The following is a 72089-nucleotide window of genomic DNA, read 5'->3' as shown; positions in this document are numbered from 1 at the left end:
AATATTTTTGCTAATACTTCTATTTTAAGCATTTGGTGAAAGTTCCTCCTTTTGCTCCAATAATTTACCAGCAGTTCCTGTAAAGCTTTGCTGAACTGCAATAGGTTCCTTCCTCTTTTCAGCAAATCCTGAGAACACTCATCAATTAATCAATCTTTCTTAAGTTTTGAAGAATAAATCTCACATTTATGAACAAATGTTAAAACAATCACCATACATTTCTCTCTTGGCGAGATTCCCTGGCTATAGCAGTGCTATCCAGAAGAAATCATGAGAAAAGTGCTTTCTCTTTCAGCATACTTGAATGGAGACTATGATGTCAAATAATTGTGCTTGCTTTAAAATTTATACCATCATCCATCATTTTTCAGTTCTCAGTCATGGTGAAAATTGCTTGTAAAATAATTTACCAGTCCATTTTTTTATGACCTGCTAATACAAGAAATACCTCTTTCTATATTGTGCTAAGATCAGCATAGAGAACAATATATTCAGTCACTACAATTTAAAGGGAAGCTTTATGTTGCAATGATCATTTTCAGATGCAGCATTTTGAGGGCATTTTTAAAATTATTACTGTGCAGTTGAGTGCCGTAAAATGGTAACAAAAAATTAGCTATAAACATTTTAATAATGTCTCACCTGGAGAGTGGATTTTTTTGGCTGGTGGACAAGAGCAGACAGTATTATCTTCACCTCCAGGAGGAGGAGGAAATGGCAGCAGCATTTTTATCTCCAATCAAAACCCAGGAGGAGGAAGCAGGGGACAGCAGCCTTGGTTTCAATTATGGCCCTGGGGTTGGGGGAGAGGAAGCATCGTCAGACCCCTCCTTACAGGCCGATGCAGTACAGTGCGCTGCAGTGGAGCGCACTGTTAACCCACGATTGGATGTGCATTTTTGACGCGCTAGCATTACCCCTTATTCAATAAGGGGTCGAAAACGTGCATCCAAACACACCCCCCCCCCCCCCCCGAACCTAATAGCGCCCGCAACAAGCAAATGCATGTCGATGGCCCTATTAGGTATTCCTGCGCGATTCAGAAAGGAAAATGTGCAGCCAAGCCGCACATTTTACTTGGGTAGGCGCTAATTTCTCCGGGCACCGAGAAAGTGCACAGAAAAGCAGTAAAAACTGCTTTTCTGTGCACCCTCCGACTTAATATCATGGCGATATTAAGTCGGAGGTCCCGAAAGTTACAAAAAGTTAAAAAAAAAAAAATTGAAGTCGGCTCGCGGGTTGAAAACCGGACGCTCAATTTTTCCGGTCTCCGGTTTCCGAACCCGTGGCTGTCAGTGGGTTTGAGAACCGACACCAGCAAAATTGAGCATCGGCTGTCAAACCTGCTGACAGCCCCCGCTCCTGTCCAAAAAGAGGCGCTAGGGACGCGCTAGTGTCCCTAGCGTCTCTTTTACCTATTTTTACCGCTGACCCTAATTTGAATACTGAATCACGCGCACAGGAGAGTGGCCTGTGTGCGCGCCGGGAGAGAGCAAAATGAGGGCTGAAGGATGGTGGGGAGAGTTGTGTAGGAAGTAGAGGCGAAGGAGAGAAATGATTGCACCTGGGTGTGGTATAATGAGAAAGGGAGAAGGTATGGAGGAGGAGAGTGAGGGGACTACATCAAGGTAGGGGAGGAGGGAAAGCACTCACCAGGGAATAAACATATTCACCAGGTGCTCCTGCTGGCTTCCCTTCCCTTCAACATAAATTACTGAGTGACGGGGAGGGGGGGTGACTACATGGCAAGTGTATTTTGTTCTTAGCAAGCAAGTCCAGGAGGAATTTTAGAATTCCTATTTATGAGGACAGTGTTAGAGGGAGTTAGGAACAATGCTGATGTGACTGTGACTAACAGCTGGTCGAGATCCATTGAGTCTTTTAATGGCATGTGCCAATCTTTTAAAAAAGGAGTATTCCATCAATAAGCAGGCTGAATTAGCCATTCTATGTGGGGAATTTCAGGCTTAGGGTTGCAGCAGCACTTTTACTTAGTAAGCAACCCAGATCCCACCATGGAGAGTGGACTACAGCAAGAACAGATTATACAAAATTGTTTGTTCAAATCTACTGTCAGTCTTTGAGATATTATCCAGACAGTAATGGGAAGTAGAGGTATGAACAGAAGACCATGTTGCATTTTTGCAGATATCCTCAATGGACACTTCATGAAGGTGATCAATAGAAGAGGCCATAGCTCTCACTTGATGAGCTTTAACTGAGTTTATGAGCTGTAATTCTGCTAAAGTATAGCAGTGATGAATGGTAATAGTAATGGTAATTTTTATTTTGATAGACCAATTTTCATAATCATATCAAAATGGTGTACAATAAAATTTAAAATACATTATTACACACAAATGTAGAAAAAAAATAAATGAAAACAAAAAACTATCATAAATCTAAGCTTAAATTCAAAGTAAAAATAGATATTTAATAAACCAAAAAATACATTTTGAAGAAAACAAAAATAAAAATTTAAGAATTAAAAACAAAACCCCCTACATCTCATAAAAATGCACTCAGCTAATCAATTAGATACTGTAGAGTATACTTGGCAACTGCTACTCCCAATCGATTAGGGTTATAAGAGATAAAAAGCCACCAAAACCGAATTACTGCTCATCTCTCCTGAGAACAGTAACATCACTTCTACTCACCCTGGCAACCCACAATACACACAACTGAGAGACCTAGGAGTGTTAATTGACAATCGGATGAACCTGAAAGCTTCCATCAACAAAACTACCAAAGACTGTTTTCACAAACTCCAAGTCTTGAAAAGGATAAGACCTCTTTTTCACTCACAGGACTTTAGAACAATCCTTCAGGCAATAGTTTTCTCAAAGATAGACTATTGCAATTCTATCTTACTAGGTCTCCCTTCCTCCTATACCAAACCGCTTCAGATGGTACAAAATGCGGCAGAACGAATATTAACAAACACCAGAAGGAGAGATCACATCTCCCCAATCCTAAAAAGCCTTCATTGGCTGCCAGTGCACTTCAGAATCCTCTACAAATCTATCTCCATTATTTATAAAATCATTCATCAACATACTACTATCGACCTGCAAATACCTCTCCTCTTACACAATTCTTCAAGACTTACCAGAGATGCATACAGAGGATTACTCCAGGTTCCACCATCCAAAGCCACTAGACATATTACCTTGAGGGATCGGGCCCTCTCTATAGCCGGTCCCCCATTATGGAATTCCATCCCCCCCGATCTAAGACAGGAACCCTGCCTCCCAACCTTCAGGAAGAGACTTAAGACTTGGCTCTTTAAACAAGCTTTCCCGGACTCCAACTAATGTCCCACAACTTCAAGTTCTATAACAACCAGCTCAACTTTCTGTTCGTTGTAAATATTTCAAATGCTATTAACCTTTTTTTTTTCCTTCCTCTCCCAGTTAAGCATCCCTGTTTTTTGTAACTGCTGTCTTCCGCACTAAAGTTCCTGTTTGTATTTTTATGCACCACTGTTCTACTGTAAACCAGCATGATGTGATTTATCATGAATGCCGGTATATAAAAACCTTAAATAAAATAAATAAATAAATGATGTGGATAAATTTGTCTCTTGTAATATGCCAAGGCCCATTTGCAGCCCAAGGAGGTCTTTCTTGTCTTCATGAGCATGTTGCCTTGAAAAGAATGTAGGCAGTACAATGGATTGATTGATATAGAAAGCTGAGACTACCTCTAATAGAAACTTGGAGTGAGTTCAAAGAACTACCCTATTGTGGAAGAATTGCAGATATGGAGGATGGTGGATGAGTGCCTGGAGTTCACCGATTCTTCTAGCATAGGTTACATCCACAAGAAAAATCACCTGCCATGTTAGACTTTAGATAAGCTGATTCTAAAGGCTCAAAGGGAGACTTCATCAGTTGAGAGAGAACTACATTGAGTTTCCATGGTACTGAAAGCTTGTGCCATAGGCCTTTCATAAAACAAGAGATTAAGGGTTGAGTGGAGATCAGTTTGCAGTCCAGTGGAGTATGGTAGGCAGCTATGGCACTGAAGTGTACTCTTATAGAAAAAGTGGAGAGATCTGACTTTAATAGGTGGAGCAGATATTGCAGTAGATGCTGAGACTCACAGGAAAAGGCTTCAAAACCATTCCATCAGCTATTCCATTTGAAGATGTAGCTTCTTCGAGTCAATGACTTTCTGAACCAGAGTAATAAGTCTACAATTTCTGTAGGTAAATGAAGATCAGCCATTACTGAGTGTTCAACATCTAGGCTGTTAGGCTGAGGGCCAAGAGGTCCCATGTTCCTGAGTTAACAAAGCAGGGTCTGCTCCCATATGTACATGAAGGCTGCTGTAAAGCTGTACCCATGTTTGCTGGGCCATGCTGGAGCAATGAGGATCAGCCAAGCATGATCTTGAAGTACTTTCTGGACTATTTTGGTAATGAGTGGTATCAGTAGAAAAGCATACATGAGGTTTATCCCCAACTTGAGGAGGAAAGCTAGCCTGAGATCACTTGTAGGAAGTGAGCAGAATCAATTTAGTTTACTGTTTTTCTGTGAGGTGGACAGGTCCATCGATGGCTGATTTTACAATCTAAAGATTTTGTCTGCTACAGATTGTTGTAGAGATCAGTTGTTTGAATGAAATATTCTGCTGATCTGATCTGCCAATATGTTGGAGATTCCTGGGAGATAGAAAGCTTGTAAGATGGCTTGATTTATCTCTTCCCAATTCCAGATCTTGAGCACTTATTGGCAAAAAGGCTATGATCCTGTTCCTTCTTGTCTGTTGACATAAAATATGGCCACTTGATTGTCAGTCTGAATCATGAAGATCTTGCCCTGAAGAAGGTGCGTGAACAGGATTGCATTTATTATCAGTCTTAGCTCCAGCAGATTGATTTGATATTGGCTTTTCTTGGGTGACCAAGTTCTCTGGGTCCAACAGGATCTGATGTGAGCACCCCATCCCTTGGATGAGGCATTCATTGTCAGCATTATTCGGTAGGGAAGGTGATGAAGAGAAGCATCTCTCGAAGAACATGGTATTGTAACCCCCTCAGCTCCTGAGCCATCTTCTGGGAAATCTGAACTACATTGGAAAGTGGTTGGGTTAATTGATTCCATTGGGAACATAGACCCCTCTGAAGGTATCAAATATGTAGATGGGTCAGTGAAACCGTATGGACAGCCACTGCATATGTCTTATTATGACCACAATATGTCTCGCTGTTGATCACTGAGAGGATAGCAAGTTGTGGATCAGTGTATGCATGATGGTCACTCGATCTGAGGGTCAAAACGCTATCTCTTACATTGAGCCTATTCTCTCAAAATTTTAATCTTTTAGTGGGCACTAGATTTACCTTTTCAAAGTTTATTAGAAATCATAAGCTCTACAGGAGGGAGATTGTTTCGTGCAGAGATTCAATCACCTTCTCCTGAGATTTTGCTGTGATTAGCCAGTTCTCTAGATAAGGGAAGACTTGAATCCCCTTTTGTTACAAATGTGCTGCTACCAGGCATTTGGTGAAGACTCTTAAGAAAGATAATAAGCCAAATGAGAGCACTTTGTAATCATAGTGAGTAGAATCCACCATGAATCAAAGGTAATGCCTCTGCAAATGGTGGATGGGTATGTGTAGGTAAGCATCCTTGAGGTCCAAGGCTCACATCCATTTGCCTTTCTAAAAATATGGTAGAATTGTACTGAGAGAATTCATTTTGAATTTCTCTCATAGCAGGTGTTTATTCAGATGCCTCATATCCAGAATAGGCTGCAATCCTCTTGAATTCTTGGAGTATGAGAAAGTATTTGGAGAAAAACCCTGTGCATGCTGAGACACAAGTAGCAGCTCTATCCCCTGCTACTGCAGGAGTGACGGAACTTCCAGGTGAAACTGTGGCAAATGTAATGGATCTGGCTGAAGTAAAAAATATGTGAAAGAGGTAGTAGTTGGGAGAAAGGCAACTGGTACCCTGATTGCACTATTTGGAGGAACCAAGAGTCCTTGGATACATGGTGCTACTTGTCTAGGAAAAGTTGGGTTTTTCCCCCAACCAGAACAGATGGATGTGGGTTGTTCAAAGGGATAAAAAAAATGGGCCGCAGCTTAGGATGGGCTGTTTGAGTGTTTTTTGACTGACATAACTCCCTTTATCTAGGCCTCATGGAGAGAGGTTGTTGACTTTGAGTTGGGAGAGGTTATGGATGGTATTGCTGATAAGTCCGGAAGGTCATTTATAATGATAGAGGGGATCTTTTGGCATAGATGGATGGTTGTTTGAGGCCTGTCGAGAGAGACTGAACTGCCTCGTTTTGGTTCTTTTTCTATACTGCATGTGAAACAAAGTACCTGCTTATTTTTTTAAGTACATTTTCAAAATTCTCCAGTAGACATGTCACGATTAAAATAAGCATTGTTTTTCAAGCAGTTGAAATTCATTAGATGTGTGCTTTTTGAACCTGGTGATTTGAATGACTCCCTGATGCAGCCGTACCCAGGTGAAACGCTGGCCATTGGAGTTTTTATATCTTGCATGGACATCTGTATATAATATTTGTTAAAGCACAGAAACTGTGGATCTACAAAAGTTAAGTTTTCTTTAAATATACACTTTCACTTTCATTGAGGACACTTTAGTAACTATAAAAAAGAGGTTTTTAGACTCCTGATTAAGAAGCCCAACTGCTTTAAGCACCATGGTTGCCTCTGCTGGTTTCTGAAGTCTTTTTTTCCTCCCTTAAACATTGTTTTATGTCTTGAAGTTTACTTCAAAAAATAATCAGGTACTTTGTTTCACATACTATATTTATCAGGTACCTGTGGCTATCTCTGTCTTTATCTATGCTACCATCTCCTGAAGCTTTTCTTCAAAGAGATCATCACCAAGGCAGGGAATGTCCACCAGTGCTGCTGGCTCAAAGCCATGCCATGCAACTGTAAGGTTCGTGGATCCTTGTTGGTGTGGGGAGGTTCACTCAACCTACAGGGAAGGCCCTGTAGGTTGAGTGAACCTTCCCACACCAACTCCTTTCCAGCTCTTTTCCCTTTAGGTTGATCCCTCAGGTTCCAGGGGCCAGCAGGACTTAGGCAATAGTCTCATGGAGAATAGAATGGGGGTAAGTCCTGGTTGTGGCTAGGGTCAGAGACAGGTAGCAGAAAGGGATGGTCATAGTTTAGGCTGAAGTCAGAGGTAGGTGGCAGTTGAAAATAGTCCAGGTCCAGGCTATGGTCAATCTGAGAGTCGTGATGAGGCAGGCAGGGAAGGCTGGATCATAGAAACATAGAAATGACAGCAGAAAAGGCCAAATGATCCACCCAGTCTGCCCAGCAAGCTTATTCTAGTATCTGCCTTACTGTGCAGTTATCCCATGCTTATCAGTTTCCCAGACAAAAGTCAGGGCCCTTATTGGATACTGTTTGAATCCATTTTCTCTTTACCCTTGCCATGGAAGCAGAGAGCAATGTTGGAGTTGCATCAAAAGTATCAGGCTTATTGGTTAAGGGTAGTAAAAGCCATATCAGCAAGTTACCCCCATGCTTATTTGTTCCCCAAACTGTAAAGGTCAGGGCCCTCAGTTGCTGTCTGAATCCAATTCCTTTTTTCCCATTGCCATTGCTGAGGTGATTCTCTATTCCCTGGCTTGGGTTTAAATACCCAGCCGTGTGATGCCAACAGGGTGTGCCGGGAAGAGTGGTTCCTGCCATGGGGCCTACATAGGCTGGTGCATGCCTTGCCATGCATCCACACCTAGAGGGAAGGCCACAGTGTCCTAGTCGCAAGGGAAGTCGTGGTGTTGGAGAGGCTGGTGGTGCCAGGTGAGTGAGCCAGTTCATGGGGGCAGCCTGCGAGCTGAAAAACGTAACAAAGAGGATGGAGTAAGAGAGATTGAGGATGCTTTCTAGGATCTGAGAAGAAGTGAGAGGAAAGAAGGAAAATGAGTCAGCATGGCTTTACCCAAGGCAAGTCTTGCCTCACAAATCTGCTTCACTTTTTTGAAGGAGTTAATAAACATGTGGATAAAGGTGAAACAGTAGATGCAGTGTACTTGGATTTTCAGAAGGCATTTGACAAAGTTCCTCATGAGAGGCTTCTAGGAAAAGTAAAAAGTCATGGGTTAGGTGGCGATGTCCTTTCGTGGATTACAAACTGGCTAAAAGACAGGAAGAGAGTAGGATTAAATGGACAATTTTCTCAGTGGAAGGGAGTGGGCAGTGGAGTGCCTCAGGGATCTGTATTGGGACCCTTACTTTTCAAAATATTTATAAATGATCTGGAAAGAAATACGATGACTGAGGTAATCAAATTTGCAGATGATACAAAATTGTTTAGAGTAGTTAAATCACAAGCAGATTGTGATAAATTGCAGGAAGACCTTCTGAGACTGGAAAATTGGGCATCCAAATGGCAAATGAAATTTATTGTGGATAAGTGCAAGGTGATGCATATTAAGAACATAAGAAACATAAGAAAATGCCACACTGGGTCAGACCAAGGGTCCATCAAGCCCAGCATCCTGTTTCCAACAGTGGCCAATCCAGGCCATAAGAACCTGTTATAGTTACACAATGTTAGGTTCCGTATTAGGTGCTACCACCCAAGAAAGAGATCTAGGCATCAGGGGGGGTATGATAGAGGTTTTTAAAATCTCGAGAGGCCGGCGCCATTTTTAAAGATGGCGCCGGCCATCCAGTACTCCCTCCATGTGACAGGGGCCGGCCAATGGCACGGATACCCTGTCACATGGTAAGGGCAAAGGGCCATCGGCGCCATTTTGATTAGTGGCAGCCGATGGCCCGGGAGCGGGAGATCGCTCCCGGGACCCCTACTGGACCACCAGATACCTGTAAAAAGTTTTTTGGGGGGTCGGGAGGGTGGGGGAAGCTAAGGGATTAGTTTTAAAGGGTCGGGGTGGGTTTAGGGATTATTTTGTGTGCCATTTTTCCCGCCCTCCCCCAAAAAGATAAGAGAACCCCCATGAACAATTTCGTGGGGTTTTCCTATCATTTTGGGGGAGCCCCCGATTTCTGACAATTTTGAAAATATCTACGATATTTTCAATTGTCTGAAGCCCGATTCACATCCCTATTATCCACTATGACGCCTAGATCTCTTTCTTGGGTAGTAGCACCTAATATGGAACCTAACATTGTGTAACTATAGCATGGGTTATTTTTCCCTATATGCATCACCTTGCACTTGTCCACATTAAATTTCATCCTGCATCCTTCTTGTTCCTACTTTTGTGAAATGGGACTACATCTGCTGTCCTCCAATCTCTTGGAACCTCCCCTGTTTCTATAGACAAGTTGGACAGAATTGTGAGATGTAGTCAGTCCCTCCTTCAGTAGTCTCCATATTCTGGGATAGACCCCATCAGGTCCTATTCTTTTATCTATCTTGAGTTATAACCTTGTGATAGATTTTTAAATGCTTTCTCCTCTCTAAATGGATTTGGATTCATTTCATAGTCATTTATGTGGAACCAGGCTGCTGGCACTTTTTAAAAAGGAGATAAAGCAGCTTTTAAACTAGAACAATGGGGAAAGCCAACAGTCACTCAGCAATGCATTGTGTGGAGGATTGTATCTTTGAAGGATACTAATGAAATAGGAGAGTTAGGGCATCCCAATAGAGAGGTTCCAATACAAGCAAACATAGTCCATGTGCCTATAACTAATGAATCACCTGAGCTAAAGAATTCCAAATTATATCTATCCACTAAAAAGCAGATTGTTTATGCAAACACAAAACACACTTTGAAATGTCTGTATGCCAATGCCAGAACTCTAAGAAGAGAGTTGGAGTGTATAGCAGTAAATGATGAGATAGACATAATTGGCATCTCAGACACCTGATGGAAGGAGGATAACCAATGGGAATCAGGGTACGAATTATATCAAAATGATAGGATCAATTTGGTGGGGTGTGGCATTTTATGTCTGGGAGGGTATAGAGTCCAACAGGATAAAGATCATTCAAGAGACTAAATGCTCAGTAGAATCTATATGGGTAGAAATCCCATGTGTGTTGAGTAAGAGTATAGTGATAGGAGTATACTACAGTCCATCTGGCCAAAATGGTCAGACAGATGATGAAATGCTAAGAGAAATCAGGGAAGCTAACCAATTTGGCAGTGCAGTAATAATGGGAGATTTAAATTACCCCAATATTGACCAGCTGAGTGTAACATCAGCACATGCTAGAGACAAAGTTCCTGGATGGAATAAATGACTGCTTCATGGAGCAATTGGTTCAGGAATGAACGAGAGAGGGAACTATTTTAGATTTAATTCTTAGTGGAACTCAGGATTTAGTGAGATCAAATTTAAACTAATGACTGGAAGGGGGACAATAAGTAAATCTCCAACTCTAACACTAAATTTTCAAAAGGGAAACTTTGATAACATGAGGAAATTAGTTAGAAAAAAACTGAAAGGTGCAGCTGCAAAGGTTACAAGTGAAGAACAGGTGTGGACATTGTTTAAAAATACAGTCTAAAAGCATGGTCCAGATGTAATCCATACATTAAGAAATGTGGAAGGAAGGCAAAATGATTACCACATGTTTAAAAGGTGAGGTGAAAGAGACTATTTTAGCCAAAAAACATTCTTTAAAAACTTGAAGAAGGATCCATCTGAAGAAAATAGGAAAAAGCATAAGCATTGTCAAGTTAAGTGTAAAACATTGATAAGGTCTAGAACGGGTAGATGTGAATCGGTTATATTTACTCTTTCAGATAATAGAAAGACTAGGGGGCACTCCATGAAGTTAGCATGTGGCACATTTAAAACTAATCGGAGAAAGTTCTTTTTTACTCAACGCACAATTAAACTCTGGAATTTGTTGCCAGAGTATGTGGTTAGTACAGTTAGTATAGCTGTGTTTAAAAAAGGATTCGATAAGTTCTTGGAGAAGTCCATTTCCTGCTATTAATTAAGTTGACTTAGAAAATAGCCACTACTATTACTAGCAATGGTAATATGGAATAGACTTAGTTTTTGGATACATGCCAGGTTCTTATGGCCTGGATTGGCCACTGTTGGAAACAGGATGCTGGGCTTGATGGACCCTTGGTCTGACCCAGTATGGCATTTTCTTATGTTCTTATGTTCTTAAGGCAGGCTAAGAGAGAATTTGAAATTAAGTTGGCCATAGAGGCAAAAAACTCATAATAAATCCTTTAAAAATATAATTGAAGCAAGAAACCTGTGAGGGAGTTCGTTGGAGTGTTAGATGATGAGGGGTTAAAGGGCTTTTAAGGAAGATAAGACCATTGGAGAAAGACTAAAGGAATTCTTTGCTTCTGTGTTTACAAATGAGGATGATGGGGAGATACCAGTTCCAGAAATGGTTTTCAAGGGTGATGAGTCAGACGAACTGAACCAAATCACAATGAACCTGGAAAATGTAGTAGGCCAGATTGACTAAGTAAAGAGTAGCAAATCAGCTGGATCAGAAGGTATGCATCCCAGGGTTCTGAAGAAACTAAAAAATGAAATTTCAGATCTATTAGTTAAAATTTGTAGCCTATCAGTAAAAACATCCATTGTACCTGAAGACTGGAGGGTGGCCAATGTAATCCCAATTAAAAAGGACTCCAGGAGTGATCTGGGAAGCTATAGACCAGTGAGCCTGACTTCAGTGCCAGGAAAAATAGTAGAAACTATTCTAAAGATCAAAATCACAGAGCATATAGAAAGACATGGTTTAATGGAACACAACAAACATGGGTTTACCCAAGGAAAGTCTTTCCTCACAAATCTGCTTCATTTTTTTTGAAGGGGTTAATAAACAAATGGGCAAAGATGAACTGGTAGATGTAGTGTATTTGGATTTTCAGAAAATGTGTGACAAAGTTCCTCATGAGTGGCTTCTAAGAAAACTAAAAAGTCATGGGATAGGAGGTGTTGACCTTTTGAGGATTACAAACTGGTTAAGAAACAGGAAACAGAGAGTAGGATTAAATGGTCAATTTTCTCACTGGAAAAGTATAAACAGTGGGGTGCCTCAGGGATCTGTAGATGGACCGGTGCTTTTCAATATATTTATAAATGATCTGGAAAAGAATATGACGAGTGAGGTTATCAGATTTGCAGATGATACAAAATTATTCAGAGTAGTTAAAACACAAGCAGATTGTAATAAATTGCAATACTGGAAGATTGGGCATCCAAATGGCAGATGAAATTTAATGTGCATGAGTGCAAGGTGTTGCACATTGGGAAAAATAACGCATGCTATAGTTACACGATATTAGGTTCCATATTAGGCGTTACAATCCAGGAAAAAGATCTAGGTATCATAGTGGATAATACATTGAAATCGGCTCAGAAAAGTAAACAGAATGTTAGGAATTATGAAGGGAATGGTGAATAAAATGGAAAATTTCATAATGCTTCTGTATCGCCCCCATGGAGAGATTGCACCTTGAGTACTGTGTACAATTTTGTTCACCGCATCTCAAAAAAGATATACTTGCACTGGAGAAGGTACAGAGAAGGGTGACCTAAATGATAAAGGGAATGGAACAGCTCCCCCATGAGGAAAGGCTAAAGAATTTAGGGTTGTTCAGCTTGGAAAAGAGACGGCTGAGGGGGGATATGATAGAGATCTTTAAAATCATGAGAGATCTAGAATGGGTAAATGTGAATCAGTTATTTATACTTTTGGATAATAGAAGGACTAGGGGGTATTCCATGAAATTAGCAAGTAGCACCTTTAAAAGTAATCAGAGAAATTTATTTTTCACTCAATGCACAATTAAGCTTTGGAATTTGTTGCCAGAGAATGAGGTTAGTGCAGTTAGTATAGCTTGGTTTAAAAAATGTTTGGATAAATTCTTGGAGAAGTCCATTAACTGCTATTAATTAAGTTGACCTAGAGAATAGCCACTGCTATTACTGGCATCAGTAGTAGGGATGTGCAGAAGGAAAACATTTGTTTCATTTTCATTTCCGTTTCGCTGGGACCCAAATTCGTTTTATTAGTTTCATAAGGGGGAAAAACCAATTCTTTCATTAGTTTCATTCATTTTGCCATTAAAGTCAATGAGGAAGTATTTGCAGCCTATTTTTGGCTGCAGAATTGGGGTTTTCTTATCAATTCTGATGAAACTTCTGGGCAGCACACTCATCAGAAGGGGAACAGAACTCCAAAGTACTTGGACTGTAGCAAAGTGGCATCAAAGTGGCATGAATACCACAAATATTACACCAGAATCTAAAATATCAATACACCTTCTATCAGGAAAACACAACAGGCCAAGTTACTACAGATCCCTACAGAGAAACCACATATTAACCTTTTAGGTACCAACGTTCCACAAGTGGAACATTTTTTCATAGACTTTTAATTACTTGCACATTTTTTTATACCATATTTGGGTCTAGTTAACTAAGATATGTAAAAAGGGGCATCAGGAAATGATGCCTTCAATGAGCAGGATCTAAAAGGTTAAAAGAATGCTTCATCTCTGACTTTGCATGCAGAACACAAACCCTCACCAAATACAGAATAAAGCCACATAAAGTATAAATAGAAATGTGCAGTCAAAAACTGAACTCTATACAGTGCAACAATGGAAAAACAAAAATTTCACCATTCCTCATGAAACAATCAATAAAATCAAGATATATAAATCATTAATCATAATAGTAAAATCATACTAATAAAATAATTTCAAAACAGTTGATGAATAGAATATCCAATAATTAAAGACTCATGCAAATTTTGAAAGCTTTACAAACACCAATAAAATATTTCAAACAGCAGCCACATCACATACTACCCAATAATTAAAATGGTAGTCAATCAAGTAAAATGAACTTAAAAAGCCACCTTTACTTATCCTCTCCAGCATTTCTCCTACTCCTTTCCCTTGCAGGCCCCACCTGCAAGGGAAAGGGGGCACTCCATGAAGTTAGCATGGGGCACATTTAAAACTAATCGGAGAAAGTTATTTTTTACTCAACGCACAATTAAACTCTGGAATTTGTTACCAGAGAATGTGGTTCGTGCAGTTAGTATAGCTGTGTTTAAAAAAGGATTCGATAAGTTCTTGGAGGAGAAGTCCATTACCTGCTATTAAGTTCACTTAGAGAATAGCCACTGCCATTAGCAATGGTTACATGGAATAGACTTAGTTTTTGGGTACTTGCCAGGTTCTTATGGCCTGGATTGGCCACTGTTGGAAACAGGATGCTGGGCTTGATGGACCCTTGGTCTGACCCAGTATGGCATTTTCTTATGTTCTTATGTTAGCTGCTGATGCTGTCCTCACGGTCCTCTTCCTTAGGGACCACAACCAGTCTCTTCTGTCTCTCACACACACACACACACCAGTCACACTCTTAGGACCAGTTTCTGTCTCTTGCACACCAATCATCTCCCCAACCAGTCTCTCTCTCTCTCTCTCACACACACACACCAGTCATTTCCCTGATCAGTCTTTCTCACACAACACACGTCACCTCTCTGGCCAGTCTCTCTCAATCACATAATGCTCTTGCTCTCTCTTACTTACACACAGGCTTTCAATCACACACATGCTCTCTCTATTTCACTTACACACAACCTCTCAATCACACACATGTTCTATCTCACTTTCAAACAGGCTCAATCACACACATGCCCTTTCTCACAGACACAAGCCAGCCAAAAACATGCTCGATCTCTCTCTCGCACACACACATTGACACACACAAGCACCCTCCCTGACTCACATATACACCACACACATACAGAAGCACCCTCCCTATCTCACATACATGAAGCACCTTCCCTGTCTCACACACAGGAGCATCATTCCTTTCTCACATACACACACACAGAAGCACCATTCCTTTCTCACATATACACCACATACACACACACACACAGAAGCACCATTCCTTTCTCACAAACACATACACAGAATCACCCTTCCGATCTCAAATACATATACACAAAGGCCCCCAGTTGAACAGCTTATCTCGGGCAGCGGCTAGCAGTGCCAATCTTCTTTTCTTCAGACCGGTTGGCCTGGTCGGGCAGCGGCTGGCTGCACCAATCTTCTTTTCTTCGGCCCCGCTGGCCTGCTCTCTGATGGCGGCTGGCTGCACCGGCCTTAATTTCTTCGGCAGTGGCTAGCTGCGCCCATCTTCTTTTCTTCAGCCCCCCAGGCTACTCTCCGGTGGCGGCTGGCTGCACCGGTCTTCATTTCTTCGGCGGTGGCTGGCTGCACTGATCTTCTTTTCTTCGGCCCCACCGGCCTGCTCTCCAGAGGCGGCTGGCTGCGGTCTTCATATCTCTAGCGGCAGCTGGCTGCACCAGTCTTCTTTTCTTCGGCCGCGCCGGAGACCGGCAGCAGCTGGCTGCATCTGTCTTCATTTCTTCGGCCTGGCGCCCTCAAATGTGTGCAGGAGCAGAGGAGGCCACGTGATCAGCTAGTCCGGCCCACTGGGGGAAGCCCGATCCCCCGATAGGCCAATCCGCTACTGGTGGATACTCTCACATGGCCTTCTATTTCAAATGGCCACTAAAACACCGCGAACCAAAAGAATGAAATTAATGATATGTTGCATTCGTGGGGGTTTGCCATGCGTTTCGCGGACCCACGAATGCAATGAAAAGGGATCTATTAGTTGTGGATTGCGCATTCGTTGAAAATGGATGCACATCTCTAATCAGTAGTATGGAATCTTCTTAGTGTTTGGGTACTTGCCTGGTTCTTGTGGCCTGGTTTGGCCTCTGTTGGAAACAGGATGCTGGGTTTGATAGACCCTTGGTCTGACCCAGAATGGCAATTTCTTGTGTTCTTATGTCCTTGTTTCTTGCCATAGGTACTGCCTTCAATTTCTTTTGTATATATTAAGCAAAAGAGCATGTTTAAGATTTATGCTGGTATCCCTCCTTGCTACCCCATTTTTCTTTTATTTTTACTATTGCCTTTTGTAGGGAGGGGGTGTTCACTCTCATGCATCTAACGACATTTTTATCAACTTGTAAACTAGCCTTTTGCCTGCCCAGGACCCATTTCCTAATATGGCTAATTTCTGGTATAATTTTAATATTGGATCACACTGTATGTTGATCACAATATCCTAAAATGTTTTCTTACTATGCAGTCAGTGTCACAGTGTCCATTTGTCAATTCCAGATCTAGTATAGCCTCCCCAAGAGCAGACAACCAATTGCTATTGCTGTTGCAAAAGTGGAAAATCTATTTTGGTCATGTAGTTGAATCAAACTTTGACCACAACTGAGTATTTCTATCCTGGTTTAGTTTAAATTAATATAGTTATGGGAGCCCCGCCGACGGAGGAGCCGCGCTGAAAAGCACCCGGGTGAGAGGGACCAACCCGATTGAGTTTACAGCTGATTTCCGCATTGACATCATTTTGCCCTGCCTGCTGCACATATTTAAATCGGCGTGCAGCGGCAGAGGACGGGAGCCCCGCCGACGGAGGAGCCGCGCTGAAAAGCGCCCGGGTGAGAGGGATCAACCCGATTGAGTTTACAGCTGATTTCCGCATTGACGTCATTTTGCCCTGCCTGCTGCACATATTTAAATCGGCGTGCAGCGGCAGAGGACGGGAGCCCTGCCGACGGAGGAGCCACGCTGAAAAGCGCCCGGGTGAGAGGGACCAACCCGATTGAGTTTACAGCTGATTTCCGCATTGACATCATTTTGCCCTGCCTGCTGCACATATTTAAATCGGCATGCAGCGGCAGAGGATGGGAGCCCCGCCGACGGAGGAGCCGCGCTGAAAAGCGCCCAGGTGAGAGGGACCAACCCGATTGAGTTTACAGCTGATTTCTGCATTGACGTCATTTTGCCCTGCCTGCTACACATATTTAAATTGGCGTGCAGCGGCGTGCTGCCAAAGCCGCACGCCAAAGGGGCGCGCCCCTGGGGGAAATTTTCTCTGCTGGAAATTGACTGAGATTCGGCCACCAATGGGGAAAAAGAGAAAAATAAGACCTTTGGCATCTACCCCTGTTGGAAATGTGACCAGAGGACCGATGGACTAACACATACTCAGACGGGTGAGTCAGACCTCTAGAGAGGTTATTCCTGATATCTCCTTCTCCTCCGGTGCCTCTATTAGCCCTGCCCAAAACCAGGACCTCAATACACCCTCTGTGGAAAACGGGGCTAGTAAATGTACTAACCCTGAATTGATGGTTTCAACATCTCCAGTTACCAGAGGGAGTACTCCATCTAGACAGGAAGAAATTTCTCTGCCTATAGATTTAGAGACAGAGATACCAAATCCTGATAATATAACTTTGGTGGATGTCTGGAGAGCTGTCAATAAAATGGAAAAGATGCTATCTTTGTCCATGGTACAATCTTCCAATTTCTCCAAGGAGACCAGGAATATGCTGGAAGACCACAGCAAGCATATTGAGCAGTTGGAAGTAGCAAGCGTGACCACCTCTTCACAAATAGTGTCATTACAAACATCAGGGACTACTTTTATGAAGGACTCCCTAATGATTTATAAGCAACTAGAAGGGATTGAGAATGTTATGAGAAATAAAATTTTGAGACTTTTGAACTTTCCAATTACCAGATTAATTTCAGGCCAGGAAATGTTTAATAAATATGTAAAAGAAGTTTTGAGTATTACAAAAGATATTCTTATATCTAAATGTTATTACGTGTCTAGTATGAAAAGAGAGGAGGATCCACGGGAAGGGGAACTAGATATTATCACCACAGATAGCCCAAATTTAACAGCCTTTTTGGAGTCATCTATGGATGATATTCCAACTAGAGCCACCTTTATAGTGGCTTTTGCTCTTGAGCAAGATAAAAATCTGGTTCTTCAGAAGTATTTTAAAAGTAAAGATTTCTCTTTCTGTGGCCAAAAGGTCCAGATATTCCCAGACATCTCCAGAAGCACTCAGTTAAGGCGTAAGCAGTTCCTAACAATGAAACAGAGAGTACTTGGCCTTGGGACCACGTTCTTTCTTAAATTTCCGTGCAAGTGCTTGGTCACCTTTCTTAAAAATAAGTTTATCTTTATGGAACCTGCACACCTAGAGGTATTTCTTGTAGATAAGGGAGGGTGAGTACATATTGATAGCTCCAGTTGGGGTTAGTTAACTGGTGAAAATTATGTTATTCTTCTATTATACAAATATTGTGATCCTTTGTTATTATTTTTCTTTTTTTGAGTTCCCCTATAAAGTGGACTTTAAAACTTGGAATTACAAGTAAAAGTTTTCTTTGATTTTTACTAGAAATTTTGCTTTTTGTAATCCATAACTATTCTTTGTTTCTATCATTGTAAAATGTGTAAGAAATTAATAAACTATAAATTTAAAAAAAAATTAATATAGTTATGTGTGTATGAACAAATGTCTGTATATTATTCATGTTACAACATCTTGATCTATCTATTAACTGCTTCATTCATTACCTTTGCTGCACATAGTCTTTGCCAATATTTATTCATATTTTTGCATAACCTCCTAGCCACTTAGACTTATAAGCCCAATCAGTAGTCTCCCTAAGATATGTACAGAAAGATGTAGAACCTGTAGTAGGGAAATAAGGTACTACTTCATACTGTATGTTCAATAAGGGATGTCACAGTAATTTGTCATAAATATTTTCAGTAAATATATACAATCAACTAAGTACCCTTTCCTCCATCCCCTGGAGATCCTTAATAGGGCAAACATACCCCAACCTCCCTGTAGGAGATACCGGACATTTCACTACTGTATGCAACCAAATATGAATACTGGTTTCATAAGATGGATGCTGACATGTATGTTTCAACAAAAAAACAATATGAGGAACTTTTGACCAGAAAGACAATATGTGCCCAATTTATCTGATCTGCCTATTTACTTAAGGGCTATAGCTTTTTTTTTTCTATTAAATATGAGCTAAGTGCAGGACAGGGACAGGTCACAGAGGTGAAACCAACTCAGAAAAAAAGTGCTGACATGGCACAGCAGCTCTGGTCAAGAGGTGACAGGGCTGAGACCATACCCTGGTCCCAGGGGTGCCATGCAGCAGGAGCATTGACTCCCCCCCCCCCCCGATTGAAAAGGGGGGCTAGTGGTGTGAAATAAAGAAACAACAACATCCGCTCTTCTGCTTGATAATTTATGAACTGTTTACATAGAAATGTCTGGGCTGTTAAAAGTAGTATGGAAGAGAGAGAAGGGGGGTGACTGAAAGAAATACCATTTACACCTGAAGATGATGCCCAAGGCATCACCCCTGCCCCTTCCTGCTGCTAAGCAGAAGAGTTCCGGTGTTCTAGAAGTCTAAGCATAAAAGAGTCCTGCCTGTTACCCAGCTGCCTGTGTCAAAGCTGGCTTCTCTTCTCCAGAGCTGAGACAAGACTCAGCCCAACAAGTGACAGAGACTAAGACTGCAAACTCTCTTCAGCAAAGACTGTCTCTGAGACCTCCAGCCAGAGACTTCTCCAGGGTGAAACTGTATAATTTAAAAACATTTTCCCTCTGTTACCCCACAATAGAAATAGACAAGTCATTAAATCAGTTTAAATATTTATATTTATTCAGTGTAATATTACATGAGAAGTACACTCAGGGACTTCTGAAAAGCTAATGCATACAAACAAGCTTATATGTTCTCTATATATTACAAAATCATGGTTAAAAAAATATTTCAGATGAACTAAATATCATTTTACCTCTTACATTTCGTTTCATCATCTCATTCTAAATCCATGGCTAAATTAACAGGTCAGCATGACCCAGGCACTCATCACAATTACATATCAGTGAGGCACACTTTTTTTCACAAAGAAGATGATTCAGCATTATATCTATTTTCTACCACACATAATTAATTCTTCAACCTTGGAATAGTGGTATTATGCCTATCTAAGGATTGCTTAATACTCCAGGGTATTGCCTAGTGTATGATCAAGTTTACAACAACTGATACATTTGGTTTTATGTAAGGAATAGTATATAAGGCAACAATAAGTAGGGCACATTTTATGTTGAATTGAACAGAGTGATACAATAAAACCTTTTTACTTCAACAGTGCTTCTTCTTGTACTCACTGTATAATTCATATCAAAATCCAAACAAATCAATATTAGAGATGTGATTTGGCCAAAATTTTTGGTTTGGCCTTCGTTATCGGCTCACCGTGGGAAATTTCGTTTTCCCACGGTTTGGGCCAATTTTATTTTGTCTGCCCCCCGAAATGATGCGCAAACCCCGCCTCAACCCTTCAGATTTAAAACAAAACAAAACACAAATCCACCCCAACCCTTCAAATTTAATTAATTGAAACCCCCCACCCTCCCAAGACTTGCCCAACCCCCAAGGCTTACCGAAAGTCCCTGGTGGTCCAGCGGGGTCCAAGGAGCGATCTCCCCCTCTCGGGTCATTGGCTGCCACTAATCAAAATGGCACCGATGGCCCTTTGCCCTTACTGTGAGACAGGGCTATCGGTGCCATTGGCCAGCCTCTGTCACATGGTAGGAGCAATGGATGGCCGGCACCATCTTAAAAAATGGCACGGGTCATCCATTGCTCCTACCATGTGACAAGGACCAACCAATGGCACTGAAGGCCCCTGTCACATGGTAAGGGCAAAGGGCCATCGGCGCCATTTTGATTAGTGGCAGCCGACAGCCCGAGATGGGGTGATCACTCCCGGGACCCCGCTGGACTACCAGGGACTTTCGGTAAGTCTTGGGGGGGGGGGGGTCGGGCAAGTCTTGGGGGGGTCGGAAGGGTGGGGGGTTGCAATTAATTAAATTTGAAGGGTTGGGTTGGGTTTGGGGTTTTTTTTTTTAAATGTGCCCTTTCTCCCCTCCCCAAAAACAATAAGAAAACTACACAAAATTTTGTGGGTTTTCTTATTGTTTCGTCACCCCCCTTGAAACACGACGAAATAGGAAATATCGTCTCTATTTCCTATTTCGTCGCAAAATGAATGTATATTCCTAAAATATATATATATATATATATATATATATATATATATATCACCTCTGAAAAATATTTTCTTTCACTTCATTTTGGGAAGTAAATTTTAAACTTATTTTACATAACAGTAATTCTTATTTTCAAAAGTTAATTAGACTGAATCTGGGGGAGTAATCATAATTAATACAGTAATCTTAATTATTCATGTAATTTAATCTTCTTATCATGATTCTTTTAGTCTGTTTTCTTCAGAAAAAAATATTCCCAAACCGGTCTCATTTTGTTTCTTTTTTAAATATCAATTCTAAAGAAAAATGTAGTACTATAACAAATGATTTTATTTCTTTTCTGCTCTGTAAATCTGCCTCTTCACCACATGATGATCCAGGTATATTTTTCACAGCTTTAAGCTTGGCATATAATGCAGCATTTGGCTCCAAAACCACTGGTTTCTCAATATGCCTAGGGACACTGTTTAGAATGCTCCAAGGTTGCAATCACAAAAATGCAGAGAAGACAACCTGATTTACATTAGATCTCATCTGTATTTGCAGTAAGTTTTTTTTTTTTAGGCATGTATACCATGGTCAAGTCTCTGTAGTTGGTAAGGCTAGATATAAGGGTGGAGATTACAGTGTTCTTGTAGAAGTCAATTCTGAAGCGGACTTATGGCAGAGATTGTTTACATAGTGAAAGACGAAGCACAAAATCAGAAAAAAATTAAAAATTATAAAAATATTCAGTAAGAAAAACTTCAGTAATTAAATATGTTAAATAAAAATTAATATTATTTATCAAGATCATATGGAAAACTTCCACTTTGAAATCAGACCAAAAGATAATTTGAGAATTTTGTGTTTTGGATATCAAGAAAATCTTAAATATATGTTAGTTTAAGTAGAAAATTGTAACAGGAATACATAAAACTATAAATCATTTGTAATCCTAAATCTTTAAATATAAAACAATCCAAGAAATATTTCTGTAAGATTAACTCTAACTACAGGCATTTACAAAAACTTGGTTGTAATGCATCTGGTATCAGTAGGATTTGTCAAAATCACTTAATTAAATCATGTACTTTAAGGGGAGGATTTTAAAAGCCCTGCTCGCCGGCACGCCTATTTTCCATAGGCCTGCTGGCGCGCGCAGAGCCCCGGGACTCGCGTAAGTCCCGGGGTTTTTCGAGGGGGGCGTGTCGGGGGCGTGTCGGGGGGTGGGGGCCGATCGGCGCGGCGTTTTGGGGGCGGGACGTGGCGTTTCGGGGGCGGGCCCGGGGGGCGTGGTTTCGGCCCGGGGTGGTCCGGGGGCGTGGCCGCGCCCTCCGGAACCGCCCCCAGGTTGCGTCTCGGCGCGCTAGCAGCCCGCTGGGATTTACGCCTCCCGGAGGTTTAGATAGGGCTGGGGGGGTGGGTTAGATAGAGGAAGGGAGGGGAAGGTGAGGGGAGGGCAAAAGCGAGTTCCCTCCGAGGCCGCTCCGATTTCGGAGCGGCCTTGGAGGGAATGGAAGCAGGCTGCGCGGCTCGGTGCGCGCCGGCTGCACAAAATCGGCAGCCTTGCGCGCGCCGCGCGTATCTACTAAAATCCAGCGTACTTTTGTTTGCGCCTGGTGCGCCAACAAAAGAACGCGAAGGCGCACTTTTTAAAAATCTACCCCTAAATGTTAAAAAATGGAACTCATACCATTCTTTTCTATATAATAATGTCCTTCAAAAATATCAAACAGTTCATATCAAAGTCCAATAGTCGGCCATTTCATCTGTGTTCTCTCAGGCAAGCATTTTGGATCCAGCAGCAGTAATGTTCTTGAATATTAGTTTGGAGGTGACTTCATATTAGAACTGTATCAGTAATGAAAATGTCTCAAGAATAGTTTATATTAGTGCTTTGTAATATGAAGTTAGTCAACACAACTTATTGTTAGCAAAGAATAAATAATTTCAAATAGATGCATCTTAACTTTTTTTATTCATGATTATAGTTTTCTTGGTTATTACAGAAGACTGAATTCCATCTGTCTTAATTTATAAGTAAATCTCTAAGGGGGTTATTTTCCAAGCTACGTTATGGACATTTTGCATGCGAAAAGCACCATAACGCACGGTGCGATGCTAATTTAGAAAAGGGGTGATGTTTGGGACAGGATTTCTGGCTTTGCAATGCCATATCACACAGTTAACATGGCAAATAATTATACCTTCTTCATTAAGCTGTGCAACATGGCTATCACATTTTGCAATGTTTTCACACAGGGGTAGATTTTATAAATCTATGCGTGTGCGTACTTTTGTTCGCACACCAGGTGCGAACAAAAATCCGGGGTCGGCGTGGGCAAGGGGGTGCTCATTTGTGCAACTTGTGCGTGCCGAGCCCAGAGCACGCTGCCCGTTCCCTCTGAGGCTGCTCTGAAATAGGAGCGGCCTCGGAGGGAACTTTCCTTCTACCCCCCGCACCTTCCCCTCCCTTCCTCTACCTAAGCCACCCTCCCGGCCCTATCTATTTTATTTATTTATTTATTTTATTTAAAGTCTTTTATATACCGAAGAATAGCAGTCTGCCTTCTCTCCGGTTTACAGTATAACAACTTGATACAGACAACGAACAATAAAACGGGTATCATTTTAACTAGACATAACGGAAACATCGTAGAAAGATTTGAGGGAAACAATTCTAACTATGTATAAATATTGTCTAATCAGGGTATAACGGGTGCTGATGCATAATTCCAAGAAAAACAGGGTAAAGTCAGTGATATCTAAACCTTCCCCCTACCTTTGTTGCTAAAGTTACGCCAGCCAGAGGCCGGTGTAACTCTGCGCACGTCAGCGGGCTGCTGGCGCGCCATCACCCGACCCGGGGGCTGGTCCAGAGGCCTTGACCACACCCCCAGGCCGGCGCCATGCCCCCCGGAATGCCCAGAAATTTGCGCCACCCACCCGACACGCCCCCCTTACGAAGCCCCGGGACTTACGCATGTCCCGGGGCTTGCGCGCGCCGCCGAGCCTATGCAAAATAGGCTTGGCGCGTGCAGGGGGGTTTTAAAAGGGTTACGTGCGTACCTTATGCGCGTAACCCTTTTAAAATCCGGCCCACATAGTATTGCAGTCTTTTAAGCTGAGAGAGAGAGATGGAAAGAGAGAGAAACTATAAGGCCCTCATAGTAGTTAGGTATTTATACCTCTATAGGAGGCCCACTTAGTTACTCAAGGTGAGGTTTAGGTAGTAGTGTAGGGGTTAAGGGCCACTTTGACATTCAGAGTGAGACGTATGAACAGAACAGTACACTCTTGTGACGATTTGATGTTTTTTGGAGTGAGGAAACTCAACCAAAGATGAGATTTGTACAATGTTCTCTCAACCTAGCTTGATGTTACCCAGGTAGAGAGTCCATCAAGCTAGGTTGAGAGAGCATTGTACAAATCTCATCTATTAGCATAAAAAATGCCCCTATTGCTTGTGATAGTTTGATGAATCTAGCCCTAATATACTCACAGGAACAGTCCAGGGCTACAGACAAGACTAAGCTAGGGAATCTTTGACCTATACCAACCACCTTCCCCACAGGTTGAACCTTGGGTTCTGGCGGCCGGCGGGACAGAGGCTGAGGACTAAGGTTAATATTGGACTGGAATCTGTACTGGACTAGAACAGGATCAGGTGAGACTGAAAGGGACTAGGGCTGCAGGACAGGAGACTGAAATCAGACAGGAATCAGAGGCAGGCATGGAACAGTGAAGCAAACTGGTACAGTGGAACAGGCTGGAACACTGGAGTGAGCTGGGACATTGTAACAAAACTGAGGTTACTGACAATGGCAGTCACAGGGACAGTACAGGATGATATGGAACATGATACCATAGACAAGACAGAAACTATATCAATCTGGTAATAGGGAAGGCCTAGCGGCCATACATATGAGAACCAAAGGTTACTTAGGTCAAAGGCTTGGAACAGCAACACGGCATGAATTTCTAAGGGTGGGGCCATTCTCCATTCAGACCCAGACAAACTGAAAGCACATTTCCAAAACAATTTGGAAGAAAACTTTTTGTTTTCTTTTTAAATGTAATAAGAACATTCATAAAGGTAGTCTTTCCAAGTACATGAATATATTAACTATTAATTTAAGGTTGGGAAATAAACTAAAACATCTTCAGAATGCTGACATAAAACATGGAATAGATCTTAAACATTTATGGCATAATTTTAATTCCCTGCATGCACAAAAACTGAGAGATATGCATGTGGCTTGGTCGCATGCAGGCCAAGCGCATTTTCAAAGTGCCCAGCCAAGCGCGTATCTCCCGGTACACATGGAACAGCTGGGAATTAAAAAGAGGTGGGGTTTGGGCAGGGTGGGGGCCGGCAGGGACAGTGCGTGCTGGCAGCTGGCCAGCACGCGGAGCTCACTCCTGCTCCGTCAAGCACGTAAGTTTGAAAAAAAAAAAAATAGGGTAGTTGGGTAGGTTTTAGGGGTTGGGGCAGAGAGGGGAAAAGCGATGAAGGGTAGCTAGGGGGTTAGGGAAGTTCCCTCCCAGTCTGTTCCTTTATTGGAGCAGTCTGGGCGGGAACTGGGGAAGGCCCGATTGCATTGCTGTGCACTTCAAACAAAATTCCCCTGCCTTGGACATGCGAATCGGCACACATGCACACATGTGTATGCCGATATGAAATCGGATGCGCATGTGTCGATGCGCGCAAATAAAAAAATTGGTGCATCCATGTGCGTGAACCTTTTTAAAACTTACCCCTTAATTAGCAGGAATGGTATGGAAACAAAGAACACTAAACCTCCCTTTTCTTTCTTTGTCCTAAGAAAGAACTTGAAAATAACCTTGTTTACATAGAATCCTTCTTAGCAAGGTCATGACTAGTCTAAACAATTCTGATGGTATTTTATATTGCAGTCTTTTCAGCATTGGGAAAAACAATATTAAAGATTTCCTATTAATTCAGGAACAAGGTAAGAATAGAAGAATGCATAATTTTCCAATATTCTTATACCACACATTTTAAAAATCTTTTTCAGTAATCTTAGAAAAAAATAAACTCCATGTATTCAGACTAGATTGATTTAAAATATGGAGTGGATCTCTCTGTTAGTAATTTGTCGGAATCACAAACTTCTTACATAGGGGGACGGTAGAGTTAACATATCTGAATTATGGTCATTATTATATCAGCATATCAGAAAAAGCTTTTGGAAGAGCCATTATTCATTTATTAAAAAGTGATAGTGCTTAATCTGTTGCGCCGGGAGGTGGATCTTTGGCCTGGTGCAGGTTTGGTAGGCTCCCTGGTCGGACCCAGAGAGCGCCTGCCACCAAGAGGTGGAGCACAGGAGGAGAGAGAGGCTAGCTGGAACTTCACCAATAGCAACCTGGGGTTCCCTCAGGTTGAGCCCTTGGTTACCCGGGCCGCCTGGTCTTAGGTGGTCTTTATCTCCGAGAGATAAAGTTCAGGGGTGTACCCACCATGAACAAGGGTGCACGGTCGATGTTCAGGACAGGGAATCTAGGAGCCAGAGAAGGCCAGAACAGAGTCTCTGAATGAAGAGCGAGGATCAAGGCCAGAGTCAAGGATAGTGTGGTCAGCCAAAGCAGGGGTTAATACCAGTGGTCAGTCTGTGGATGGTCAGTCAGGCAAGGTCAGGTTCCAAGTGGTGGTCAGACGTGGTCAATGATCAGGCAGAGGTAAGCTCCAGGCAGCATGCAGACGTGGTCAATGGACAAGCAGAGGTCAGTTCCGGGCAGCGTTCAGACATGGTCGAGGAAACAGGCAAAGGTCAAATCCAGGCGGCGATCAAACGTAGTCAAAGTAACAGGCAGAAGTCAGTACCGAGAAGACAGGCTGAATGGTACTACCTGGGGAGACAAAGGAACAAGACATTGGAACAGGAGACTGGAACAAGACGCTGGAACAAGAAGGTAAACTTGCTATCACAACGTAATTGACCCAAATGCCAAGTCAGGGATCATGGGTCTGAGCCCTGCCTTATATACTGTGGAAGGATATGTCATCAGGGAGCATCAGGTCCTGGTTTCCCGCGCTTGGAACTTGAAATGTTGTGATGCTGGCTGCGCATGCGTGCACCTAGGGGCGGGGCTGACGAGACACTGGACGCGGAGCCCCAGCGGGAGCTCCGCTGTGAGGCCTGTGATAAGCCGGAGCCGCCACAGGTAGAGGAGAGCGATGGGGATGGCTGGGACCGACAGCTGAAGGGAGGCCTGCGTTCATGGACAGCCGAGAGAGGTGAGCAGGCCCGGCCGTGGAGCGTACGCGGCTGGGAAGCACAACATAATCTACATATCTTCTCACACAAGACCATTCTGTGAGTAATAGTTCCCTTTTTTTCTCTTTTTATTAGTTCTATAATTCATAAATTATGATGCATTCAGCATATAGAAGCATAAATTATTTTCAATTGGCTAACATTATCTTTTAAAATTATTATTTTTACTCTCCCATATAAAATAGAATAGATAGAATAAGGTAAACAAATTCTTCCTCTCAATCAAACATAAAAAAACCCCACATTGAATTCTGTGCACTGTTGTACTAATGGCATATCAAACATTCCAGAGTTTCGAGATGCTGAGTACAATTTTAACTTTAACTTTAATTCAAATAAAGAGAGAAAGAAAAACAAAAAGAAACTTTCTTCTTATTTGATACATAGCTTTACAAGCCAAGGGAAAAACCTAAGTTACTGGATATAGGCATGAAATGATGATAGATTTATGCACCTTTCTTAATTAATTAATTATCTTTATTTAAAATATATTTATCGTCTATACACTAGGCAATATACAAAGGATCCATAGAGAGAACCAAAAAACATGCATAAAACCATATACACACAATAAAACATATACTAAAAAACATACATAAAACCATATACGCAATACAAAACATAAAACCTAAAATCAAACATAATACCTAAAATAAATGTGAAATCAGAACATATATAACAAAGTGTGATAAAACTGGAGGGCTAATAAAATGCCTGCCTAAACAACCATGTTTTTAGAGCACTTTGGAAAGTCTTCATGCTATCTGCCTGCCTCAGTGCTATAGGAAATGAGTTCAAGAGAATAGGCGCCACCACCGAGAAAGTACAATCCCTGATATTACACAGTCTGGCTTTCAGAGGCAAGGGTATGTCTAATAAGCCCCTTTGAGAAGAGCGTAGCTGCGGACTAGGATAATAGAGACATAAAAGAGCATTGCCCCAGGGGGAAATGACAGATGTAATCAGTTTGAAAATGACTAGAGCAACCTCATATTTAATAGGGAAGTGCATTCTTTTGAGGGGTTTCTGAAATGATAGGAAAACCCACAAAATTTTGTGTGGTTTTCTTATCGTTTTTGGGGGGAAGAGAAAAGGCACATTAAAAAAAACAAAAACACCAAACCCACCCCAATCCTTCAGATTTAATTACTTATAATCCCCCCCTCCCGACCCCCCCCCCCCCCAAAACTTGCCTAAAGTCCCTGGTGGTCCAATAGGGGTCCCGGGAGCGATCTCCCCCTCTCGAGCCATTAGCTGCCACTAATCAAAATGGTGCCAATGGCCCCTTGCCCTTACCATGTGACAAGGGCGGGGCTGACGAGACACTGGACGTGGAGGTCATCGTTGGGGGACGGAACTTGGCTCCCATAAGAGGGCAGAAGCTGCAGCGTTGAGCTGGAGGTTTTTCTTGCGGAGAGTCCTCTCCTTGTGAGAGGTTGCGGCCGGGACTGAGACCGAGGTGTGCAGCCCTTCCCGGGCTGTAACCGGAGGAACTACAGCTGTGTGATTTCCTTGACGCTCCGCCCCCCCTCTGAGGTCATCGTTGGGGGACGGAACTTGGCTCCCATAAGAGGGCAGAAGCTGCGGCGTTGAGCTGGAGGTTTTTCTTGCGGAGAGTCCTCTCCTTGTGACAGGTTGCGGCCGGGACTGAGACTGAGGTGTGCAGCCCTTCCCGGGCTGTAACCGGAGGAACTACAGCTGTGTGATTTCCTTGACGCTCCGCCCCCCCCCCCCCTCTGAGGTCATCGTTGGGGGACGGAACTTGGCTCCCATAAGAGGGCAGAAGCTGCAGCGCACAGCTGTCGGCGCGCAGCCTAAGCCGCGCGCCAAAGGGGCGCGCCCCTCCAGCAAATTTTTCTCTTTTTGTTTTCTTGATAAATTATAACCTTTTATGGGCAGAAAGAGGAAAGTTAAAGTTTGGACCTCATCTCCGGGTCTGCCTGTGAGGGGACCTATGGACTCCCACATAGCAAGAGGAGTGAGGCAAAATAATTCAAGGACAATTCCAGATATTTCATTTTCTTGATCCCCTGAAGTTCCTGAGGCTCAAGGGCCAGCGCAGACGACTCAACCAGGTATGGATTCGGCTTCACCTACACACCAAGATCTTATTGGACTGAGAGATTTGGTTAAAATAAATAAAGATGATGTTTCCTCTTTTAATGTAAATGTGGGGCAACATTTGGATTCGAGACCGCAAGGAGCGGCTAACGAACCAACTGTTCCCCAGAATATTACCCTAAATGATGTATGGGTGGCTGTAGACAATCTCCAGAAAATTATATCTAATTCTATAGACCAGAATAGAATAACTACTTCTGAAATTAAAAATGTTTTGGAAGGACATAACCGTTTAGTATATGTTGAAGAACAAACAAAGGTTATGTCCTCCCAGATAGAAACTCTTAAAGAAGTAAACAATTCTTCAATAAAAGATGGTATAGTTATCCATCGCCAGATGGAAATTTTGGAAAATCAAAGCCGGCAACAGCAGTACAACAGCTAGGGCTCCATCCGGCTTGCAGCGTTCCTCCCCCCCCCCCCGTGCAGGTCCCGGTTCTCCTGGCTCGGCGTGAAGTGCCCTCTCCGGCACGAGCGAAGCGAAGCGTTCTTTCGTTGGCCGGAGCACCCGTCGATTTGGGCGCTCCGGCCAGGGGGGAGGAACGCTGCAAGCCGGATGGAGCCCTAGCTGTTGTACTGCTGTTGCCGAGCCAGGAGAACCGGGACCTGCGCGGGGGGGAGGAACGCTGCAAGCCGGATGGAGCCCTAGCTGTTGTACTGCTGTTGCCGAGCCAGGAGAACCGGGACCTGTGCGGGGGGGACTGCTGCGAGCTGCTTTCCCCGCCGGCTGCCCCCTCCGGAGGGCGGCAGAGAAGGGAAGGGGCTGAAAAGCAACAAAAGGTAAGTTGGCACGTGTCGAGTCGCTTCGGGAGGAGGGGATTTTCGGTTTTTAGGTTTTCCTGGGTTAAAGTTGGGATCCACTTCCTGGTGCCTGTCATTTCAAATGTCATTTGAAATGACAGGTACCAGCACACCCAGGCTACTGTATAGGCGCTGTATTAAGCGCCTATACAGTAAAATGGGTTGCGCGGGCCTAACGCTTCGCATACGCGGCTTGCATTTGCAAGCAATTTAAATAGAGTATCGAGCAGTATGTGATCAGAACAGTGCGTGGGGCAAATGAGGGTGCGCCCGGCACTGCCGCACTCTTTCTAACGCGGCCTTACTGTATTGACCCGTTAGAGAGGCAAGGGGAAGGGGAGAAGACAGTTTTCTCCCAGCTACATATAGCCTTATATTGCTTACATTATGGAGGGCTGCATTGAGAAGATCCTATTAGGATTCCTTTTCTCAGACATGAAGTCCAAAATTCATATGTCTGCCTGCACTAGAAAATAAGGTGTTAGAAAGTTAAGCCAAGCACTTTTAAACAGAAAATAAAAAATTATTAGACTCTCACACTTAGCAAGGAGAATGACAGACATCAGCTTGCCAGAGAGGCAAGGAGTTTACAGCTTAAAATTGACTTGTTTGATGAGCAATTAACAGATAAGCAAATGCAAAATGTTGGGAAAGAAGTCCGAGACTATTTTATTTATTTATTTAATTATTTATTTTAAAAAAAGGTTTATATACCACTTTTACAAATGTTGGTCAATTGACTAGGTTGAAAAAGGTATTCAATCTGTTTGTTCAGCAGTTAGCAGAGATTGAATCAGACCTGGCCTGGCTTGGGAAAGAACCAAGCCCCCAACAATTGACAGAGGGAGATAGCAGATTTGATTCTGAACTGCCCTGTAAACAGAGCAAAAGGAAGGCAAAGTCTTATAGTAATGCTGGGAGATCAGATGCTTGGCTCCTTGATCAGAGAAACAGCAGGGAGCCCCTCTCTACTTCCTCAAAAACGGGGAGTAGGGAGAGAAGCATGCCCCTCCCAGAGGTAGACAAACATAGAGCCAAATACCTCTGATAAGGCTGCAGTACCGAGAAGAGCAAGCTAAGGGCTGGGATTGGAACCCAACTTCTAGATTGCCATCCTACCAGCTTCCACTAGTGGGTGCTGTGGCACACACAAATTTAGTTCAGCAAATTCAGAACCTCAGAGGTAATCACCCCATTTGAACAGAATTTGGTCTTACAATAGCACAGCATCTAACTAAGCTTCAAGAGTTATTTGACCTCCTGGACATTAATTCTGGGAAAGGCAGAGTCCCTCTTCTCCCTTGGAGATTTAGCAAAGAAGCTCAGAGGGATATTTCTAGCACACTTGAAGAAATAAAAGGGTATTTAATATTCTTTGAATCTGTACTCAAAAAGCATTTTAGTGTGCATGAAAATGCTCGCTGTACCAGGGAAGTGACAGACGGAATGTCCTGTAGCAAAGAAGAGAGCCAGAGGATGTTTGGTTACAAGCTAAAACAGGCTCTCATCTATGATGTTACCTGTAGAAATGAAACGGACCTGGAAGAGCTTAGAGACCTTGTCTATGGAGCTCTTCCCATACAACATAGAGCTCTCCTAGCTGCCCACAAGAGGCATCCTTAGTGATCCTAATAAAGAAAGTAGAGATGCTCTATGAAACTTACTACAAGGGGCAAACCAACCATTAAGAGTGAGTATACCGATATGGAGGATAGCAACCAGGTATTCACTATGATTCAGAGTCCAGATATATGCCTTAAAGTCAATGCTGTCTCTTCTTATCCCACATATGAGAGGCCTAGAATGCCTCCCAAGGAGGAATCTGCTGAGTCAGTGGAAAACAAGTGACTAGCTCAGTTGATCTGCAGGACCCCCAGACACTCAGCGAACAATGGGAGAGGACACTGGCAACACCTGAGAGAGGGCTCCAGGAAAATCAGAAAAAGTCTGGGGACCCCTAGAGCAGAACAAGGCCTGGAACCCCCAAAGCAGACACAAGTTCCTCTGAGCCGTCTACTAGCACACAATGGGGTAGATTTTCTAAATTTGCGCGATCGCGTACTTTTGTTCGCACACCAGGCGCGAACAAAAGTACGCTGGATTTTATAAGATACGCGCGTAGCCGCGCGTATCTTATAAAATCGGGGTCGGCGCGCGCAAGGGAGTGCACATTTGTGAAACCTGCGCGTGCGCCGAGCTCAGCGTGCGCTGCCTGTTCTCTCCGAGGCCGCTCTGATTTCGGAGCGGCCTCGGAGGGAACTTTCCTTCACCCTCCCCCCACCTTCCCCTCCCTTCCCCTACCTAACCCACCCCCCCCGGCCCTATCTAAACCCCCCCCCTTACCTTTGTTGGCAGATTTACGCCTGCTAAAAGCAGACGTAAATCTGTGCGCGCCAGCAGGCTGCTGGCGCGCCATTACCCAACCCGGGGGCTGGTCCGGAGGCCTCGACCATGCCCCCGGGCCGGCGCCACGCCCCCGGGCCCGCCCCTGCAACGCTGCGTCACGCCCCCGAAACGCCGCGTCATTTTAGACGCGCCCCTGACACCTCCCTTTTAGAAAGCCCCGGGACTTACGCGTGTCCCGGGGCTCTGCGCGTGCCGGCGGCCTATGCAAAATAGGCGCGCCGGTGCGCGAGGGCACTGCGAGCGTAAATCTGGCTGGATTTACACATGCAGGGTATTTAAAATCCGCCCCAATGTGAATCCTGTTTTTACATCCCAGGTACCTACCACTGGTACAAAAGAGCCTTTCATGTTTGAACCTGCTGATGCCACTGCCTCTAAAACACTAGGTGACACCCTGTTACACAAAAGCGCTACCTCCATTTTGGATGTGGGACCCCCATCTGGAAGCATAATTATGCCTTAGGGCAGAGCTTTCCAAACTTTTCATGTTGGTGACACACTTTTTAGACAAACATAATTTCGTGACACAGTAATTCAGTCTACCAGCAAACCAGAAGTTAAAGGTTAAACGAACAAAATGTATTTCAACAATTTATGTATGTTTCCTTAAATATATACATAAATAAAATCTTTCACAACACAACCTATCTCATAATAAATATTTGCAGGCTTCCACTTCCTCCATGCTGATCTCGTACATTGTGAGATCGGCATAGAGAAAGTGCTACTCTTGCACATTCCCAAAGATTACATGTGCCAATCACTAAAAACTATAGCTTGACTTAGCATACTTACATTGCTATAAAAGTAATTAATTAGGGATATGAGTGACAGAATTAATCTTAATAATTATACTTTGTCACATTTAGAAATAAATAGATTTGCACACATCATATCCTATCTCAAATCTAAAAATGATGTCATTAACTCACGTTCCTGCAGTATGTACTATGTCAGAACTACAGTAGGTACTGTTTAAGAACTACAGTATTTCTTTATCTTATGCTGTTATATTTTCTATTACTATAATCAATGTATTATCTTTTATTATTCCCTTATTACTTTCCTTTATTATTATTATTATTATTATATTCATTATTACTCCATTTATTATAATATTATGATTCTTTATCAGTATTATTACTCAACTATTGTTGCATTATTATTATTGCTTCATAATAAAGATGTCATCATTGGTCATACGTGTCAAGACAGTAGAAACTTGCACAGTAGTTTTGTAGTTAGGCTTAAGGAGTGATGAAATCTCTTGCCAGCTCATTCTAGCAAGAAGAGGAGAAAATGTAGGAGATATCAGACATTTCACTACTATATGCAACCAAATATGCATACTGACTCTACAAGAGGGATGCTGCCTTCATAAGATGGACGCTGACATGCATGTTTCAACAGAAAAACAAAATGAGGAACTTTTGACCAGAATGACAATATGTGCCCAGCTTATCTGGCTATAGCTTTAAGGGCTATAGCTTTTTTCCATTAAACATGATTTAAGCCCAGGATAGGGACAGGTCACAGAGGTGAAAACAGCTCACAGAAAAGCACTGATATGGCAGAGCAGCACTGGTCAAGCGGTGACAGGACCAAGATCATACCCTGGTCAGAGGGCAGCATGAACAGTGAACCCCTCTATGATGAAAAAGGGGGGCTAGTGATCTGAAATTTAAAAAAATGACACATCCTTCCCTCTGCTTGATTATGCATAAGCTGTTTACATATGCATGACTGGGCTGTTAAAAGCAATAGGGAAGAGAGAGAAAGTATTTGTGTGTGAGTGTGTGTGTGTGCAATAGGGGTGTGCATTCGTTTTGAACTTAAATGGAAAACGCAACTTATTTTTTTTTTTAACTTAAAAAAAAGATGAGGCTTAAACGATCGGATTTCCAACTTATTCAACATAGCTATGTTGAATACATTGGAAATCGCGATTGTTGATCTAAATAAAAATTTAAACCCCTCACCCTCCTTAATCCCCCCCCCAAGACTTACCAAAGCTGGCCAAAAGTTCCGTGAGGGACCGGGAGCGGACGCGTGGGGAATCACGTGACGTCCGCGTCACGTCGGAGTGACGCGGCGTCACGTGATTCCCCTCGGGTTCGCTCCCGGAACCCTCGTTGGGCTCAAAAGGAACTTTTGGCCAGCTTGGGGGCACTTTTGGCCCCCAAGCTGGCCAAAAGTGCCTTTTGGGCCCAACGAGGGTTCCGGGAGCAAACCCGAGGGGAATCACGTGACGCCGCGTCACTCTGACGTGACGCTGACGTCACGTGCTCCTTGCAAAGGAGTTCAGGAATGGCGTCCTGACCCCGCTGGACCACCAGGGAGTTTTGGTAAGTCTTGGGGGGGGGGGGATTAAGGCGGGTGAGGGGTTTAAATTTTTATTTGCACATATGGACATAGACTCAACTTATGGAATTCTCCATATGTCCATATTGACCGCAAATGGGACCCCCTTTCGACTTATGGACTTATGAACTTAAACTTTTGGTCTGCACATCCCTAGTGTGCAATGTTCTCTAAACCTAGCTTGATGTTACCCAGGTAGAGAGTCCATCAAGCTAGGTTGAGAGAACATTGCACAACTCTCATCTTTGGGTGAGCTTCCTCACTCCGGGGGTCATCAAATGTTCACAAGAGAGCACTGTTCTGTTCGTAGGTTTCACATTGAATGTCAAAGTGGCCCCTAACCCCCTACACTAATACCTAAACCTCACCTCGAGTTACTAGGTGGTCCTCCCATAGAGATATAAATACCTATCTAGGGTCAGGGCATTATAGCTAGGTTCTCTCTCTCTCTCTCACATGTAGCTAGGTGGATGCACTGGGAGCTTCAAACTACCAAAACCAGCAGCTGTGAAAAACATCACAAGAGACAATACAGCCATATCACACAGCTTAACACTAATCAGCATTGAAGCCACACAATAGGGCTTCACAAAACAGTAAGCCCACCCCTAACTCCTTTTTTTCAGATTTGCATCACACCATACGATATGGTGTTATTGCATGCATTAAGGGCTTATTGCATGCGTTAACGGCGCTTTTCGCATGCAATAAGCCCTTAATGCATGCAAAAATGCCTTAGCACATTTTGATAAATGAGGGGGATAGTAGGCATTGTTTTTGTTATGTATAATACTAAAAAGTATAGGAATCGGTCTTGCAGCATTTTTAGGCAAGCAGCCTGTTACATAACCAGCTTTTCCAGCTAACTGGAGCTGTCTTACAAACCATCCATTAATCTGTCACTGAACTTACTAAACTTAGCTGCACTTCAGATGCATTAACAACTCTTTACGTGGTTCCAAACTTAATATATTTTGTCTTTTTAACTCTTTGCTCTGCAGTAGCAAAAATGGGATTTTACAACTGAATAAGTGTCTCATTTTTTTTTCGCCAATTTAACATGGCCAACATTTATTCAAATTTGATATTCCATTTTAGCAATTTCTCCTCAAAGCATAGAAACAGACATTATCATTGGCTTGGGACAGCCGAAAAAAAAAAACCTCTGGACCGCGGGAAACGAAGATTTCCCGCGGATCCACGATGCTGAAACTGGAACCGATTCCAGAACTGATTCACATCCCTACTGGATATTACCTGTAAGGCCATCCTTATCATAGACATATTATACAGATCCCCATCCATCAGCAAGGACCTTTGCAAAAGGGCTGGTGCGTTGCTGGTTCCTGGGGCTTGATGGCTGGGACTGGGAGCTTCGTGGGTGAGAGCTGTAGAAACAATGAATAAGACATAAGTACCAATGGCAGGAAGTAACCATTTTCCATTTGGCATCAGAGTCACACTTTGCAGTTAAAGCATTGTGAACATCTTATGTCAAATGATGTGTACAACCGTTGCAGCCTGGTGAACTGAGCTTACCAGCTGTGGCTCACATGGTGTCCTCGAACACATACAGTCCCAGCTGTTGCACGAGGTGCTCCTCCATGGGTGTGAGGATCATGGGACAAGGGGCTCCTCCTCCGGTCTGGCATATGTATTTATTTTGGCTCTCCAACTTTGCCTTCAACTGCACCTTAATGTCCTGGTACCTGTGGGCCACCTGCTCCCCACTGCATTGGACACCACTGTGTCTGGAGATCGCCTGGGCTATGGTGCACCAGATCTGGTCCTTGGCTGCCTTTGAGGTCTTGGCTGCACGGTTGCCAAAGAGCATGGAATAATGCTCCAGGATCCCAGCAATCACCGTCTCATTGTCCTGCACACTGAGCTGATGGCATCCTGCTGCCTGGCTGCCAGAAGGGGGTGCCACTTCCACTTCCAGAGAGGTGTTCTCCCTTTCCTTACTCTCCCTCCTACTCCCCTCTCCCCTCCCTTCCTTTCCCCTCCTACCCTCCAAACTCCCTTCCTCTTTGCCCTCTCTCTATTCCTAGCCTGCAGTCCTCCTCCCTCCATCCTCTCCTGCCTATCCCCTTCCCCCTCACGCTTCCTTCTTTCCCTTCCCTTCTGCCTATCTCTACTCCTGTCCCTGTTCCTACTCCTAGCAGTCCTGCCCTCATCCTCCCACCTCCTCTCCTCCTCTCACCTCTCCTCTCTCTCCCCATGCCTCTCATGCTCCATCCTCCTCACCACAATCACCACTCCTCACCACAAACACTTCTCTTTTACTCATCCACTACACCACACCTCCTCACTCCTCCACTCTTTCAACACCACCACTCCTCTTCACTCCTCCACAAAAGAAGACTGACAGACAAACTAACAAAAACTTTCACACACAGAAAAAGACAAAAGACAAAGGAATAGGGAAACAGATGAGAAACACAAAACGAAGGATACAGCACTCATAAATTGATAGCTAAACTCCAACTCCATTAAACTCACTTGGCTTATAAAACATATATGGATTGGCCTCATGGTTTATTATACATTTACATAGAAAACAGAACAAAAAGTGACCCCAAGGGTGGTAATTATCTCCCTAAGTAAAAAAAAAATGATTTATGCCTTTTCTGAGTTACGTTAGATAAATCAGAAAAATCCAAATTTTATGACTAAGAAAGGCAACATCTTTATAGCAAAAAAACAGCTTCAAAGCCTCATTACAGTTATGTTCCAGTGCAAATGTCACTGTTAAGGTAGCTGGGACCTCCACACTCTCTTGAGGTCTCCAAAAGTCCTGTTATGTTAATCTGTTCACAGAAAAATGTTCTTCCCCGTTACCCCTTTCCACCTACTGCAAATCACGTCTTCCAACAGGTAGGTAGAACATTATATGCAAGACTGCGCTTTATGTTGCTTCTCTCCATCTTCACCATTATATCACAATAGACCATCTGATGATCACTGGTATTCAGATGGACATCTATCCAGGCATTAGAGACACAGTATAGTTCCTTTCCTCCTAGACTCCATTACCATTTGTCTGAGGAGAGACTCTTAAAAGGAGTCTAGGATCTCTCTATTTCTAACTGAATCTGTTGATGGGAGAAAGAGGTACAAGACTCTGATTGAAAAGCAGTGGCCCATGGTCGGGGGCATGTTACAGTATCCCCCCCCTCCTCCCCCCCTTTAGCATCCCTCAGGATCCCTTTTAGGCTTTTGGGGAAACAATGACATTTCTCAATTGGCATTAAGGTTTTCCACTGGTTCCCACATCCTGTAGTCAGGGCCATAACCCTTCTAATCAAGCAGGTAATAGTCTATTTCTCACTAGCTTGGAGTCAATTATCTCTGAATTTAAATTCTGGTCTGAGATTTAGAGACTGGAGATAGAGCCAGGGTTTTCCTGAAATATCTTTTGAGACTCAACAGCTTACATAGAGATACATGGAAGGAGTAAGGGAAATGGAAGGGGGGGATCTTGAGTTTGTAGGTCACAGGGATCAGTTGTCTTATCATTTGGTAGGGTCTGAAACATTTTGAGGCAAATTTGATGGAGAGTACTTTGAGTCAATATTTCTCATGCTGAGCCAAACCTTACCTCCTGGGGTGAATTGAGGCACAGGTTTACACTTCTGGTCTATACATTTCTTGTACCGGTCAATTGCTGTCCCAAAAAAAGCTGAATATTCTGCCAAATCTCTTGCAAATTGGACATGAGCAGCTCTGCTGCTGGAGTCCCTGTAGACCGCTGGAAGGGTATCAATATCTTAGGATGCCTGCCATACACAATGAAAATGGAGAGAACCCAGAAGATTCTCTGACTCGTTTGTTATAGTAAAACTGTGCCCATGGGAGAAATTGCATCCAGTCATCCTGCCTGGCCAAAATGTAGGCTCTTAGTAAGTTCTCTAGGAACTAATGTATCTTCTCCATTTGTCCATTTGATTGGGGATGATAAGCTGATGAGAAATCTAAGGTCAGATTCAACTTTTCACAGAGGACCTGCCAAAACCTTGATGTGAATTGTACTCTGCTGTCACTGGTAATGTGTTTAGGAAGACCATGTAAGCAAAATATGTGTTAAAAGAAGTGATTGGAGAGGCTTAGGTCTGTAGGTAGGGCAGCGAGAGGAATGAAGTGGGCCATCTTGGAGACTCGGTCTACAACTACCCAGATAATGATGTACTCCAAGGAGGGTGGCTGATCAGTAATGAAATCCATGGATATGTGAGTCCAGGGTTTCTGTGGTATTGGTAGAAGGTGGTATAGACCTAGTGGTGACCAATTGGTAACACCACTCTTCCAAAGCGAGTTTGACATTGAGCAGCTCCTGATCTCTGATGCCCTAGTTTCTTTCAGCTGGGGAGAACTTTTTTGAATAGAAGACACAGGATAACAACTTGCCAGTATGGGTGTACTGCAAGAGGATGGTGCTTATGCCTACAGAGAAAGCATTGATCTTCAGGAAGAAGGGTCACATGGTATCAGACTTTGCAACACCGGTGCAGAGAGGAAGGTGAATTTCAAGAGGGCAAAGGCTTGTGTAATTTTGGGTGGCCAATTCTCATGAAATTAGCCCCCCTTTTGGTAAGGATGGTGATGGGAGCAATTATAGTAAAATAATGGTGGATGAGTTGTCTCTAATAGTTAGAGAATCCTAGAAAGTGCTGGATTGCCTTAAGGCCCACCAGCTGAGGTGAGTTCATAATTGCCAACAACTTGGAGGAATCCATTTGAAAACCTTGTGCTGATATGATATACTCCAGAAATGAAAGCACTGATTGCTCAAACACACACTTCTTGAACTTGGCATATAAGGAATGACTTCTTAGCCACTGGTGTACCATTTTGAAATAAGAATGGAGTGCCTAGAGGTTGGACAAGAAGATCAGAATGTCATCTAAATAGATTATGAGACATGTGTACAGCAAGTCTCTGAATATGTTGTTGACAAAGTTCTGAAAGACTGCTGGGACATTATACCGGCTGAATGGCACCACGAAGTGCTTGTAGTGTTAAAGGCAGTTTTTCATTCATCACCTTTCTATATGCATATGAGATTATATGCCCTGTGAAGATCCAACTTGTAGCCAGTCAAACAGTTCTAATATCAAGGGCAAGGGATATATGGTTTTTTTTATAGTGATATTGTTCAAACCATGGTAATCAATACATGAGCACAGGGACCCATCTTTTTTTGCCAACAAAGAAGAAATTGGCTCCCATAGGGGAACTGGAGGGCCTGAGGAAACCTGTCTCAAGGATCTCCTGGATGGACTCAGACATTGCCTCCATCCTAGGGCTGCATGGAAGGTACACTCTACTTTGGGGTGCTATTTTATCGGGCATTAACTCTATGATGCATGAATGATGAGGTGGAAGGATCTTGGCCTTTTTCTTGCTGAAGACATCCCCAGAGGATGTGCAGGACATGGGGAGGCCTGGAAGAGCTGGGAGGACATGGGGAATATACTGGATGTTGTGTAGAGGGATATACTGGATGCAGACAGTTCTGGAAACAATGGTTACCGCATTGAGAAAATATCTCCATTTCTACAGTTCATGACTGGACAATGTCACTGGAACCAAGGTAGACCAAGCAGTATGGGGTTAACAGCCATCAGAAGGACAAAAAATTAAATGTGTGCTTTATGCAGGAGACCACTGTTAGCATCATAGGGCTAGTGGTATTGTTCTCCGTAGACCGAAGAAATGCAGGCAGGGATTTTTAATGGCAACAGAGGTATATGGAGCTTTTTCACTAGGGCAGCGTTGATGAAGTTGGCAGTGGCACCAGAGTCCAGAAATGCTTCACAGAAGTAATCCCCACTTCAAAGACCAATTGGACTGGCAGAATAATTTGTCATGGGGGAGGAAGGTAAATAATGCCTAGGACTGCCTCTCCCATCAACCTTAGTCATGCAAGTTTTCTGCTTTCTCTGGACATGAGGAAGTGTAATGACCTTTGCCTAAACAGTATATGTAGAAGTTGTGCAACCTTCTCTGGCACCTCTCCTCCTCCGATAACTGCATGGGCTCCTCCAGAGATAGCGAAGGCGAGGATCGCAGAGGAGCCATCATAGCATTTGAAAGCTGGGTGCTGGGCGGGTCCCTCAGCTGGAGACCTCCTGTTCTCAAGACCTCTTTGAAAAGCAGATGTCTGTTTTCACACACAGAGATATGAGGTCATCCAGTTTGGGAGAGGTGTCATGCCCAGCCAGTTCATTCTTGATCCTGTCTGAAAGACCCTGTGCATCTTCTTTTCAGAAAAGTTCTGATGCTAGGGTGTGAAATTGTACCACATATAGCTCAGTGGTCATGGAGCCCTGCATCAGGTAGAGTAACTGGGAGGCTGAAGATGATGCTTGGACAGGTCCAAGATGAACATCTCTTAATTTAAGAATTAGTTCCTAATTGAAGGACAGATCATTCTTACACTTTCCTTACCAAGTATGAGTGTACTTGTTCACCATTAACTTGAACTTGGCAGAATTCTGCAGAGATCTAAAAATTCAGCTAAGATTCATGGCAGAAATCGGTCATTGTTTTTTATTTTTAATTGTACAGTTTGGATTAAAATCTACCCTGATAGTTGCATTCACAGATTTTGCTACTAATCTCTCTAGTGGATTTTCCTCCAACAATCTATTCTATTTAAATCAGACTCACAGATAAGTCTGAAATAAAATCCATAGATTTATCAACAGATTTGTTTCCCCAAGATTCACATATTGTACCTCTATTCCTGATGTTCTCTAATATAGTTTTTTTTTTAATCTAAGAAAGCAAGCACAGAAAACTGATGTTACAATAGACAAGTAGCATTTGTTTATTACTTCACTCTGAAGTATCTGCCTCAAAAGGAAATTAGTCACCATTACCTTTGATCAAATTTGTTAATGGTGTTATTCTTACATGTCAATATTATTCTAAAAAAGTATTACCCATGAGTGCTAAAGCCTGTACTACATTCAGCTTATGAAAAACCTGGTATTAAGTAGGATGAAAGGTTGTTTTGTTATCATGCTACTAAACAGGTGACTTCTTGTTATACAAACTAGCTTACTACTTTTGCACAACAGCTTGACTCATGACTAATCAGAAAAAGATTACTACACCATATGTCACATTAATAAACATAAAACAGACCACAAAAGACACAGTGATGATCAACTGGAAAATGTTTGCTATGCACAAATATTTTAACTCATGATATGATCCATTATTCTTTAGAATGCCTTTCCTGAATAATCAGTTCACAACACACTATGTCACAGTAATTATGTGCCCAATGAAACACCAAAAAAAATCAGAGTTATTGTTGGATTTGCAATGTCAAAACAAAGTATTCTGTATTGTTCTCTTATTTATTTATTTATTTGATTTATATTCTGCTTTTCAAGCACTTCAAAGTGGATTACATTCAGTTACTGAATGTATTTGTTCTTTTATTACTTTACTACTCAAAAAATTTCATTTTTTTTCTTGTTTGGAAAATGTAGGGTAAAGTCTCCAGGTCTGATTCCTAGAATCAGTTTTTCCCAAATCATCAGGGCTTGCCTAGCTGATTTGAAGTGCATCACATTCCACTCCCATTTTTTAAATGTAGGACTTGTGCTCATGCATGCATGTGTATATAAAAATCCAGAAATATTTTTCGATGTCCTGAATAAAAAGAAAGAAATGGATAATTCTGTTTTGAAGGACAGAACATAGGATTGAAAAACTCAAAACATTTTTGAGACTAGATCTTCAATTTGACAGAGGAGGAAAAGCTAAAGTGAACTCCAGAGATATCATATTTTAATTTAAAAAAAATATAAGGCCAAATTTTCAAAGGCCTATGCGCATAAAACCCGGGATTTACGCGCGTGGCCGGGCCTTGCACATGCAATTCATATTTTATAATGGGCTCGGCCACGCGCATAAACCCTGGTATGCGCACAAGTGCCGGGCCTTGAAAAAGGGGCAAGCTGGGGGCATGATTCTCACACCCTTTCCCGATCTTTGGAGCAGGAAGACAACCCGGAGCCCCCTGGCTACATCATCGATCTGGAACGCATCTTGATAGCCGCTTCCTAAGCTATTCCTCTAGGGAAAACGGTGGTCCCGACCCGACTCCGGCAACGAGTGCTAGAGTGGGCCCATGACTCCAAGGTGGTGGGTCACCCTGATTGTGCACGGACTCTTTCTTTGCTCAAACAATATTATTGGTGGCCGTTGATGGACAAAGACATAAAGGCCTATATGGACTCATGTCCCACCTGCGCCTGTCAGAAGCCCTTGGTGGGATGACCTTGGGGGCTGTTACTGCCACTGCCGGCCCCCAAGGAACCCTGGACCCATATATCTACCGACTTTGTGGTAGATCTCCCCTCTTCGAGCGGCAACAGAATCATTTGGGTTGTTATCGACCGTTTTTCTAAGATAGCTCACTTCGTTGCCTTCCCGGCACTCCCATCCACTCCAGAGTTGGCAAAGGTGTTCACCTCCCATATATTCTGCCTCCATGGACTACCCCGTCACGTCGTCTCTGACCGCGGGGCTCAATTCACTGCTAAGTACTGGTGATCCCTGTGCCGTAAATTCAATATCAAGCTAGATTTCACCACAGCCTACCACCCTCAGGCCAATGGCCAAGCAGAATGACCCAACTGTACATTTAAGACCTTCCTGCGGGTCTATGTAAATGAGTGGCAGGACAACTGGGCTGACCTCCTTCCATGGGCAGAGTTCTCACACAGCTCACACCATAATGCCACCACTGGATCTTCACCCTTCCTCATGGTATATGGGAAATAGCCACTCCCTCTGCTTCTAGTACCTCTGCCCATCCCATCTCCAGCCACCCAGTTGACTACACAAGAGCTTCAGATATTGTGGTCCCAAACCAAGACTTTGATCCTCAAAGCTGCCCAGAGAGCGAAGATCACTATGGACAGACACAGACACCCTGCTCCGCAGCTCAAACCGGAGGATAAGGTATGGATGAGCACCCGCAACACACGACTCCAGGTGCCTTCTTTGAGGCTGGCACCCCGCAACACTGGCCATTTTTCCATTCTGTGACGGATTACTCCGGTCACGTATCAGCTCCGCCTCCCTGCCCCATTGAAAATCCACAATGTCTTCCATATCTCCTTACTCAAGCCAGTGGTTCTGTCTTGGCCAGCCTGGAGATTGCCTGAGCCTGAGAGGATCTCCTCTGAAGGAGATGAGATTTACCAGGTGAAGGAGGTATTGGATGTCAGTCGCTGTAACAAGAAGTGGGAGTACCTAATAGCCTGGGAGGGGTACGGCCCGGAGGAGAACTCTTGGGAACCAGGACTCCTCAAGAGGTTCCACATTGCACACCTGAGGAAGCCTAAGCCCCGGGGAGGGGGGGCTTAGAGGAGGGGGTACTATTGCGGTGGCTGGCTGCGGAATGCTACGACCGGCCACACACCCCCCTGGGTGGTTCTGGGTCCACTCCGCCATTTCCGGGCAGCAGGTCCTCATCCTCCCTCAGTGGGGCGGGGAGCCGACCCCGTCGCTTACGCATCAGCAGCCGCAGTTGTCTCTAGGTGCGTGCATGCAGCACCTCCCCCATCTTAAAGGGGCCGCAGCAGAAGGTCCCTCCCATGGAACCCGGATGTGCAGCCTGTCCCAGGATCTACTTAAGGCAGCTCTTGCTGCCACACCTTCGCCTCAGCAACAGGTCTCACTCTGTCTAGAGCTGCTAGTTGCTTCTCCATGTGTTCCTGCTCTATGTGATCATCCTCCCAATGGTCCAGTTCCTGCTCCTTGTGCTCCTGTTCTTGCCCCGAGTGTCCCCATTCCTGTTCAGACTCCTCATCCCCTTGGCTTGCTCTTCTGGTTCTTGACTCGGTTTGCCCCTGTATTCTGCTTTTGCCTGCTGCCTGCCCCAACCTTCTGCTCGCTCATTGTTTCTTCTACCAGCCGCCTGCCTCGACCTCTGGCCTGTCCCCTGATCCTCCTGACTCGCCGCCACACCGGACCTTTGGATCGCCTGACCTTGTCTACGCCACCCGTCTTCAGGTCCAGCTTCCCAGGAGACCTGCTCCTAAGTCCTGCCAGCCCCGGCACCCAAGGACTCAACCTGCGGGGAATGTGGGCCGGTATAGGTGAAGGTCCACTTGGGTCTCTGCCGCCTATATCTGCCTCCCGATGACGAGGGCCTATAGGAAGCTTCCAATAGGTAGCGCCAATCTCGTCTCAGACAAGGGTCCACCTCCCTGTGCAACACCTTCAATTTTTATTTCAGTCTCAGTGCAGCCAAGCTCTACCTATGATTATAGGTCTTTTCTTTAACTTGTACTTAAGCTCCAGTTTTCTTAGAAAGTATTTCAGCTCAGGTATGAGATGATCCTCAGCAGACTTTTCAGATTGGGACTACCTTTGAAAAATATTGCAACATCACTCTCAATGGTCGGGATAAAAGAGGAATTGGATTCAGATGACAGACAACATTAGGTTCTGACTTTTAAGATCCAGAGAACTCATAAGCAGACATTAGGGATAAAGCCCAGGACTACTTCTACAGCCAAGTCCAGAAGCAAAGCACGTTCAAGCAGCTATGTCTGAATTAGCAAGGCTGCTCTCCCCATAAAGTTGCTAGTAGTATTACTACCGTTACCAGATGACTTGGGGGAAACCTTAACAGAAACATGGGGTAGTCTGCATGGAGCAGCAGTTACTATCAAAAGAAATTTGTTGGGCAGACTGGATGGAGCATTTGGTCTTTTTCTGTCATCATTACTATGTTAATGTATGTCATTGGGGACTCCCTGGTAGGTGATAGCTAGTAGGACAGATCATTTTCTGCAGCATCTCCCCCTAAGGCCGTCTGTAATGGTTCATTCCCTGGTCCAGAATGGGAGAGGGGGAGTTGGAGCCTTAGAGTGCATGGTCAGTTGAGTTTGGGCTTTATTTAGAAAGGAGCTGATTTTTGTTCTGGCACTGAGTTTAGTTGGAATACTGCTGAGTTACAGTGCACCCCTTGTCTGATAGGAGCTATCCCTTCCTGTGAGTAGGAAGCTCTTTAGAAAGAAGTTTTCTCAAGTTTGTTTTAAGCCCAGGTGAATCCTTTTCCTGTTGGTGAGGCAACCACCATAACCAAAGGACAGGAGGGAGAAGACCTGTTTATTAGGGATGTGAATCGGAACCGGAATCGGTTCAGATTCCGGTTCAGATTCACATCGTGAATTTTCCTTCTTGCGGTCCGATCGGGTTTTTTTTTTAATTGGCTGAGCCCAAGCCGATGAAAAAAACCCCACCCCGACCATTTAAAACTGCCCCCTTAGCTTCCCCCACCCTCCCGCCCCCCCCAAAACGTTTTAAAATTACCTGGTGGTCCAGTGGGGGTCCCGGGAGCGATCTCCCGCTCTCGGGCAGCTGAGAGCGATCGCTAATAAAAATGGCACCGATGGCCCTTTGCCCTTACCATGTGACAGGGTATCCGTGCCATTGGCCAGCCCCTGTCACATGGTAGGAGCACTGGATGGCCCGCACCATTTTTAAAGATGGTGCCGGTCATCCATTACTCCTACCATGTGACATCCCTCTCCCTGGAAATCGGGGCTGTGAAAAGCCCTACTGATATCCAGGAAAAGTCTTTTCCCCTTAAGAGTTCAAGCAGCAGAAGGAGACTGGCGTACAGGATTCAATTTTAATTGGAGAACCCCAAATGGATCTTTACCCCCGAGGAATGCAAGACACAAGTTGGGAACATCTGGGACTTCAGGTAGTTCTCCAAAGTGGAAGTAAGGAGGAGGCTGGGAATTATAGGCCAGTTAATTTGACCTCTATAGTGAGTAAATTAATGTAATTGCTGCTAAAATAGAGAATTGTGCAGTTTTGGAATCCAAAGGACTGCAAGATCTGAAGTAGCATGGTTTTACCATAAGTAGGTCTTGTCATACTAATCTCAATTTCTTTGGGTGACCTAGATGTAGAGTACTTGGATTTCAGTAAGGCCTTTGACACGGTTCTGTACAGACAATTTATAAATAAACTGAGTGCTCTTGATATGGATCCTAAACTAACTGACTGGGTTAGAAACGAGTTGAGTGAGAGCAACAAAGAGTAGTGGTAACTGGAGTTCATTCTGAGGAGAGGGTGCTTTACTAGCAGCGTACCACAGGGATCATTGGAGTATCTGGGAGTTCACTTCGACACTAAGCTGGGCAAAGTTTTTCTGCCAGAAGTTCGCATTCAGAAATTGATGTCTCGGGTGAGTCAGTTGGTAAATGCTATATGCTTGATGGTGTGGTCCTATCTATAAGTGCCCGGCTTAATGGAGGCAACCCTGGAAGTGGTGCCATGGGTGAGGGCGCATATGCGTCCTCTTCAGCGCTCACTGCTGTCTTGTTGGAACTCACAGTCTCAGGACTATTCAGTTCGGCTCTACTTGCAGTTGGAAATCTGCTGTTGCCTCTTGTGGTGATTGCAGGAGGCTTATCTGAGAAAGGGAATTTACTTGTGTTGCGGGCGCGTCCGCCACGCCACTGACGGGCCGAGGGTTTGGAGGCCCTCGGGTGCTGTTGTAGGCGCGAGGAGCACGGCCGCCTCTAGAGCAGGTGGTGTGAGCCCTTGGGCCACGGCGAAACCCAGGGAGGAGCCCCAAGTCACACTGTGGGAGGTGAGCCGATGCGAGCATGGAGAGCCAGGCAGGTACTGAAACAGGCGTAAGGAGCAGAGTCTGACCCTCAGCCGGACCTGCACGCCCATGGCAACCAACAAAGCAATGTTGATTGATGAATGGTCCTCTGACTGTTCCAAGCCCTTTCGGACCTGCCGCTGGGTAAAGGCATAGGGTGGCAGGCCGGACAGATGACGAGGGCAGACAGAGTTCTTAGTACACGGAAGACATCATAGATGAGGGCTGATGCAGACATCATAGACAAGGGCTGGTGCAGAGACATCATAGACAAGGGCTGATGCAGAGACATCATAAACGAGGGCTGGAAAGGAAGACATGGGCACTGTCCCTCAGGGCACCGTACTCAGCCCACCCGCGGGACTGAGTCGCGGACCACCCCGTCCCATACATGCCCTACACAGCCCAGGAAGGCTGGTCACGGACCACGCTGAGAGCGGGAGAGCACTGGGAAGAAGCAGCGGTGGATTACTGCACTCCAGGCAGTCAAGGCAGGTTGCTGCACTCCCGGCAGCTCAAAGCAGGCAGGAACATCTGGAACTGAAACAGACATCAGGAACATCCGGAACAGACATCAAGGCAACAAGGAACCGTCAAGACAAGTGAGACCACGGATGACCTGGATCAGCAGACAGAGCACAGCAATGTGCAAGCTAATCCGAAGGCAACAGGAAGTGGAATGAAAGTCCTTTTATACTGCAGTATGCAGGCAACTCCCTGGGAGGAGTTCACCTGGACCGCCCCTTGCTGGCCCTATAACTGAGGTGGAGTGCCGCGGGCCAGACCCTAGGGAGAAGGGCGGGACCGGAACCAGGAAGTCCAAGCAAGCACAAGCAAGCCACAGGCAGGCCTCAAGAACAGCTAGGCCTCCCAGGCCCTGGAGCAAATCCTGGATGGTACACAGGCGAGGCCCTGGCTTCGGAGCGGCCTCCGGAGGAGAAGGTGAGATACCTCCTGTAGCGCAGCAACAGGGGGGATCGTAACATTCTTGTCCTCCTCAAACTGGTTGGTGCTCATAACAGATGCTAGTCTCCAGAGCTGGGGAGCATGCGAAAACGCCTGTGAAAGCACCATAATGCATGGTGCGATGTAAATCAGAAAAAAAGGAGGAGTGTGATGAGAGAGAGAGAGAGACTAGCCATAATATGCTCACCCTAGATAGTTATTTATATCTCTATGGGAGGCCCACCTACTTACTCGAGGTGAGGTTTAGGTACTGGTGTAGGGGGTTAGGGGCCACTTTGACATTCAAAGTGAGACATACGAACAGAACAGTGCTCTCTTGTGAAGATTTGATGACCTTCGGAGTGAGGAAACTCATCTCCACCCAGGTAGAGAGTCTATCAAGCTAGGTTGAGAGAACACTGAACAAATCTCATCTTTGTGTGAGTTTCCTCACTCCGAAGGTCATCAAATCAAAAAGAAAATTCATACTGGCTGCATGTCACCCAGGATAAAAGGGTGCCCAACCTTAGTCTCCGTACTAGGGTTACTTAAGGTGGTAGCAATAGTGCTAAATCTTCAAGTGAAGATAAAATCTCTAGTGCAGCTACAGGCCATAGTGAAATTGTTCATGAGCCCACTGCAGCAGCCACGAACCAAATGAAAAAATGATCTATTATTAGATGGACCTCTGAAGATAAAAAGGAAATGATGTACTGCTATGTTTATGCCAGAAATTCCATGTTTAACCTCTGGAGTATGCAAAGAGAGTCTGCCAAAAATTGGAAGAAAGAGCAATAATATAAAAGGAAAAGTTGCAAAAGGCAATTGATAACATAAAACTTAAGTGATGACATCTTAAAACAGTTTAGGGATAGCGCTGAAAATGAGAGAGCTGAAGAAGAAGGAAATGCAGAAAGTAGCCCCAGGGGAGAATGTCTGAGCAATTGAAGAACACTACAGTAAAAATACCGGAAAAGCCAAAGACCATCAGGAAAAAAATGAAAGATAAGGGCACACTCCAGGAGGAGGTGAGTAAGATAAGACAGGTCAGGAAGCAAAATAAAGGAAAGACTCAGGAGATTGAAGAATTGGCAATTGAACTCCTGGTTTACATGGAGAGGAACAGGTATGCTGTGATCTTGGAGAGGGAAAGACTACTGAAGGTAAAATTGACACCCAAAGTTAAAAGTATGCTAAGTGATTGAACAAGGCCATAATCTATATTATGGAGCCATCTATTGATATCACAGACATAAATTGGATACAGTATCGTGCAGCAAAAATTATTATGAGGAAATCTTACCAGCAAAGCTGCAAGGCCAAAAGAACAGAAGAAAGATAACAACTCCTCCTTGGAATAAACATATAGAAGAGAAAATTATATTACTGTGTGCAAAGGTGTCACTGGTAGAGGCATATCTCAAAGGACACTGAAAGTAATGAGAAAAATGAAAATATAAAGCTAAAATATGTTGCGCTAACAGAAGAAGTCTTTAAATTCATATCCTTGAATAATAAACTGAAAATAACTAACACAAAACCTGCGACGATATGAAGAAAACAGAAAGAAGAGGCACCAAAATTAAACATTTAGAGATAATCCAAAGCGGTTCTACAGAGAATTGGGAAAGAGCATTAGTGTAGTTAAAACAACACCAACAAAAGAAGAAACAGAAACATTTTGGAGAAATTTGTATGAAGATCCTGTTGAGCAAAATAGAGAAGAAGAATATTGCCCAGTATAGAGGGGAGTATAGAAAAGGCAGACATCAAAACTTTGGAATTGCCTGAAGTTACAACAATTGAGCTGGAAGCCAGGTTAAAATGAGCCCCAAATTGGAAGTGTCCTGACCCTGATGGAGTGTCTGTGTTTAAGTTCAAATATTTGATCTCGCTCCATCAAGCCTTGGCTAAGTGCAAAAATCAATTGATCAGACAGCCAGAATGAACTCCACAATGGCTGATTACAGGAAGAACACTCCTCCTCACAAAAAGAGTGCCAAATATCGTCCCCAGAAACTATCAACCAATAAATTGCTTGTCTACAATCTATATTTTATTTATTTATTTAAAAACGTTTCTATACCGTTGCTAAGTTAAATACCGTCGCAACGGTTTTACATGTAGGCACATATTTAATGTAGGTAAAAGTGTACTATAGTACATTCTAACAGGTGCCGTCAAAGGTTCGGTTACAATATATCATTAGACATAGTCATTTAGCGAAGTAGTTCATGACCAATTGTACCAAGGTACTTACACCGGTAGTTTTATTACACATAGTATTATAGTTATGGTTTATTGTGGTGTAGAGTTCATAGACTAATCTACTGTATAGTCCTAAGGACTGTATGTCCGTGCCTTTCTGTCTTTTCCTGAAATATTTCTCTCTATTCTCTTGTCTCTTTGTAAAATGCTTGTTTAAAAAGCCATGTTTTTATGTTTTTCTTGAATGTCTTGAGATCACTTTGTAGCCTGATCTCTGGTTTAGTGGAATCAATGCATATAGAATATTGGTTGAATTTTAAGAGGCCTGCACACGCAAATACCGGAAGTTATGCACATGGCTAGGCCCTACGTGCACTGTGAGCATTTTCTAAAGGGCCCTGGCCATGTGTGGAAACACCGATACATGCAAAAGTGCCAGTCCCTAAAGAAAGGGGTGGGCCAGGGGGGGCAGACCAAGACAGCGCTATTAGCCACTGTTCCGGGGAAGCGCGCGCCAGCATCCGGCTGGCGCATGGAGTTTACTTCTGCTCCCAAGGAGCAGTAAGTAAAAAATAATAAAATAGGGGATAGGTAGCATTGGTGTAGGGGTTGGGGAGGAGAGGGGAAGAAGGAGGAGGGATAGGGTTAGGTACAGGGAAGTTCCCTCCCAGGCCAGACTGGGAGGGAACTGGGGAAAGCCATGTTGCATCGGCACACGTTTATTTCTAATATCCCCCCGTTGCGCACGTTAGAGGAAACCCACTCGCATATGCATGCGGGATTTTAAAATCTGACGCACACATGCGCGCGGGAATTGTATTTTATAACATGTGCATGCTGATGTGCGCATGTTATAAAATAGCCACATCCATGTGCGCACGCTGGGAACCGCATACACATGGACGCATGCACGGACTTTTTAAAATTGACCCCAATATGATCACATCAGTTCTAATAAAATCTTGGCAACAGAACAGAAGAGTAACAAAAGGGGAAAATATGCAACCAATCAGCTGTATAAATAGCCAAAACCTCAGTATAGCATTGATATGCTATAAGAAAACCTTTGATAGCATCCTACATTCTTAGATAATAAATTGCCTTGAAATATTCAACGTGCACCCTTTACCGATAAAGTGCATCATGTTTGCTATGAAAATATGGCAGATTATGAGGATGGACAATATGTCATCTCTAATATTAAGATACATAGAGGAATATTTCACAGACATTTCCTGTTTTTCTGGAATTAAATCCACTGAGTATAGTAATTAACTCTTTGGGTTATAGAATTAACCTTAATCCTAGAGTAACCAATCTCTAAGTAATGATATCTCACTGTTTGTAGATTATTTGAAACTCTACCGTTCTTGTAATGCTCATTAAGCAGAACCACTCTAAGTAGTGAAGAGTTTCCCTGACAAAATCAGGTTAACATCTGGCCAGGACAAATGTGATAAGGCAATTTTCCTGAAAGGAAAATTAAGCAAAACTGAAAGTATCTCCCTGACTGAAGATTGCAATATAAAGGAACTGGAGGAAGAAGATGCATATAAATATCTAGGAGCAGAGTAAGGTAACATTTGATATAAAATACTGATTGAAAAGATAAGAGAGTGAAGTTGATAATAAAGAATGCCTTAACAGCACAAAATAGTAAACATGCTATTAATTAGCTTGCAATTCCTGTACTATCATACAGTTATTGTGTTCTGAGTAAGGCTTCAGTTTACCCACTAGGTGTAACAATGCTTTTTTAGCGCTCTCTTGAACATACTACTACTACTACTACTTATTATTTCTAAAGCACTACGAGACATATGCAGTACTCTACACATACAGATAAGAGACAGTTCCCGTCATGTGGAGCTTACAAGCTAGTCATGACAAACAAAAGTCCTTGGGAAATATATTTTTGTAGAGAAGTGATTAAAATTTAAAAATAGCCTCAAAAAGATGAGTTTTAAGACTGGATTTGAATATGGCCAGAGAGAGACCATGATGCATTGATTCAGGAAGTTTGTTCCAGGTATATGGCACAGGAAGGTAGAAAGCATGGAGTCAAGGCTTTGCAGATAAGGTTTGTAGATCAACAGGCTACAAATGTTTTAAATAAATAAATAAGATGAAAAGGGTATTAATTAAACTAACTTACTGTTGCGTATGCCGGCCAAGGCAGGCCCGTGACCAGGCCCTCTTACCCTCTTCTGCCTGTTCCAGCGTCTGGCTCCACTTCCCTTGCAGCTGTGGGCTGCTGTCTCTATCCACGGGCCATCCCTGGCACTCCTGTCTCTATAGCTGACTCCAGTGCTCCGCGGCAGGCCACCCTGCATGGTCCACGGAGAGACGCCGCCGTCCCACACCACGCCCCTCCCTAGGCACGCGCACATCTCTGTTTCTTTTAAAGGGTCCGCAGTGGGAACCTACCCCACGGCCCTGGATGATGACGTCACTGAGCTCCGGTATATAAGGCCTTGCTCAGCTCCTGTTAATCACCTTTGCAACAGGTCTCCACACTGGATGTGTACTTCGTTGCCTCCTTGGTGATTTCTTTGTGTTCCTGGTTCCTGTTCCTTCCATGTTCCTGTTCCTGGTTTCGTCTTCTCCTGGTTCCTGTGCTTTGTGCTACTCAACTATTCCTATGGACTGATCTTCTCCTGGACCCAACCACTGCTTTGCCTGACCACGCCATTGATCTTCTCCTGGACCCGACCACTGCTTTGCCTGACCACGCCATTGATCTTCTCCTGAACCCGACCACTGCTTTGCCTGACCACGCTGTTGATCATCTCTTGGGCTCGACCACTGCTTTGCCTGACCATGCCGTTGATCTTCTCCTGGACCTGACCTCTGCTTTGCCTGACTACACTTCTGATTATCTTCCGGACTTGACTTCAGCCTTGCCTTGCCACTGCTCCTTGATTGCTGCCTGCCGTGACTTCTGCCTGTTCAACGATGCCTCTATAGTCTCAGTCCTGGACTTGGCCTTTCAGGCTTCGGCCTGCTCTTGCTTGGGCGCCCCCTGTACGACTCTTGTTCCTATTGGCGCCTGGGTTTCCGGGACTTCGCCTCATCCAGCACAGACTCTCCAGTCCTGCTGTTGCTGGCCCCTGGCTGACCTCTTCATCATCTCCTCGAAGACCTCGGACAGAGGCCCACCTAACTTCAGCTGACCCTGGTACCCAAAGGCTCAACCCACGGGGAATGAGGGCTGGTATTGGCGAAGCTCCAACCGGTTTACGTCAGTCAGCCAGCTCCGCCTGCCGACGGTGGGGACCCGTAGGCCTTCCCTACTGGTAGCATCAACCCCACCTCGGCCCAAGGGTCCACCTCCTGCGCAACACTTACGAAATGAACATGAGATTCAGATGAAAAACATGAATCAAATGTATCATCTAATTGCACACTATTGATTTCAATTGTTCTCCTAATTTTAAACAATTAAAAATTGTATATAAAATTTAATATTTTAATGCTTCAAAGAGCTACATATTTCAATAATTACCAAAAATCAAAAATGTTTTTCTACTTTTTTGGTTTGAGCATTTATTTTTAATCATAAGTGTAACCCGACCAACTTGTCGGTTACCAATAAGCCCTGGGAAATTAGCTAGAGTAGGTTAGTGGATGGGGGAGGACCCATTCAAATCCAGTCCCTCCCTTTGAGGGGGCCTGGGAATGGCCATCCACCTAGGAGTCTTTATAACAGCTCTCTCCTGAGAGTCTGTAGGCTGTCTGGTATCATTTTTGGAGAGATAGAAGGTGGTAGGTGCTTATCTTTTGTTGTACTTTTCAGGCCCAGCCGGAGGGAACAAGCTAACCCAGCCTGGGAATCCTGACCAGAGGTGGGAAGGTGATCCTGCCAGTCTGGACACCCTTCTGGGTTGTTTTTGGGATTTTGACATTTTCTTGTTAGGAGCCTTGTTGGACACCTGGGCCTTTCCTGGATTCAGGGAATGGGGGAACCGTGTTCAGGATGCCCAGGGATAGGGAAAACCTGCCCATCTGAGGTGGTGACCCACTGTAAGGGATAACTCCAGTGTTATCCTCAACTAAGGGAAATGACTATAAAGTTAGATATCCTGGAGGAAGACTGTTGGCTGCCCCTTCCTACCTGCAGTGGAGCAGGGTAAGAAAACCTGCTTCTGTGGATCCCCCCATTGGGGTCCCAAGGAGAGATAGAGACTGAAATAAATCTAAAGAAGTGGAAGAGCCTGCTAAACATGACAGAACTATAAAGATTCTAGAGCAGTGGTTCTCAACCTTTTTTCTATCAGGACACACCTGAGAGACGATGCTCACATGTGTGACACACTCAACACATGACCATCATGGGACTTAATGTAAACATATGCTCTGCATTCACAGGCGTCCCTCACTTCCTAACAATGGGTGCAGAGCAGAACTAAGACATTTCCCTCTATAACTCACTATACAAAAAAGATATTCTGATTAAGGTGTCATCTCAATAACAGCATCACAAACTCCCTCTATTACCAGGTGCATTGTAGAGTACCGGTACCTCATATCAGTCACATGCACACAGAATACAGAGAGATCTGTATTCTCCAAATATAGAATAAAAGACCACAAATTACAAATGTGGAAACAAGACCTGGAATGGAAACCACAAGACCACCTTCTGCATGCAGTGCAAAACTGGAGACTAGAAACAAAGTACATTTCCTCCTACACCAAGCAAATTTTAAAGAAAGAAGACATGCACATTCTCAAAACTGACATAGTATGGCCCTCATACCCAGTCACTCCTCTCCATGCCCCCCTCACCTCTCACATCTCCCAACTACTCAATCATCCTTGTCCAATATTTCCAACACCTCCCACTCCACATCCTCTTCCCTGTGCTCCCTCTCTCTCTCCATTTAACTCTTTCTGCCCTTCCCTCCCCCCTTCCCTACACAGAATACCTCTGACCAGCTCTTTCCTATCCCTTCCTGTTCAGTAACTCCCACTCCCTGCTCTCCTATCCCCCAACCCAGCTGCCCCACAGCTCCATCTCTCCACTTCCATCTCTCTTCCCTGCCCAGCAGCCCCAACCCCTCCCTCCGCCACCTCTCCCTACCCAGCAATCTCAACCTCCTTTCCCCCACCCTGACTCCCTATCTTCCCACGCCTTCCTGCCCAGTACATTTTCCCCCACCTCCTGGCTTCCAGCCAGCAGAAAAGATTTGTCCAATCCAGAGTCTCCCTCCCTTTTTATGAGCAGCAGATGAGGGCAAGAAACATCGAAGAGAGAGGAATATGAGGAAGCAGCTTTAGCGGATCTACAGAGCTCGCACCTTTCTCCCTTATGCTCCTGCTTTCACATCAAGGCCCCATGGGGTGAAGAGAGTTATCAGCAGCCTCACTGCCAGGCCAGACATAAGAAGATAAAGTTGGTGTTCTGCTGGGCCCATATGAACAGGAATTGGCAATAGTGCATTCTGATCTGGATGAAGGAGGAAGGAACAACCTGCCACTGGCCAGAAAGAGGAGAAGGAAGCAAAAGCAGCTTCCAGTCATACCCAATAAAAGAGAAGTCAGCCAATTCCTGCCCAGACTGATGAGGAGAGATCAGGCTTCTGTTGGGTCTGTGACACACCTTCCAGTACTTTGCAACACACTAGTGTGTCACGACACACCAGTTGTGAACCACTGTTCTAGAGGATGCCCATCAGAAGTCTTCAGTCCCCGCAGAGAGAGAAAAGTTTACTCTCTGTGCAAGGACAGGAATTGTGGCCATTCGTGGAAGGGGATTTCCTGACCAGCTAAAAGGTTACCCTACCCATCAGGAACTCCATTTTACCTAATCCAGGAGGGCGGTAGGATCCCTTGCATGTTGAAATATTACTGCACAGATATAGGTGAATTCTGTAATCAAGAGAAGAGAGACTGTGTTGCTGGAAATATATTTATTGTGCCATCTGCAACTATTTCATTCAGTAAACTTAAGTTTGGACACTAATTCAGTACATCCAGTATATTCATTTGGTCTGCAGCATTCACAGAAAAGAGAAGTGACCCCTCACCCAGGGATACATAAAAGAATGTCAGACACTCCTGCACTGGGCCCTGAAAAGACACCATTCCCCCCAACCAAAAGAGAATTCTGGAGAAGGGATAAAGGAGCAGAGCTAGTCAGGGTTCCTGCCCCAAAGAACTTATAAATACTTTTATGGATCCACCCATGCAGGACACACACACACCAGGGTGGGGGTTACATAAGAATTTTTTTTCTTATGTATCTCCTTTTTCTCCATATTTTGTTTATTTTTATATACTGACATATCACATCAAGACCACTGTTGGAAACAGGATGCTGGGCTTGATGGACCCTTGGTCTGACCCAGTATGGCATTTTCTTATATCACATTGGTTTACATTCAATTACTGTAGGTATTTCCCTATCCCCAGAGGACTTATAATCTAAGTTTTGTACCTGAGGCAATGGAGGATAAAGTGACTTACCCAAGGAGCAACAGTGAGACTCAAACCCTGGTCTCCTTGTTTGTAGCCCACTGCTCTGCTAGGCTATTCCTCTCCCTTCCCTTTCACCTCTCTTGCCAATGTTTATCTTTTCCACCACAGTTCTCTCTTTTTTTTTTTCTTTTCTATCTCTTTCTGCTCTTCACACTACCATATTTCACCTGTCTTTCCCCTTCATCTCACACACTTCTACCTCCCTTCTCAACCACTCATTCTCTAACCTTCATCCTTCCAGCTGTTCATCTCCTATCCTTTTCATTCCTCCACTTTCTCTCATTATTGGCCTCTTGCTTGCCATTCCCACTCTTCTCCATCTTTTCCCTTATCTGGCTGTCAATTGTATCTAAGCCATCTATCTTCATGCCTCTGATTCTCAACCTTCTATCTTCACCTTTCAGTCTCTCTTCTTCATTTAATTTCTTCAAAATTTCCCCCAAACTCAGTGCCTCTTAGCAGCCTCAATCATCCACCCCTCAGTGCCTCCCCCAGCTTCGATCGTCCTTCCCACACAGCCTCATTCAGATTCCTTCAGAACCCTCCCCACTAGACTCACTCATCCCCTCTCAGTGCCTTCAGCTTCAGTCATCTCTCTCCCTTCCCAGTTACTAGCGGCAGACTGTGACCTACAGTGTCCACTGTGGGGATGTTGACGGAGCACGTGCACATGTACTCATCTTCTTTCAGCAGTCCTGCTGTCCATTATCTTTACTGCCACCTCAACTTGCAGTGCCTGTGGTGCCATCTCAACTGGCAGTGCCTGTGCTGTGTTTCAGTGAGTGAGCACTCATGCACATGCTTCTACATTCCCATGCACTTTTAAACGTGGTCATTAGTGCTGATACCCCAAGTATCTAAAGCCCATGTATTAAGTACATGAATTCACACTATTTGCATGCACATTAATGTTGTCACCTATTCCATACAACTAACATGTATGTAAATTAACCCAATCCTTCTAAAAAAAAAATACATTTAAAATACCTCATTAAGTACTAACACTGAATGTACAACCCAGCATTAATACTGAAGAGACTTTACACAGTTTATTAATAGTGGAAAAGTTAACTACATCTCAGGAAGTGCAAATAACATGGACACTTCTTTTTGAGGAGCAAGGGAGGTGCCCTGTATTAACTGTTCCTTTTGTTTTGGGCTGGTTAGCACAGGGAAAACTGAGAGGCGCAATGTGGCTGCATTATCATGCCCATGCTGTCTTTAATGAAGTCATTTTATTGCCACCATGTTCTGCATTAGCATTGGTGGATAATATGAGTTATTAGTACATAGACCACTAATTGCTACGTTAGTATGTTACATTTACACACGTAACTTCTTTGAAAATCACCTCCATAGAGCTCAATGCACCTACATTTGATTTGGCATCCAAAGGATTAATAGCAGCCAATATTCATGTTTTGCTTAACATTACCTGTCATAGAAAAAAGCATTTTGGCTTAAAACAAAATAGTTTTTATCGCCCCATAAAAGTTATTTATACTGCATTGGGGGAATGGTCACCAGAGGTACTCCAGTGATCTACTCTACTATACCCACTCTGAGATTCACAGCATCTTTAAGGTGAGCTTTTGATTTATATTATTTTTGTTTTGTTCAAAACATTTGTTAAATTTATACAACTTAACAGCAAGACCATTTGAAATAAGAAATTGAAGCAGACATAAAAAAAACAATAAAAATACATGTAAAATCAAATATATATAAACAAAACCAAACTTTAACATGATACTTTCTAGTTCTCCACAATAAAGAAGAAGAATCCAACACAGAAATTAAGAGTCTAGAATCAGGAAATTTTAAAGAAAATACAAAATTAACAAGTGCTATGTCATAGCTTACATTTACATTTAGTATACTAAAGACCTCAACTAATACAATTGTATCCATCACCTGACCCAAGGGCCTAAGTTTTAGCAATCATCAACTGGAAGATGTTTAATTAAGCAGAAAAACTCTCAGATGTTCTGGGTTGAAGAAAATGTATCTATTACTCTGGGAGGTCTGGTTTTGTTTTTGTTGGGGTTTTTATTTTTTGGGAGGGGGGAAGATGGGGAGTGGCCATTTAATGTTTTGGTTTTTTTTGTTTGGGTATGAACCAAACAAAAAAAATATTGAAATGAACAGAAAAAACACTCCCCCCCTACCCAAAAATGAAAAACTGAACCGGGATGAAAGTTTTATAACTGCACTTCTCTGTCACTGAGTCATTGTGCTGGGCCCTGATCTGCTCACTTTAACTTGTTCCCTAGGAAATTTTTCACACAATATTTTTTAAATCAGTCTATTATCACTGTCTTTTCTTGGATTCTCTTTTTTTTTTTTTTTTTACAGAAAAATATAGCACTTTCTAGTCTTTAATTAGTAACACTGCCCTTTTATATGTTATCAAATATGTTCACCAAAGGTTTCCCTGGGTCACTACTTTCTTCACAATGCTGGTATGTTACCCCCTCCGGACTTTTCACATGCAAGACTTTAATAGTTCCACTTCCTTAACTGTCAGCTCCAACATAATGTAAAATCCTTTCAACATTTCACTTCCTTTCCCAGAAAAATATGCTCTTTACTCTAGGACATAATCTACTTCTTTGTCTTTTTGTGAATAAAATCACTAGGCCCTTGAGGATAGCAACCTTATTTCCCTCTAACTTCCTACTCGTCTTTTCAATAGGCCTGTCACATTGCATTTTTCTTTACATCAATTTGATTGCTTAAAGACTTAACCCCGATGTATTTATCCTAATACTTGTATATATTCTGTTTATTAAAGTTATTAAACTCCATCTTTTTGGATATTTATCCATTCTCTATTAAGACATGCAATTCTAGCTTTATAAAGCAGCGAATAGTCACTCATTTAAACTGTATCTAATGAAGTTATTTTAAAACAACAATGGTTGCCAAATACATGTTTTTTTTATTAAATGCAGATGCGCAGTAATAGTTCTTTAATATGTAGGAACACTCCCCTTTTGTCTTATAGGACATGTTTTTGTGACGTAAGTAGTGAATATGATCCATTTGTAAGAGAAACCCTTTGGGAAGTTGACTGGATGTGTTATGCTCTGAAAAGTAGAGAGACTCCAAAGGTTTTCTAGAGGGAGCACTGCGAAGTGATGGGTTCAGAGAACCTCTTAAGAACATAAGAAAATGCCATACTGGGTCAGACCAAGGGTCCATCAAGCCCAGCATCCTGTTTCCAACAGTGGCCAATCCAGGCCATAAGAACCTGGCAAGTACCCAAAAACTAAGTCTATTCCATGTAACCATTGCTAATGGCAATAGCTATTCTCTAAGTGAACCTAATAGCAGGTAATGGACTTCTCCTCTTCTTGCTTTCTCTTTGCAGTCTGAAACAGGGAGGCATAGCACACAGGCAGGCAGCAGTGCAAGTTGTGCACAGTGGAAAAGCTGCTGACCTAGAACAGAAAGGAGTCTGTAGGCTTTTTCTATTTTTGAGAGTTAGGGAAGGGAAAGTCAGTTTGAAGATTTCCAGTTCGATATTTTTTCTCTTTTTAAAGGTCGTAATGTCATAAACGGAAGCTGAAAGTTTTCTCCAAGCGTGGATGATAATTCTAACTCAAAAGATTTCTCTCAGGGAAGGAGAGGGTCCTAGCTCTGAGTTCAAGTATGTTAAATGTTTAGGTTGCCAGAAGAGGATCTGGGATCTTCGCAGCAGTCAGCAGTGAATTTTTCAAGGGAGAGGGGCTTTCTTCCGATCAGTGTGAGCTGGTGGCAAAAAGATATTACCCTACGGAGGAGAAGAGGGGTTGGTACTCACCTGGTACTTTAGCAAAAGATATTACCGTTTCAAAAAACACTAGGACTAGGGGACATGCCATGAAACTAGCAACAGATCATAGGAAATATTTTTCACTCAGCACACAATCAAGCTATAGATTCTATTACCAGAGGATGTGGCCAAGGCAACTAATATAGTGGGGATCAAAAGAGGTTTGTAAAAGTTCCTGAAGGAAAAGCCCATAAACAGTTATTACCCAGGTAGACTTGGGAAAGCCAGTGCTTCCCTGGGAGTGAGATGCAAGAAACGGATCAACGACTGGAGATCTGACGGGTAACTGTGACCTGGATTGGCCACCATCAGAAACAGAATGCTAGGCTCGATGGAACTTGGTCTGACCCAGCATGGCTTTTCTTACGATTCTTAGGTTTTAGGGATATCCTAAGATGTACCAAGTTCCCAGATCCTGCCCATTAGGAGACTGCACTAGAGAAGCAAATAGATCCTCAGGGCAGTTCTTTCATTAGGCAGGGTGAGGCGGCCACCTTAGGCAGCAAAATTTTGGGGTGGCAAAAATGCGCCCCCAGCCCCAGAACACCCCTGCAGCGGCTGCCTCACTTACAGGCCAATACAGTACAGTGCGCTCTCACGGAACGCACTGTTAGCCGGCATTTGGACGCGCGTTTTCGACACGCTAGCTTTACCCCTTACACGCGGCCAACCCCCCCCCCGAACCTAATAGCGCCCGCAACATGCAAATGCATGTTGATGGCCCTATTAGGTATTCCCGTGTGATTCAGTAAGTAAAATGTGCAGCCAAGCCGCACATTTTACTTTCAGAAATTAGCGCCTACCCAAAGGTAGGCGCTAATTTCTCCGGGCACTGGGAAAGTGCACAGAAAAGCAGTAAAAACTGCTTTTCTGTGCACCCTCCGACTTAATATCATGGTGATATTAAGTCGTAGGTCCCGAAAGATTAAAAAAGTAAAAAAAAAAAATGTGAAATCGGCCTGTGGCTCGCGGGTTGAAAACCAGATGCTCAATTTTACCGGTGTCCGGTTTCCGAACCCGTGGCTGTCAGCGGGCTTGAGAACCGACGCGGGCAAAATTGAGTGTCAGCTGTCACACCCGCTGACAGACGCCACTCCTATCCGAAAAGAGGCACTAGGGAAGCGCTAGTGTCCCTAGCGCCTCTTTTTACCGCCGGGCCTAATTTAAGTAAATTTATTTACTATATCACGCGCACAGGAGAGTGTCCTGTGCGCACACTGGGAGAGCGGGCACTCGCCCGCTCTCCCGCGATTTTACTGTATCGGCCTGTTAATGAGTCAGAGCGCAGATATTTAAAAAGAGTAGCAGATCTCCCCAGACCCCAGCACTTGATACTACTGCGACACGCAGGTTCACTCTCATCACATGTTTTGTTCTGCCTCATGCTGCAAAGCTTCCTCTTGTAAGGGCTGAAGGCTTACTCCTGGTCCCTGCTGCTCTACTTTGCTTTTGCTTGCTCTGCCACACTTAGCCTGCATTGTTTGCTGTCTAATGCCGCTTAAACCAGTTGCTGCCACTGCTGGAACCTTAAAGTAAGCAAAACCTTTGCATTTGCTATCATTTCCCTCTGGCTGGAGAAGGGGGGACATTCCAAGGAGATGAGAGACTTGGGCAGCACATCAACCTGGAGCAGAGGAGAGGCGGGGTCTGAGGAGCCAGAAGAGCGGAACGGCATTACAGCACACAGGCTGGAGGCAGGGAGTGGACTTAGTTGCTGAGCAGGCCCCTTTTTGGCAGCAGTGCTGTGGGGACAAGCTTACACTTCTGAATGTGACCAAAGTCTGACTCCAGCTCCTCTCTGCTCTGCAGCCCAATTAAGATTTGCTCAGAGTCACAGAGAAGGTTGGAGAGGAGATAACATACTACAATAAATGTTGCAGTCTCACTCTATGGATCAGGCAGCAGCAGCACTTACTTGATTACTGATTTTCAGGTCACACTAATTGATTGATTTATTTAGATTTATATTCTGCTTTTTGCACTAATTTTCTAGAACTTTGGTGGGAAGGGGAGAGGGTGGGATAAGAGAAAGAAAGAGAGACTGATTAGGATGGGGGTGACTTGTGTATGTGTGTGTGAAAGAGACTGGTCAGAGAGTTGACTGGTGTGTGTGTGAGTGAAACAGACTACTCAGTGGAGGTAACGTGTATGTGTGTGTGTATACGTTTGTGAGAGAATGGTTGGAGGTGGTGACTGACTGGTGTGTATGTGTGCCAGAGACTTCAGGGGGTGGTGTGTGTGTGTGAGAGAGACTGATCAGGAGGTGATGTGTGTGTGAAAGACTGGTCAGTGGGGGTTACTAGTGGGAATGTGTGGAAGAGAATGGTCAAAGAGGGTGACTGTATGTGTAAGAGAGACTGGTTGGTGGGGGTGACTAGTGTGTGTGTGTGTGTGTGTGTGTGTGTGTGAATGACTGGTTGATGGTGGTGACTAGTGTGTGTTGGAGAGAGACTGGTCAGATAGGTGACTAGTATGTGTGATTGAGTGCATGAGACAGAGAGACTGGTCATATTGGGCTGGATTTTAAAAGGGTTACACGCATAAGGTACGCGTGTAACCCTTTTAAAACCCCCCTGCGAGCGCCGAGCCTATTTTGCATAGGCTCGGTGGCGCGCGTAAGTCCCGGGGCTTGCCTGGGGGGGCGTGTCGGGAGTGACACGGCGTTTTCGGGGCGTGTTTCCGGCTCGGGGGCATTTCGTGGGCGTGGCCGAGTGCCCCGACATAGCGGCCTGTGTCGGGGCCTGCCGCACCGGCGCCCGTAAGTTACTACTGCCCGGAGGCAGTAGTAACTTTTAAGATAAAGGTAGGGAGGGGGTTTAGATAGGGCCGGGGGGGTGGGTTAGGTAGGGGAAGGGAGGGGAAGATGCGGGGTGGGGGTGAATGGAAAGTTCCCTCCGAGACCGTTCAGATTTCGGAGCGGCCTTGGAGGGAACGGGCAGCGCGCGCAGGGCTTGGCGCGCGCAAGGTGCACAAATGTGCACCTTGCGCGCGCCGACCACGGATTTTATAAGATACACGCGGCTACGCGCGTATCTTATAAAATCCCGCGTAGATTTGTAAAATCTACCCCATTATATATTGGCCTTGAATTTCGGAGTGGGCACATTCTTTTATCCTTCATCTCAGGCAGCAAGTTGCCATGAGCCTTCAGTGTGGATCCTGTACAATAGGTGTGGCTTGTGACTGATTAGACAGAAGAAGCAGATGCAGCTCCAAAGAAAAGCCAGGCTGCCACAATTGAAGACATTTTATTTTAAAATGTTTCTGTTAAAATGTTTCTGTTGAAAATGCCATCCAGTGTGTGGAGACATTTTTGCCAGAGTCCAAAAACGATCACATCACCCCGGTTCAAAACATGCACTGGTTCACTGAACACCTTACATTCCACAGCTCTAACAGACCCATAAGGCAGCAACATCCCTTCCCCTAAGCAATCTAAACTCAGTTCCACTAGAGCTCGGGCATTAGCTTTGGCGGGACCTGTCCTATGGAACAAGCTCCCATCCTTCCGGCGTCAGGAACCCTGCCCAAAGAAATTTAAACAGAACCTTAAAACTTCCCTTTTTAGACAGGCTTACTCATAACTACCTTCCTCTCCTATCAGAACTCCCTTGTACTCTAATTTATATGGCCTTCTTTTACGTAATTAGTAAATTATATCTCAATTATATTTTAATTATATTTTGTTACCGCAGATACGGTTATTTGTTCAGTTTTAATTTTGCAGTACCCCCTAGTTGCCTTGCCACTTTGTTTCTGTGCTTTGTTCATTGATCTTTGTAAAGCTTGTGTTGCTGTATGTTTGATCCCTGTAAACCGATGAGATGTTCCCAACGTTCATCGGTATATAAAAGCTCTAAATAAATAAATAAATAAATAAATAAGTAAGTATATAAGCCCTAAGCACCCAGAAACGAATCTTCCCTCCCTGTTTAGATCTCACTCATACTCAGGTTAGAGACCTTGGGGTAATACTTGATAACCGTCTTAATCTAAAGAGTATGATTAACAGCATAACCAAAGACTGCTTCTTCAGACTACAGGTATTAAAAAGACTCAAACCTCTCTTATATTTCTACGACTTTAGGACAGTCCTTCAATCATTGATATTTGCCAAAATAGACTACTGCAGCGCGCTCCTCACAGGACTACCCAGCTCAACCATCAAGCCACTTCAGATGATACAAAATGCTGCGGCCAGAATCCTGACCAGCACCAACTGGAGAGATCATATTACACCCATCCTCCGAAACCTACACTGGTTACCAGTCAACCACAGAGTCCTACACAAATCTTTAACATTAATACACAAATCCATCCACAATCTCCTTTATCTCGACCTTGAAATTCCGTTAAAACTCCATACATCTAACAGACCAATGAGAGAAATATCCAAAGGTACGCTACAAGCCCCCCCAACCAAAGCCATACGACTCATCGCATCTAGGGACCGAGCATTTTCGACAGCAGGCCCAGCCATCTGGAACAACCTCCCTGCAGAACTCAGGCTGGAACCTTGCCTGCTAACTTTTAAGAAAAAACTCAAAACGTGGCTGTTCCGCCAAGCCTTCTCAGAACCCTGGGACACACATTAGGCGTTATCTACTCACGAACAATGGAACCTCCCCTCCTCTGATTTCCTGGACGACATGGATACCGACTCTAACATGTGGACTAACTCTACTCTGGACTAACTCTAGTCTGGAATTTGTTATGTCTCCCTTTAACTTAACTTAATCTTTCTTCTTCCAGCTACCTAAGCTTCCAAGTTCACGGTCCTCGTTTAATGTAACTTTGTTTTTTTCCTTTACCTTAGTTTACCCCTGTTCGATGTAAACCGACCTGATATGGTATTTAACCATGAAGGTCGGTATAGAAAAAAAAAAAAAAAGTTAAATAAATAAATACATGGATCTATATTTACAGTCAACCTTTACTTTAAGGACCTAGGAGAAGAGCTACATTTAATTTATGGAAAGTATACAAATAAAAATGTTTTCCTTTCTATATACAAGTCTTACCTTCCAAGGTTTTATTTATGTAGAGACATTAGTTTTCCACTAGCGAAATTGTTGCTAGCTTAAGCCTTAAGTTAGGATTTAGAAAGAAAGGGTAGTTTGTACTTGTAGACCATCCATGCAGGCACCTCCACAGAAGCTTGCCTGGAGTGGTCAAAAACAGGCAGTGCACTTGGAAAAGTGTGGGTTTTGGCATTTTTTGTTAGAGTTCAAGGAGGCTGGAGAGTTTCAGAGTGCTCCCCAATTTTGGGCCCCACAACTTGAATCAGGGAAAGTGTTTCCTTTTTTTTTTTTTTCCGGCATTTCAAGAGAAGAAATTGATGGGGGGTTTCCCCTATCTTAGGCCACCCTTTTTGTCCCTACTTTAGGCCGCTCCTTCCCGGCCTGATATAAGGGAAGAGACTCTGTCCTGGCCAGTACCCCCCCAGGTCTGATAGGGATTGTACTGGTGAGAGTAGGAAGAGACTCTGGCCTGGCCAGTACCCCCTCAGGTCTGATAGGGATTGTTCTGGTGACAGTGGGAAGAGACTCTGGCCTGGCCAGTACCCCCTCAGGTCTGATAGGGATTGTTCTGGTGAGAATGGGAAGAGACTCTATCCTGGCCAGTACCCCCTCAGGTCTGATAGGGATTGTTCTGGTGACAGTGGGAAGAGACTCTGCCCTGGCCAGTACCCCCTCAGGTCTGATAGGGATTGTTCTGGTGACAGTGGGAAGAGACTCTGTCCTGGCCAGTACCCCCTCAGGTCTGATAGGGATTGTTCTGGTGACAGTGGGAAGAGACTCTGTCCTGGCCAGTACCCCCTCAGGTCTGAGAGGGATTGTACTGGTGAGAGTGGGAAGAGGCTCTGCCCTGGCCAGTTCCCCCCAGGTCTGAGAGGGATTGTACTGGTGAGAGTGGGAAGAGACTCTTCCCTGGCCAGTAGCCCCCAGGTCTGAGAGGGATTGTACTGGTGAGAGTGGGAAGAGACTCTTCCCTGGCCAGTAGCCCCCAGGTCTGATAGGGATTGTTCTGGTGACAGTGGGAAGAGACTCTGTCCTGGCCAGTACCCCCCAGGTCTGAGAGGGATTGTTCTGGTGAGAGTGAGAAGAGATCCTGCTCTTGCCAGTAGCCCCCAGGTCTGAGAGGGATTGTACTGGTGAGAGTGGGAAGAGACTCTTCCCTGGCCAGTAGCCCCCAGGTCTGATAGGGATTGTTCTGGTGACAGTGGGAAGAGACTCTGTCCTGGCCAGTACCCCCTCAGGTCTGATAGGGATTGTTCTGGTGAGAATGGGAAGAGACCCTGGCCTGGCCAGTACCCCCCAGGTCTGAGAGGGATTGTTCTGGTGAGAGTGAGAAGAGATCCTGCTCTGGCCAATACTCCCCAGGTCTGATAGGGATTGTAGTGGTGAGAGTGGGAAGAGACTCTGTCCTGGCCAGTACCCCCTCAGGTCTGAGAGGGATTGTACTGGTGAGAGTGGGAAGAGGCTCTGCCCTGGCCAGTAGCCCCCAGGTCTGAAAGGGATTGTACTGGTGAGAGTGGGAAGAGACCCTGCCCTGGCCAGTACCCCCTCAGGTCTGATAGGGATTGTTCTGGTGACAGTGGGAAGAGACCCTGCCCTGGCCAGTTCCCCCCAGGTCTGAGAGGGATTGTACTGGTGAGAGTGGGAAGAGATCCTGCCCTGGCCAGTATCCCCCAGGTCTGAGAGGGATTGTACTGGTGCAGTGGGAAGAGGAATTTAGAGAAAGCTGTTTATTCTTGCCAAGAGTTTACTTTCATTGGGAGCCTGTGTCTGCCCTGGGAGGATTTTCACCCCTGCCTTGGGAGGACAAGAGGAGATACTGTTCCTCCCTGCTGCTCAGCCTAGGAGAGACATCAGTGATTTGTCAGAGAAGAAGAGAGAAGTATTTTTATAGAGAGTTTTGTTCTTGCTGGTTTGGGAGGAATTCTTTTGCTACCAGTTCCTGCCCACTGAGAATGAGGAGAGTTTTTGGACTTCCAACAAATTTTGGGACTTTCTACCATCAGAGGTCCCAGTATACCATCAGAACGAGATATATAAGGAGTTCCCAGCTCCACTAACAGCCCACCTTCTAACATCTAGAGAGTTGAGTCTTGCCTAATGCTTTGTCACCTAAGGGACACTGACTCAACTTTTAGAACTGAGAAAAGAGGTACCTTTGGATGGTTTATTTTTGTGAGATGATAAACAAGACTTCAAATATTTTTGGCTGCAGAAAATTTTGTTGGACACCCCCACCAGAGTGTCTAACATCTTCATTGAGAATGAGTGGTGCCATAAAGCAAAGACATCCCAAGTGTGTGTACTGTGGAGAAAAGGAGCTTAAGAGAACTTAAAGACTGTGGGGCCGAAGCAATACAGTGCATTCAGTTGAGCGCACTGTATAACCTACACTGACGCGGGTTAAATAGGCGCTAATCCACCTCTCATGCAATAGGGGGATTAGAGCCTATTTAATTCGTGTCGGACGCGGCATGAATGTAATAGCGCTCATCACATGCAAATGCATGTGAATGAGGCTATTACTCATTCACTCCACATGCAATAAAATAAATGTGCGTTTCAGACCACATTTATCGCTCAGCTATTAACGCCTGCCTGGAGCGTTAATAGCCGAGGGCATGTAAAAGAAGTACAGAAAAGCAGAAAAAACTGCTTTTCTGTACTTCGTTTCTTAAGTAAAAAATAAAAAAAACCAAAACCTCGGTAGACGGTCGGTTATGAAAACTGATGCTGAGTTTACCGGCAATGCGACCCCCCCTAATTTGGGTATTACATAGCGCCCCCCCTTGCGGGCACCAGGTACGCATTAGGAAAGCTGACTTTTCAGCGCCCGCTTTCCGCGCTGTATATTGCATCAGCCCCTGTGTGTGGTCCCCTACCCTGTAAGCCTAAGGCCCCAGAGGTAAAATCCTCCTCTCCACTGGAAAGAACCCTGGTACCCGGGGCCTTTAGTGGACTGAGTGATGCAAGAAAGGAGAAAGACAGAGAACTAGAAAATAAAAATTGCCTGAGGAACAACAGGTTTGTGTTTAACCTTAAATTGTTCATTCATTCTTAGCTAACTGCATACTCTATATGAATTCATACTGTGTACTATAATAAAATGAAAGTGAAGAAAAAAGGAGAACTTGTAATGAACCTTCTACTCCTACACAAAGAACAAAACAGGCACTTTTGTGATGTCTTTTCTGTTTAGAGAGTGCTAAAGATGATTGTCATTCCTTACAAGGAACTTATAATTTCTTGTCAGACACATTGAAGATGAAGTCCATAATAAAATGTATCCTTTTTTGGTAATTTTTGCACCAATTAAAGTGGAAAATATCTGTCATTTTTTTTTCTCTCCTGTCATTTTCCATTTTTGGTTATTTTTCCTGTCATTCACTACCACATGTCTGCGTGCAATTTAGAATATAAGGACGCAGCTATTTATTTTGGCCTCTGGGGGCTGAGTAGTGAGAAATATATAGATTTTGCCAAATAGCTACTCTTGCAAAAGGAGAGTCATAAGCTATTTAGCATGAAATATTCAGCACATAAAAAAGGTATTTGTCATGGCTTGAAAAAAGAAACCAGGAGTTTGCATAGAGGAGGTGTCACAGGCCATAGATGAGAAACAGGTGTATAAACAGGCCGATACAGTAAAAATCACGGAAGAGCGGGCGAGAGCCCGCTCTCCCGGCGCACGCACAGGCCACTCTCCTGTGCACGTGATTCAGAAAAAAAAATATATTCAAATTAGGGCCCATGGTAAAAAGAGGTGCTAGGGACACTAGCGCATCCCTAGCATCTCTTTCTGGACAGGAGCGGTGGCTGTCAGTGGGTTTGGTAGTCGATGCTCAATTTTGCCAGCGTCGGTTCTCAAACCTGCTGACAGCCACGGGTTTGGAAACCGGACGCCGACAAAATTGAGCATCCGGTTTTCAACCCGCGAGCCGCAGGCCAATTTAAAATTTTTTTTTAATTATTTTTAATTATTTTTAACTTTTGGGACCTCTGACTTAATATGTCCATGATATTAAGTCAGAGGGTGCACAGAAAAGCAGTTTTTACTGCTTTTCTGTGCACTTTCCCGGTGCCAGCAGAAATTAACGCCTACCTTTGGGTAGGCTCTAATTTCTGAAAGTTAAATGTGCGGCTTGGCTGCACATTTTACTTACTGAATCGGGTGGGAATAACTAATTGGGCCATCAACATGCATTTGCATGTTGCGGGCGCTATTAGTTTCGGGGGGGGTTGAACGCGCGTTTTCAACGTGCTATTACTCCTTACTGAATAAGGGGTAAAGCTAGCGCGTCGAAAACGCGCATCAAAACGTGGGTTAACAGTGCGCTCCACCGGAGCGCACTGTACTGTATTGGCCTGAAAGTTAGGAATGTTAGCGGCATGACATTTAAGCACATATGTTTTAAAAATGGAGAAAATACTTACCTGATAATTTCGTTTTCCTTAGTGTAGACAGATGGACTCGGGACCAATGGGTATTGTGCTCTTCTGCTAGCAGATGGGAGACGGAGTCAGATTTCAAAGCTGACCACTCTAGATATAACTTTGCAGTAACCTCAGCTCTTCAGTATTCTCTTCGAAAAGCCATTGTGGATATATCTTTGCTGAAATAACTTGATTAAACTTGAGTAAAACTTGAACTGGTTCAACTAATTTCCAAACTGGAGACCGCCAGTGCCCTCAACCAAATAACGCCAACACCGGACAAACTGTGGTTGTCTTGAACTAGGGGTAGGCCAGGGCTTACCCGTATTTGCTTAGTCTCAAGGTTTGCTATCCGAGGTTCTCCTTTTTTGGGGCAGCCGTGGGCGGGATGTTGATTTCATCTGTCTACACTAAGGAAAACAAAATTATCAGGTAAGTAATTTCTCCATTTCCTAGTGGGTAGCCAGTAGAGCTGTGCATTCGTTTTTCCGAATTGGACAAGTTCAACAAAATTGTCCAATTCGGCATGGATTGGAGGACCTGAAAAACGATCAGGTTTTCCCTGAAATTTCGGGGAAAATTCATTTTTCGGGTTAGTGCAGGGGGGGAGGGGCACATTTATAAAAAAAAAACAAAAACCCACCCCACCCCTTCAAATTTACTTAATTACAAAACCCCCACCATCCTGACCCCCCAAAAAACTTGCCTAAAGTCCCTAGTGGTCCAGCGGGAGTCCCAGGAGCGATCTCCCGCTTTCGGGCTGTCGGCTGCCAGTAAACAAAATGGCGCCGGTGGCCCTTTGTCCTTACCATGTGACCATTGGTTGGCCCCTGTCACATGGTAGGAACAATGGACGGCCGACGCCATCTTAGAAAATGGCGCGGGCCATCCATTGCTTCTTCCATGTGACAGGGGCCGACCAATGATACAAAAAGATTTCTTACTTCTTATGTTGGACTGTAAAAATATTTGTATTATTTTCTAGCGACCATCATATAGCACAGAGTCCCGGATATCTTGCCAGGTGACCCTTAGGAGCAATAAGTTTCTGTGTGCTGTGAGGTATAATCATCAGTTGCTATAACACCAATCTCATATTGATGCTAGTAGGCAGATGAAGTGCTTTTCTGCATCTTATTATTTTTAGCCAAAATAGCACTGGTCTGCTGAGTGCCGCTTATGCTGCTTAAATGCCACTAGTTGCTGAAAAAAGACAAGTTTTAAATGACTGCTGTCAGATTCACTCTATTCAAATGTTCTTTTTTTTTTCAAAACATACCGCCTGCTGTCAAAATGCCTGACTCTGCAGGGTTTCGGAGAAATCTCTTTCTTCAGGGGTCCAGCCGGCTTTTTAAATCTTTGCGTGTGCTATGCATGTAAAGCAATTGCACAATGTATCTGTATGTGGCTCAGCTCCTTGATCTTATAAATGGGTCAGCAGTGCTGTGTGTTGCCGTTTTTTTCTATGCTATGGATTTGCTATCAAATTGCCGAGAAACAAATTGCGAAAATTGCCGAGAAAAAAAAACGACACATTGGAAAACAAAGTTTTCCTCAGGTTGCCCGACTCAGCAGATAAAAACGAAGTACATCTTTAGTAGCCAGATGGACTCAGACCAATGGGATGTACAAAAG

Source organism: Rhinatrema bivittatum, chromosome 6, assembly GCF_901001135.1.
Source record: "Rhinatrema bivittatum chromosome 6, aRhiBiv1.1, whole genome shotgun sequence".
Classification (NCBI taxonomy): Eukaryota; Metazoa; Chordata; class Amphibia; order Gymnophiona; family Rhinatrematidae; genus Rhinatrema; species Rhinatrema bivittatum.
This window is presented reverse-complemented; position numbering follows the sequence as displayed.